General features: G+C 36.4%; 1 protein-coding gene and 1 long non-coding RNA gene across 11 annotated transcripts; both read left to right on the top strand.

Moving 5' to 3' along the window:
• The first annotated feature begins 19511 nt into the window (after positions 1-19511).
• LOC149806721 (uncharacterized) lies at positions 19512-32400 on the top strand. 10 transcript variants are annotated; one of them, XM_089956907.1, is made up of 4 exons: positions 24710-24868; positions 30113-30203; positions 30808-30905; positions 31429-32400. In XM_089956907.1, the coding sequence occupies exons 2-4, from the start codon at positions 30185-30187 to the stop codon at positions 32110-32112; spliced, it is 801 nt and encodes a 266-aa protein (XP_089813033.1). In that variant the 5' UTR covers positions 24710-24868; positions 30113-30184; the 3' UTR covers positions 32113-32400. The 10 variants fall into 10 exon arrangements, with proteins under 10 accessions (XP_089813051.1, XP_089813045.1, XP_089813046.1 ...); XM_089956917.1 differs by lacking the exons at positions 24710-24868; positions 30113-30203 and adding an exon at positions 19663-19701; XM_089956912.1 differs by lacking the exons at positions 24710-24868; positions 30113-30203 and adding an exon at positions 19664-19705.
• An 8922-nt stretch (positions 32401-41322) lies between these two features.
• On the top strand, positions 41323-59617 carry LOC149806720 (uncharacterized). Its single transcript, XR_016420823.1, has 2 exons — positions 41323-41461; positions 58456-59617. It is a non-coding gene; the product is annotated as an uncharacterized LOC149806720 (long non-coding RNA).
• The last annotated feature ends 1625 nt before the right edge of the window (positions 59618-61242 follow it).

Raw genomic sequence — 61242 nt, 5'->3', positions numbered from 1 at the left:
TCTACAGACAAACCTACACTGGATACCCCCTCAGTCAACTGGTAGAAGCCGCTGCTTACATTGCCGCCCATCATGGCTACGCATTTCCTGATATCAAGAATCATGAGACTAGGAGTGCGGGAAAGAACGTGAAAGCAAAAGAGAGACGTGTTACCTTCTAACAGAAAAAAACAGCCTTTTTTAGGGCTCCAAAAGATTGCTTTTTATTAACTAGGGAACCATATTTGGCTTGGTATCCCTCCTTGACTAAACTATTCTCGAAACAAAATTGACCCATTGGAACACCGCAACAAACTTAACTTTTTAAACCTAACAGTGACCAAACTGGTATATGTCGCTTAGACATAATAATTTAAATAAGATCAGTATGGCTATTTTTATGTACACTAAGTACTAATATTAGATAGATATGTTAGGAAGTAGGAAATTTAACAGAATCGTTAGATTTGAACTAATTGCACAAGTGGTTAACACATTATTGGTACTTTTTACTGTCCATTAGCAAAAACGGGACTTGATTTGAAATAAGTACGGGCTAGCGTTTTGTTGAGTACTTAACACCCATGGCTGTCCTTTTGAGCACCTTTCTCCTCCTTTACCACGCTCGGACAGAAAAATGAGTGTGTGGTGAGACTATTCCCACTCATGCTTAAAGCCTTTCAGTCAGGTTGTTAAGGACTAGTTAGTCCTTCACCTGAGTGGCTAAATTTAAAAGTAGTCTGTGAGTACATAAAAGCCTGGGAGATGAGGCTCTCTTTCCTTCCCTAGGAGTAATTAAAAATCACGCGGTGCGTTATTAAACCAGTGATATATGCTCCATTAGAGCGAAAATCACTTTAATTCAAGTAAGCAAGCAAGCAAGTTCGGGCACCGTCTCTAGCACTCTTGATGACACCAACTGTCTGGGTTATTTTCTTTCTTGCAAGCCCCTATGTTCCACTTCTGTTTGTGATAATAACTTGTGATACTTCACATTTTCTAAAGTGGAAATCTTTACAAGCCGTACAAAATACAAAACTTATATGACTTTGGCTTTTGACACTTGCACAGACTCTTCACTTTATAAGTATCACGAGAAAATTGTATATCCCATTTTTACCATTTTCAAAAACACGCACACACTTGCAGCTTGACCAGAAATATGTACATCTTGTTTTGTGGATAAGTCACAGACAAGTCCAAGTCCATAGGTGGTTATGAACGTTAGGAATATCCCCTCATTTTTTCAGAAATATCAAAGCTTGTATGTGCATTTTCCTTTTCCACTCTATATTAGTGCTTAGATTTGTTCCAAAAAAAGAAAAAAAGAAACGAAACAATTTTGAAGAAAAAAACAACTGAATTTTGAATTCAGGTTTCTCTCTGTTTATAATTTGTTTTCAAGTTGATGGTGCATGACAGTACATTCGCCTACCTTTCCAAAGTGAGAGACATTTCTTCACATGTCACTGCCTTTGTTAAATTCGGTTTCATTGGTTAGTTATCGTTAATCTTTAATTTTTTGATGCATTTCTTTTTGATAGAAGATTTAAGGCTTTCTAGTGTTGTAACGGCATTTATGTTGTTTAGTCTGTTGATGAAATTATCTATAGCAAAGTGCTTAAGATTTTTTCAGGTTTTTTTATTATTTCAAGCCCTACAAAAGGAGACCAAGTTTGTTTTCAAAGAGGATTGAAACTCTAAATTACACGGGCGTGAAGGAAAACATCGTTATGTTCATTCTAATCATGCTTGCCGTATCTCTTTGTGTTTTAGAGGTCATATTTCTTCTTAAGTAAATACACGCATCAATAGACAGACAGATTGGGTCATCATCCTTGAGTTTCACTGTACTTTCGGTTCTTTACTTCATACAAACCCCAAATTTATTAGTTTAAAAAAAAAAAAAAGATAACATGCCCCTCAGTACTGTAACACGTCTGTTCTGACTCTACCGATGTGAGTGTGAGTGTTTATGTTAAAATGTTTAAGTGAGATATAAAAAAAATGGTCAGCTTGAAAATGCGAACCAATACTGTGACGCTCAGTATTTTGATGTGGTAAGAAGAAATGGTACAACACACACAAAGAGGGCTTGTAAGTTCACATTTCAGTCTGTCTGCACTGTAATGGTAACAACGCAAGAACATAGGGATTATTATGCCACACAGTCCTAGAACAAAACAATGCATCACCCGTTGTAAGCCATTTCATTGGCTATACTTATTTTCTTACCGCGTTCACTTCGAATTTACTTGAGTAGCTATTCAGACAGTGACGAGAATGGCCATGCTTTACTGGGTCTATCCTATAGGCGATTTATATAAAAAATATTTTAAAAAATTAAACTAATGCACGAACAATGGTTCCATGGGCGATCCCATGGAAATTGTGTCCGTCTTATTGCAAAATACATCAACATTTAATTTAACCGTGCAGATCGCTAGAACAAACCTCTGATCATATACATTTTGAAAAGTGTTGTGTGACACGGATCGCCATTGTCGCTTGGTGTCTGCTTTCTTCTTCGAAAAGAGATCGTTTCGTCTTGACTATAAAAAATTTAATTTGACTAAGTTTTACGCACTACTTGAACTCATACATTTCACGTCGTAGGTGTAAGCCGTCGTTCTCAGTTTTCTGGAAGTTCGTTTTTGCGTTTCTCAGATGTGATACTATTTTTTATGGACCGAACGAAATTTCTTTTGGCGTGAATCAGGACTCGTGGTTTTGTGATATAAATGGAGAGCATTGATGAAAGCTCAGTTATGTCGTCTTCGAAATCGCTGACACGGATCTGAGCTAACACTTCAGGTTTTGTGTGAGGCGATACGGTACATCATTGCCTTTTACTTCCTCAATGAAATCGTTTCATCTTGTTGCAAAATTACATTTGACTAGGTTTCATACGCAGCAGGTCCCTGTATATAAGGAGAGTGTCTTAGCGTCAGAGTATTCATTCCACTCTCAAACGATCAAGAAGATGGAAGAGTCAGCACAGATCGACCTGCTGGTCAAATATTTGCTAAAAGTCATACGAAAGCATAATTCACAGGCGAAAGTGGCAACAAAACTTACTCTTTTGGTCGTTGATTTGATGAGAGTCATACGAAAGTGTGTGCTAATGAAGTTTGCTATATCTGCAAAGGTAAATGGGTATTTGTCTCCAGAATACCTGCTTCGTCTAAGAAAGAGAGACAAAAGTCAAGATACCTAATATCGTTGTCAGGAGAAAGGACACTGGAATTCAGAGTGCCCTACGAGAAAAGAGAAGAAACAGAAACAAGACGAAACAGAGAAGAGGGATTCAGAAGAAGAAGAAGAAATTGAAGATGATGAAGAACTTCTGCCAGTAAAGACATGGAAATGGAAAAATTGACAATGTGAGCCGATGCGTTGGCCCTGATGTGAAATTTCATACTACCTTCTAAAAGAGAATAGACCAGAAAGAAAACGTAAGTGTCTCTTGGTCTTGACATTGTATAATAAGGATGGCGTGTTTTGTTTTTACTCACACTTTATGAAATTGTGCTCTTTCACCTCTCTCTATCCCTCTGGATCACGTTTTAGTTAGAATTGAAATGGAAGGATGTTTTCCTTCACGCACGCTCTTTAGGCATGCAAGTCCGTAAACAATAGTCAGTCTATTCATCCATCATTTTGTGTCTTGATGTTTCCTAAATCACACACTGATGCCATAAAATAACGGGTTAAATGGGTTTTGTAGTGTTGGGAGTGGGGGTGGGGTGGGGTGTAGGTGTTTGGCAGAGTTGGTCATTGCAGGTGAGGGCTTAGGTACTTTCAAAAAACTTTTTCTTCTTCACTCTGTGTTGATGGAATATAATGGGTTATTTTCTTCACTCTCTGTTGATAGTATATATAAAGGGTTATTTCTTCACTCCGTGTGGATAGTGTATAATGGTTTTCTTCTTCTTCCCTCTGTGGTGTGTGTGTGTGTGTGTGTGTGTGTGTGTGTGTGTGTGTTAGCGTACGTTGTGTAGATCGTATATTTGGTTGTTTTTTTCTTCCTCCCGAGTGTGGATAGTATATTTGGGGTTTGTATGCGTTAGCGACCTTGTGTGGATAGTATATTTGGGGTTAGTATGCGTTCGCGTACGTTTGTGTGGATAGTTTATTTGGGGTTTGTATTATCTCCCCTCTGTGTTGATAGTATATTTGGGGTTTGTTTTTTCCTCTTCCCTCTGTGTGTGTGTGTGTGCGTGTGTCTGCGCGTGTACATTGTGTGCGTGTGTGTCTATTGGTCTCTGTTTGTCCCTATAAAACTCACTTTATCCCTATCAGATACACTCTACCTACCTACCTACAGTAGCGCGTATTCAGGTCAGCCACTTGCAACACTGTTGCCATTTATCCTCTAGTGTTCAGTACAGTGACGTCACTGACGCTGGAAATTTTAAGACTATAAATATGGACTTGGGGATTTCCACAGGTTGTAGCTATACATATGTGCTAGAGTTCATAAACAGGAACGTCACTCAAGCTGAGGCTATAAAAAGATAATGGGATTTTCCAAAGGAATAACCCACAAGTTGGAGCTATAAATAGATAGTGGAATTTCATAGGAATTTTATCTGATTATAGCTATAAATAGATACATGGGTGTTTATCGACGATCGTCACACAAGTTGATTTTGTAAGTAGTTACTAATTTTATCCATTTTATTCTAAACCGTTGTAACTTAATTTTCGGGGATATGTTTATTTTCCTTTAAATTCTGGGACAATTTCGTCATTTTAGCGTTACTTTTAGTCACATCCATTTTGTCGTTGAGCATTTCCTTGATTATAGCTCTTTATAGCATCATTACAATTATGCAAATTTTTGAACACCCCATCAAGATTTCAGGTCTTGGTAATGCTTTATATATAAATCTCACGCTTGTACTACTGTATGTATGTCTCTGTCTCTGTTGTGTTTGACCCTTTACCATCATTGTCCCTAGACAATCCCACCATGTTCAATTCCCCTTGACGCTATACAGACCCACCATGTTCAATTTCCATATGTTCAATTCCCCTTGTCCCTAGAGTGACCCAGCAATTTTCCCATGTTCAATTCCCCTTGAGGCTAGAGTGGCCCAGGGGTTTCCGTAATGTTCAACTCCCCTTGAGGCTAGAGTGGCCCAGGGGTTTCCGTAATGTTCAATTCCCCTTGAGGCTAGAGTGGCCCAGGGTTTTTCTCCATGTTCAATTCCCCTTGAGGCTAGCGTGGCCCAAGACTATTTCCCATGTTAAATTCCCCTTGAGGCTAGAGTGGCCCACGATTTTTCTCCATGTTAATTTTCCATTGAGGCTAGAGTGGCCCAGGGGTCTCTGTAATGATAATTCCCATTGAGGCTAGGGTGGCCCACCTTACTACTTTTAACAAATCTAGTTTGGCTGTTTCTACCTTTATAACTTTACGATAACCACCAGGATATACATGTCTGATAAACGGAGCTATTACAATTTTGCATCTGTGGTACGATGATAGACTCAAAATAAACAACAAACAAAATAAGGTACTTTGCATTGATAGCGATTGTTCCTAACTTTGACAATTATGCTTTCTTCGGGCATTATAGCCATTAAGTTGCTAACACTATAAAAGTCTTTGTTAATATTTCAGGTGCATTGAAATGAATTTAAATCTTTTACAAACATATTTCTATAAGTAAATAATTAATGTCTATTATATGTGACGACACTATTTTCATTTATAAATCTTGGATTCCAGTCTAATGTTATCTTCCGACTTGACAATCTTCGTGGACACCGCATTTAAATGCTATGAAAATGCCACCATAGCTCTCTCTCTCTCTCTCTCTCTCTCTCTCTCTCTCTCTCTCTCTATATATATATATATATATATATATATATATATATATATATATATATATATATATATATATATATATATATAGATACATACATACATACATACACGTTGTATCCCGCCACTTGGTAAAAAAAAATATCTGACAATACTGGCTGCACGTACATGCACATGATATTTATTTGTAATGATCGGTTTTTTCCGCTCTGAAACTCAGTGTGCAGCATCACAGTGGTGCTTTTCTTGGCTTTCTTTTTCGTTTATGAGAGCGATTACAATTTTACGTCGAATCCCTAACTCAAAGACTCGGTGAAGTTGAAACACGAAACAACCTATTCTCTCCTTTCCAATTGTGTTGAACATGCTGTGTATCGGGGAGGAGGTACGCTGCTTGGGACAGATTTTGAGAGAAGTGAATAAATGAACAAATAGTTGAATCTTCGTGCGTGTTTTATGCAGAAGGAAAAAACACGGATCATGACGTGTTTGAATAAACCCAATTTCTACGAAAATATCAAGTGCGGGTGACAGTGACAGATTTGATCCGATTTTCAAAAAGGAAGCCCCCCCAAATAAAATTATATATATATATATATATATATATATATATATATATATATATATATATATATATAATACAAAACATCTGAGAGCAGGAGTGAATATTTCTGGATGCAACATCAATGAATATTAATTTAATATACATCTAATATTTTAATCATTCTCACATTCACACCACTTGACCATAACGGTATTTTCACAGAGCACGTGCTCTAAAACCTGTACTCGACTCCATTAAGTCTATATTAACCTTTATTTGAAATAAGCAAATTCCATATCGCGACCAAATATTTACACTTGATAAGTGATTTCTTATATGAAAATTAGTGTGATAGGTCATTCTTGCAATCACTATTTCAAAACAAAACAAAACTAACAGCAAATAAAACACATTTTTAATCTTAAGCACGATCAATTAATGCATTTTAAGCTTACAGGCTCCTTCATGTCTTTTCAAGAACAGACTCCCACTTTCACGAAACTCCTAAACTTGAGTGCTCTCAAATTCAAATTGTAATGGTCTGTACTAGGTAAACTGTATACGACACAAATTTTAAAGTTAACAATAAATTAATTTTGACAATCATGAGAATTATGGCATTTGTATTACAATATTGCTCGAATCAACAAAGATAACATGAATTTCCAGACTTTATTACATAATGATATTATTGTTCATTACAATATGTTGATATATATCAAAACGTATGACGAATACCAGTCCTTTCAATTCACTGGATCCAGCAATGGAACGCGTATGTCAGAGATTAAGATAAATGCTATTGTTGTTGTTGTGGGGTTTAACGCCATTTTTCAGCACACTATAGGCTATACATGGCGGCCAGTATTAATGGTGAGGAAGAACCCGGAAAGAACCACCGACCCACGAGAAACTACTGAGGATAAATGCAATAAACTGACAAGAAATATTGCAACACACACACACACACACACACACACACACATATATATATATATATATATATATATATATATATATATATATATATATATATATATATATATATATATATATATATATATATATATCATGTACGCTGTTTCAATGATATACCACGAGATGTATACATTTTTCTTTAAAAGGAAACGAGGCTTGCCGAGCTTCCTTTTAATGAAAAATATATACAACGAGTGGTATATCATTGATACAGCGTATATACTATACATATAATTTATTTATATCACATACATAAACACATATTTGCACTTTGAATGGAGTTACGATATGCTCCGGGCAATTGTGTATTGACCGAGTGAATGAACTCCTCATATCCTTGCGAGTGTGTCCGCTACAAAATGTAGTTCTAAACTTTTTTTTCTTGTTGTTCACAATCACATATGCAAATTGATAAGTTGACTGTTTTCTTTTTGAGTTTCTATTTTTATTTACATTTATTAAATTAATATAAGACACACTCATGATTTAAACATGAAATATGGTTTTTATGAAGAAAGAAGTGCACTGCAAACACGGTTAGCTTATTGTACTCTGAACCTGAACTGTAATGCATTCACGTACTGGCGTATTGAAATTAGCGTTGAATGACGAACTAACAAGAGGTAATTAAAATATTTTAATATATTGATAGTTCATCTAAGTCATTATTCTGCTTTAATTAGCATTTCTAAAGACTATACAATTCTCTCTCTCTCTCTCTCTCTCTCTCTCTCTCTCTCTCTCTCTTCTTTGGACGGTTTGACTAAACTTTACCATCATTCATAGGTCTGTGAATAATACATTAATTCTGATCATTTTGTTTAATGTATTTTGATAACTTTGATATAAGTGATAGATTTATTTGAACATTTCACTTACTAAACTAATTGTTAAGGATATCTATATTACATAAGCTACTTTAATAATATAGTTTTATTTATGTCATTTGGGTTTATGACAATATTCATATGATGGGTAATTCTAACACTAACACAATAAAACGCACTTTTTAAATGCGAGGTCACGTCGCGTGGTATTGCAGTATATACATTCAAATGATTTCCATGGGCATTAATAACGCGTGATTCAAATAGGCAATGAGTGTTGAATGCAGGTCAAGTCAGCATCACGTGCTCTCATGAGTTCTTTTGCCATGTAGATAGGTCATGCATACCCTAGCTGTTGATTGGTTCAATTTAAAAAGGTCAAATGCTGATTTTAAGATATTTCGCGATTTAGAATAATTTAAATACCTGGAATCGTTTCTAGTAATTAAGAATTGGTGATTTGATGCGACTATGGTAGTTACATAAAGGAATTGGACACGCAGTGTTTCATTCTTCACTTATAGTTCAGTTTTGTAATAGTTGCGAGAGGATCAGATTTATTTATTTATTTATTTATTTATTTACTTATTTATTTATATATTTATTTATTTATTCAATGCTGAAATTGCAGAGCGGAAAACCATTTAGATAGTACCTTGTGGATTATTGTGAAAACATTCAAGTACTAAGACATTTAGTAATTTCATTTGAATACCGTGGACCATTCAAGGACATTTGTGGCATTCTGCTTTCATTAGATTTACCTTGAAGTAAAATCTTTTGGATATTGGAACAGTGTTTCTTCAGTGGTGCTAGCACATAAACACGTTAGAACCTTCATTCGGAATACCTTTGGATCGTTTCCGGATTGCTGTGAAATTGATAGTACATTTAGAAAGTATTATAGGAAATCATACCATACTGTAAGTTATTTTTAATTCTTTCACTTTGTTTAATTTTTATATTTTAGAGAAATATATTTATATTTTTGAAAATTTAATTCTTGTTGGCTTTTAACATTTCTTTTTACATAATTTAAGCCCCTATGAAGGAGCAGGACACATTTTAACCTTATCAATAATTTTTCTGTAAATAATACACTGTTTTGAATTTTATTTGTAAATTTCTGTAAATGTTCCGCAGTGAGATTATGATGGCAGTAAGTCAACGGCGTGCCCTTAAAAGAAGATGCAGGCGCCTGTAATTTAATTTTTGGCGTCTTATTTATGTTCATTTCAATCTATTAAAAATGTCCATATTACGTCTTATTTTATTCTCAAAACACAAATGAGCATTTTAATTTATTTAATGAATAGGCCACGATTTGTGTTGGCAACACATAATGGTTTCAAAGAATGAAGAGAAGAGAAAATTTATTGGATCAACTGTTCACCGACTACTTTAATTTCAAATGATATTCATTTTATAAGCTCAAAAATGCATCACCATTTAAAACAGCTATGTCATACTATTGATGTTTTTATAGACTTTATTTTTAAATTTCAGTTCCGCGCAAGCTGCGACTGCCTTTTAAATTGAGTATTCATGCAATGCGTCATATTTTTATTTTATGGTGCTGTAATAGCCTTATAATTTAGGCTCTATGCACAATTTATTTGCATAATCTTTTTTCATTAATTGTGCAAAAAAGATCATACTAGTTACAAATTTAAAACTCGACCAGCACACCAACTAATGTACAAAGCTAGATGGCAGCAATTAGACTCTGTCTTTGTGATATCCTTTTTTTCTCCAAAACAAGTATTGTATATGGTCGAAGGTCACACAATAATTCATAAGAATATTTTAAAAGGTTTAGCTAGAGGTGTTTTTGTGCTACTACGTGAGATGGTCATAATTTTAATTTTACAAGTGAGCTGGAAATGTTGTCTTAACAGCACACTAGAGATCAATAAACCTAACTTTTACAAGCGACTCAGAACTCATTTCCCATCATTTCTTTTGTACAAAATACTTGAGACAAGGTCGCCGACAACATAAACTATGTGAAGGAGGTTTAATTTGTCTGTAGTTTAGGTCAAAAATTAGGGGATGGGTTGTAATTTGGATGATGGAAGAAAAAGGCTACAGCGAAGATACAACTTCCTTTCCGGGATGGGTGTAAACACATCTGTATAAATTGTCTAAGAATACTTCCCATAAGTGTATTTCTTTGAAACAGACCTCTATTTATTGCAGATGCACGTATTTGAGAACATTGCATTCAATGTATTTTTTCTTCAGTGTTGAAGTCAGAGGCGGCTTCATTGGTTAGTCAATATTTAATGTACCCGTTTTGTATTGCCTAAAGTTGCTGGTTACAAACATGACTATACTTTATTTTTAAAATATTTTCAGTTCCGTGCAACGTGCGAATGAATACAGTCGATTTTACTCAAGTACATATAGTGAGACACATTCATAACTTACCAGTTACTGTAACCATATGAATAAGGGATACATGAACAGAGATATATTATTCGTGTTTTGCCAATTTTCATGTGAATTTAAAGGGCAAGAGAACAAATAAGTCTTTTGTTCAAACAATCAGGCACCATTGACAATACATAAAATTACGCATATATAGGCATTATATATATATATATATATATAGAGAGAGAGAGAGAGAGAGAGAGAGAGAGAGAGAGAGAGCAGTTTTGGCAATTGTAGTTCTATCTTAGGTACTGTAGATACTGGCACATAAACCTCACACCACATTACATGACGTAAATGTTAACAATCACATCAAATACAGCAAGACCTAACTACCTATCTGCCTAAACACGCACTGGTATTCATTGTTTCTTGTTTATTGTTGTCTGTTAGTTTTGCTCGTTTTTTTATTTTATTTTTTTTTATTTTTTTAACGTCATCTTAAACACATCACTGGCTCTTTCATTCGGAAATTATTGGAACCGTCTTTCAAAAGAACGCGCACATGCTATGTCGGGCAGATATCGAGCCACTACCCTTGCGTTACAAGTTGGACGCTCTTCTAAATGTTCGACGGCTGCACACACACACTCACACACACTAAATTATCCTTCTTGGATATCAACGATCTTTGATATAGGTCAACAACGATACAATGAGGTAAGCAAACAGAAAGGTGTTATTGTAAACACACCGTACCAATGACATGTCCGGACAACCAGTAAATAGTTCATAAGATGCAAGTGCTATTGCTATTCATGTTTGAACGCGCGTGGGTTTATCTATTTACATTCCATAAATGGTCTTCTCGGTTTCTCGGTATTGATATCATTTTACCTTTGTCGATTACCAGTTAGTATGCAAATATCCAATTGTATCCATTTCAAGTATGCATACACTAATTAAACCTTCACACCTAACCAAATAGTCCAAAATACTACTGGTAATGCGAATAGGCTTAACAGGTTGGGTGGGTTTGGTGCAGTCAAATATCACGTATAAAACGTAGTAAGAGAAAAGTAATAAATTATTAACTTTAAAACAAATGTCATTTAAATGTTCATGGACAATCAATTTTGGTGAGAAAGTATTTATGTGAGCTAACATTGGCAATTTCGTATTGCATTTTACGCGCAGTAGATCACGGCATTGAGATAGTATTGAGTTATTGCATTGTAACTATCTTGTTGCATGAAGACAAAGCAATATGCAACGTGCATGACATTCTTCATATACTTTGGGGCATGCGTACAATACACGTGGCAAACATCACAATGACATGTAATTAGGTCTTGATGTTATCCATCAAATGACGCTATCGTCAATTGCAGATAATGCAACATTATTCACTGTAACGTTATATAACTCTTATATGCATGTTCGAACTCAAATCATATTTTGATAATTGACCTTGTAATCAAATAGACAATTTTAATACATCTCAGAATTTAAGAACGTTTCTATATCTGACCCTTTATCCCCATGCAAACGCTATTTCCTTCGTTGTCTGCCCTAAAATGGAAGAGTTTTCATCTCAATACACATAATTGCTAGATAGAAATACCACACTCTCGTCTATAAACAAGACTGTAATTTTCTTGTTAGCTAGCTACATACGATCTTTCTGATAAATATACTCGAGTAAACTTAACAAATATTCAGAAATGACAAAATTTTTAAAAAATAATATTAACTATGCACTTCTGCCCACTACATAAGCCTCATGTTGACCAAAACCTCTATGTTGCGACTCGTTCACCTCATATAGAGGAGCGCACATTTTCAGCATAAGTTAACTTACATTCCGCATTTTAGATGCATCGAACAAACTTTAAAAAGGACGGAATAAATATGATTTACGGCAAAAATTGATTGGGAAGCAGACGAGAAGGCCTGACTCCGTTTACACATGACTTTAACAAGCTGTCAGCTTGATTGTGGCTCAGTTGTTTATGGATCAACTCTTAATTCGTAGCGAATATGCTTAATCCGATATATGAATGGTACTCATTAAACTTGTATGGGAGTATTTAGAACATGTTTCAACGCTGCTATACTGAAACAAATGAAGCATCACTTCAGCTCAAACGAACGAAATTGAACCACAGTTCACAACGAAATTAATCTCTAATCCAGATGTTCTCAAACTGTGGTACATGGACCACTGTTTGTCAGCGAGCTCCAATTATATGGTCCGTGTTAAGATTGCAATAGTCACTAGGAACTATCAATAAGCGATTCGCCGAGACCCTCAGCAACGTTCAAGTGGTCCGCGAAAGAAAGGTTGAGAACCACTGCTCTTATTCATCTAGTCTCGCATATGATGTAATCTTTAGACCCAACTACCAAACCATGAAAATTCTGAAACCAAATATTATTCCACAGCTTGGCATACAAATTAGCGTTGTTTGGTCCCAAATCATGACCATCATTATATTATGATTTTCGGGCATGTCCGGCCCGTTTAGATACATATTTCAAGCTTTGCTGTACATCGATATCTGTCTGTGTCTTCAAGTCTAAGTACTTGATGGACAGGGCCGGCCTGAAGCCGATTACCCCGATTTGGCCCAATCGGGCTCCACGCTCACAGGGGCTCCGCGCGTTAGTCATTTTTAAAAATATATCTATAGAGAGAGAGTAATTTTAAAGCGATGGAAGAACATTTTAAGTTCAATATCATATAAAACTTTTTTAAAAGTTTATTTCCAAATGTCGTGCTCACAGGGGACCCCGCGCGTAACTCCAGGTGGCCCCGCTGAAATGATCCAAATTGGGCTCCGCGTTTGTTAAGGCCATTCCTTTTGATAGAGTCATTATCTATTATGTATGGGTTTAGTTGGGTTTATCACACTAATTTGTGATCTAATTGACTCTTGAGAAAAAGGTTTAGGAGACTTGACATGGGTTTGTTTGCATAGAATCCAAACGTTTATGGTTAGACAGCATCGTCGATGTGTCGAGTACTGATATTTTTAAGAGTCTATGCTCTTGAAATAAGTAACAGAAAAGAGTGAAGACAGCAAGCTTTGTAAAATTAAACAAATCCTTTATTTCTCTAAAATACGAAGTGAAAAAAAAGAAAAAGGAACTTACGATATTGCGAATTAAGTCCACAAATAATCCAGTAATTAAAAACACGAGTCCTAACAATGAAAGGTTCTAAGTAAATCAGAATTCAAATCTCGATGGAACCCAAGATGGAAGGAGATGACGTCCGTAATAGTCAGCGTTGTATTGATGTGTCAACAGCCTCCTGTTGAATCACAGGAAATCTTATTCCAGTTTTCCAATTCTGTATAATTTCCAATGAATGTCTTTGTCCAAGAATTATCAGAGCACTTAAGTATTTCCACGGAAAATAATCACTTTAAATTCAATAATTTGAAGAAAACTAAACAAACTCAGCCCAAACTGGACACAACCTAAAACAATTTGACGTCTCAAGTGTTAAGGCACGACTGCTAGAATTCTTATCATAACACCAGGTATAAAACTAAATACAACGCAAAACAGATTCCCGCATGGGGGTCAAGAGTTCAACATTCTAGAAGAAATAGAAGCTTGCTAGTAATAAACACATGATTCATATCACGTACTCCAGATATGACCTTGACTGAACTTAACGATTTTTACTCTGGTAAAGAAATAGAAAAAAAGAAAAACGTTGTTTACCAAGACTGTCACTGATTGTGAAATAAGTTCAGCGAAAAGATACAATGTACCATTTATTAGTTGTTTACGTCGAAAATAAAAAAATAAAATCAATCGGTCAGGACAAACAGAACTGAATTCTATTCTGGACAATATCAAAGCCAGTAAATAATATTACATTACAATAGAATGTAATGGAATTTTAAAAAAATTAAATCTAACAGACAAACAATTAAATTAAATATACATAACAATATATACAAGTGGCAAATGACTAGTACATGAATAGGAGTAGGAGTTTCACAATTTGTCACTATCATGGGACCAGGGGCGACAAACCCCTTTAAAATGTATATGATATTTCCACTACCACTTCCTACCCTGATATATTGTTAATTTGTTATCTGGAATTTGACTGATCACTTACATATGAAATCTGTGCCATGCTGTCCATATAGATGCAGCTGATCAGAAAGTGTAATTTATTAGTAAAAGTTGGTTTGAGGTGAGAGAATTAAACATATAGTAATAGGTCAGTGAAGAATAGTATTTCAAGCGCTATTTCAATTTCCTTTTAATACACACATAAAACAAAACTTCTCGTCTTTTCTTGTTAGCCAACTTCAAACTGTATAAATTGCAGTTATGCGTTGAAAAGAGAATTCAGAAAAATGTTCAGAACGAAATTGGTTCAAATTTTCAAAATGGAAAACTTATCTCTTCTGTTGATTACTTATGATTACCAAAAGCTTTGTCGTGATAGTACTCTTATTTCCTTTATATAAGAAACCAATGGTGCTTATTTCAACATGTGCAATGGAGAAAATGTTGGCATACCATGTTTCTGTATTGTGCCTGAAATTTCTTTATATGTGTACTATCTAAAGCATACAGCTGATCAAAATGGCTGCTCCAATGTGCATAATAAATGAGTTTGAAGTAGTGCAATGTACACTAAAACTAGCAGTTATTAAAATACGGAAAAGGAGACTAGGCATTATCATTTTCTCAAAGTGCAATAAATGAATTATAAAATATATAAAACGTAAAAGATGATCGGCTAGCTTTTTTCCTATTTCTTTTTTCCAATGTACCTTTGAAGTCCAGTAAATTAAAATGACCAAGTGGATACAGCAATCTTTAGATAGGTGCGCATCTCGAAAAAAGCCAAATTGTATACTTTCCAACCCAATTTGCTTCATCAATCACATACCAAAATAAAGGGAATACAATGTTGTTTTTCTTTTACATTAAGTACGGTCTTCAAAGTCTAATTAAATAGACATGACTACCAGTGTTGAAAATCTAGCAAATTAGTTTTCTTTGAAAATCAATTCCCGTGCAAATTGCGAATCAAATGGCTAGGGAAATAACCAGTAATAATAAAAGACAAGAAAATCTGTCACAAGGTCTGCTTAAATATGTATGCAAGAACGTTTAAAGAATAACATAATTTAAGGAGAAGAGTATAATTTCGTAAGTCAGACTGAGCCTCATCGATCCCTCACCCCTTTCAAATGATTATTCTGTAGTAGCGGGCAGATCAGACTGTAAGAGCACTTGTTATTTAAAAAAAAAATCGACATTAGAGTATTTAAGAAAAACAGGTTTCAAGAACATTATGAGGGGGTATTTTGCTGAACCGGCAGCATATACGAGAATTTGAAAGCATTTGTGAATAATGAACACAAATTCAAGGGTGTGATTTTAGAAACTGAGATATCTTTAATACTGGAAGGTCGATTTGTTTCGTCGTACAGGCTATTTATATCAGAGTACAATAATGCTTATTTGTAACACCTATTGTATCTTCCTTGCTAGATGAAACCTGACGAGAAAGTTTGAGTACCTTAAAAAGAATAAAATACACGTAAGTTGATTGTTAGATCATAATCATCATCATCATCATCATCATCATCATCATCATCATGATGTGATTCCACTCGCAATAAAGATGAAGGAGTATCATGTGTATAAGACCAATATGATCATCAGAATGGTGAGCATGTACAATCCATTTACGGCTAGCTATAACACATATGAAAAGAATAGCAGAAACTATCACATCATTATCGCATTCATCGTTTTTCCATATCGTAATTTATATCAGGTACAATATATATAATACTTTTCATGGGATGGTGAATCCATATTACACGTTGTTGTCGCTATAATGCAAGGTAAAATACTTGTGTTAAATCAGGTTTTATAATACGGATCACGCGACAATATGCTTTTGATCACACGTGACCATCTAATAAAAGTTATGTATCTCTTGATCTGAAACAATTAAAAGAAACACAGTTCTTATTTAAATAACTAAACAGACACTTCCGTTAATAAAACTATTAACAGAGGTAAATAGAAGCATCTTTCCAAGAGATAAAAAAATATTTCTTTTAATTGAATCAGCCAAAATAAAGACATTGACATAAACGAACACGTTTTTGGGTACGTAGGTGATAAAAAATTTCTGCGTATATAATGTGATCAATAAAGCTATTGTGATACGGAGCGTTGAAGTTAACATGGTGCGTATTGATTTTGTAGAGAATGTAACAGTGTGTGCCTGCGTGTCAATTTGCAGTTTAACTTTTAAAAGAAACAAAATGGATCCTTCAGAAATATTTACCAAATAGTATGCCTAAGCTGGTATTGCGGAGAAACCCGATGAGGTTTATGCCAGCATACCTATATAGGACAGGGAATTTATTTATGCGAGTAATTTAAAAACTATACGGATGCATATAAATTTGTTGTGTTGATTATTTTGTAATATTTAATGTATAACTTCGCATTAGCTGCAATAGATTATTTTCTAAAGCTTTTGTGCAGCCTTGCCAATAATAACTTGCTAGGTTATTGACACATTTGAAGACATCTTTGTACAAAACGATAATGTAATTCCTCAAACATTATGTAATGATCGAAGCAGTAGTGAATTTAGGAATCACTGCTTCTGAAACATTTTAACACAGAATAATTGTTTTGATGTCTGTACTTTTAATGACTACAAAGATTGTGTTTGACCCAAATATGTTGCAAGATATTTTTTTTCTCAAAATTATTACGGTAATAGTCTTTAAAGTTTGTTCGGTTATAAACTTAATGAGCCGTTTTCTGTTCGTATCTATGGATCTAAGGTGCTAAACATATAAACACATGCAAATGCTTCATATAAAATTGACAAAAGTAATAAAACTAGATTCAATGAAAGAAACAAAGAAGCATTTTATGTGCCGATTAAAATGGTCTAAAATTTTGATAGCTGAATTGATGCTACCACTGTTGAATCAACAATTTTATCATTATCATAAAAAACATAAAACAATCGGAAACATTGAAATATAATTAGTTAACACTGTTTTCCTAATATTATAGACAGTAAATATTTTTGTCCAATAAAGAAAACGATTATTCTTTTCTTTGATAGGAAATGGGCTTATTCCAAATAAAGGGCTACATCGTGTTTGTAGTGCACTACTTTCTTCAAACATATTTCCTGTTTAAATCATGAGTGTGTCTTATATTGATTTAATAAATGTGAATAAAAATAGAAACTCAGAAAGAAAACAATCAACTTATCAATTTGCATATGTGATTGTGAACAACAGGAAAAATCGTAAAACTATATTTTGTAGCGGGCACACTCGCAGGGATGTGAGGAGCTCATTCACTCGGTCAATACATAGTTACCAGGAAAATATCGTAGCTCCATTCAAACTGCAAATATTTGTATTTGTATGTGATATAAATGAAATATATGTATAGTATGTACGCTGTATCAACGATATACTTCTCGTTATATAAATTTTTACATCTCATGGTATTTCACTGATACAGGGTACATACTATATATATATATATATATATATATATATATATATATATATATATATATATATATATATATATATATATATATATATATATATATATATATATATATATATATATATATATATATATATAAGATAAAGCGTACGCTGATAACGCAACATTTAGCACAGTGGTTCCCAGCCTTTTTTTGGCCGCAAAACTAAACAATTTTTTTTCTGACCCTCACGACCCTATATCCACAATTTCATAAGTTTTGCCACAGTCCAAGAAATATCCTGGCGACCCTCCAAGAACGTCTTGGCGACCCTGATTTGGGTCGTGACCCGTGGGTTGGGAACCACTGAATTAGCAGGAGTGAATTCAGAGGAATAGATGGAAAGTTCAAATGAGTCGACGGAGTTTTGGTAAGGAATTGTTGATTATGAAATGTTAATGTTCTACAGTGAAAAACCAAACAAACTGGAAAACAAATAACTTAAAATGAAAGAAATCGCAGTAGTTTTAATTTGCGTGTTATCTGAATTCTTGACACTTAACGTCGGGTTTTGTTATCTGTACCAAATCTATATCAACTGTCCTTGTCAACCTTGATTCGTCCCGGTTCTTAAAGGTAGGCCACAACAGCGCTGCTGACATATACGTTCTAATGAAATAAATTCATCACGTCAGAAGATTTACCAGAAGAGATGGTGGAACGGAATAATGCAACTTTATATGACGCTCTGTTTTCTTTTGTTTTCTTTTACCGACAAATTTTAAGGGATGCTAACACCTGACATTTTAAGAATATCTGTAGTACCTGGCAAACCATGGGACCCCTACTATTCTAGGATACATGGTACTAATTGCATGGAAAAAAGGGAACCAGCCTGGAAATGGATGGGCATACAATAGCGTACATATGGGTTGGCTGACCAGGATTGGTTAATAATGTAAGTTATGCTTTAGGAAAAAGACTCTTTTGAGAGCTTATCCTAGTTGTAAGTGAAAAAAAGAGAGACATTTTTTATTGATGGAACTGTAGTCCTTTAACAGTCTTGAGTTTGGAACACTCATTAATAAAATTAGCACCTGATTCTTTGGTGCGGAATTGAAAGCACACGGGTCAAACACATGCAGGTGCAGAAAATGCCGCGGCTCATATTCTTTTCTCTACACAGAAGCTGACATCCAAGTTTCATCTATCCTGATAAATATAGGTTTGATCATGAACACTCAGAAATTTTAAGTTATTGAATTTTTAATATCATGATGTTTGCATAGGTTTATTATGGGATCTGAATTAGTACCGTGAGTCCCCTAACTGCTAAACATTGGTATTTCTCCATATTTTATTGTAAGTTTAACACTTCAATGTCTCTGTATGGGACTGTCTCTATTTAAAAACGAGGGACAATAATAGATTGCCTTTGTTCAGGCAAAACTAATATGGTTTGAAACCAATCATCGTAAAGTCAGTTGATAAGGCACCTATGAACATGGCATATACGAAATAGTGAGCGCATGCACCAACCGATAAAGCGTACTGACCATACGGAGAAAATGCAACATTTAGCTGGTGAGTAAACAAAGGAGTGGACGGAAATTGCAGAGGTCGGTGAAGCCATAGTTCAGTAGGTAACAAAATGTTAATGTTTTAATTTCATATTTATATATACATAAACTATAACATAAATACCTTAAACGTCTTTCAAGCTAAGAGCATAAAGTTTGCGTGTTATTTGAATTGATTTTTTACATTAAACGTCGGGTCTATAACACTGGTCAACAGTGAAATCATTACTGACTTGAAAAGGCCCTAATATGTAGTATTTTGGTGTGCCGAACACGAATATAACCGTGAAAAATTTGTATTGGCTCTCGTTTTGAAGATATTCATATACCTCATTTTCTATGTTTCACTGTGTAAATTTCTCCAGTAGGACTGCAGCAACATCCGGAATAATGATGTAACATTGCATAATACCATCATGCTCACATCATCCACAGTTGATTGCATCATTTTCTGATGCAATGCAATACTAATGCCATGCGGCTGCTGAAGTAAGTTGACGTCAGCAGTGTACTATACATGTGTAGGCCTATTATACTAATGCCAGGCGGCTGCTGAAGCTGACGTAAGCAGTGTACTATATAAAGCCCAATCAGATAGGTTCAGCATTTAAAATATTTTAGACGTTGTGCGAGACAGTTCAAGCTACTGTTACATAAAACTTATTATTTTATCCATTTACGTACAATAAAGAACAGTAATGCCTCGAAAGTGTGTTAATACCGCGGACAATTTTTGCTATATTTGTGGGGAAGTGACATTTGCCAACCAGAAGAAAAGTATCAATTCTCAAGTGAAGAAGGCATATCATCTTTACTTCGGATGCAAGGTTGGTGACCAAGACAAGCCTTGGGCTCCGCATATATGCTGTGCTACATGTACAACACAGCTTTCACAGTGGTTGAATTGCAAAAGGTCATCAATGCCGTTTGCAGTCCCAATGGTGTGGAGAGAGCCAAGCAACCACCTAAATGACTGTTACTTCTGCTTGGTTCCTCCTCTTTCCGGCGGAATAACGAAGCGAAAGAAGTCGAGAATAGTCTACCCAAACATTCCGTCTGCATTGAGACCAGTTCCACATGGTGAGGGACTTCCTATTCCAGAACCTCCAGCAGAATATTCTCTTGATTCATCTGACGAAGACAAAGGTGAGTCGACCTGTTCTTCTCCTGGTCCATCAGCATGCAGTGATCCAGATTTTCACTGTGGTGCATCATCAACCCCACACAGAATAACACAGGAAGAACTAAATGACCTGATTCGTGATTTGGACTTATCAAAGAACAAGGCAGAATTGCTAGGATCAAGACTCCAACAATGGAATCTTCTAGAAGAAGATGTCACAATTACTGCATATCGAAAGCGCCACCAGCAATTGGAGCCTTTCTTCAGAAAGGAAAGTAATCTGATATTCTGTTCCGATATTGAGGGCCTCATGAATGCTTTAAAAATCACTCATGACCCACAAGAATGGAGACTATTTGTGGACTCTTCGAAACTGAGTCTCAAGGCTGTGCTTTTGCACAATGGAAACATTCTTCCATCTATTCCAGTAGCGTATGCTGTCCACATGAAAGAGACATACGATAACTTAAGGCAGCTACTGAATTCCATTGAGTATAACAAGTACAGCGGGCACCTCTGTGGTGATTTGAAGGTAGTTGCCCTTTTAATGGGACTGCAGCAAGGATATACAAAATACATGTGTTTCTTATGCGAGTGGGATAGCCGAGCAAGGGAAATGCACTACATGAGGAAGGAATGGACTCACAGGCAGAATGTAGCCATTGGAGAGAAGAATATCCAACACCCAGCTCTGGTTGAGGCTCAAAAAATCTTGCTACCACCCCTTCACATCAAACTAGGTTTGATGAAGAACTTCGTGAAAGCCATTGACCGGACTTTGCCAGCATTCCGATACCTGCATGAAAAATTCCCTCGACTCAGCGAAGCAAAGATTAAAGAGGGAGTTTTTGTGGGTCCTCAGATTCGAGAGCTTTTCAAAGATGACCGGTTCAACAACTTGCTGGAAGGTGACGCGAAACAAGCATGGAATGCTTTTCACCTAGTTTCTACAAACTTCCTCGGAAATGTTAGGGCAGAAAACTATAAGGAACTAGTAGAAGACATGTTGATGAAGTATAAGAAACTTGGCTGCAATATGTCTCTAAAGATTCACTTTCTTCATTCCCATTTGGATTTCTTTCCTAGCAACTGTGGTATTGTTAGTGATGAACACGGCGAACGTTTTCATCAAGATATCGCAACAATGGAACAAAGATACCAGGGAAAATGGTCCACTACAATGCTGGCTGACTACTGCTGGACACTCCTCAGAGATGCTCCCGAACAGCTGTACAAGAGACAGGCGAAGAAATCTAAGATGTAGTCAATGACTTGATTTTTTATAGGTAGGCTATTACAGTTGACCTTTTACTATTGGAATGCATTTCGTTATGTAAACATTAATTTCTTGCAGATTACAAAAAAACTAGAGCCAATTTTGCAATTTGACTGTCATATTCGTGTTCAACACATAAAAATTGATAAGAATTGACTAATTTTATTTCAGTAACATGACTTTTGTAAAAATTTGTTGTCCAGTGTAATCTATACCAAATCTACATCCCTATTTTCGTCGAGCTAGTTTCATCTCTATAAATGTGGGCCACAATACTGTTGACATAGACTTTTTGTTATGTTTTATATCCAGTAAATGTTGTTGTTGTTGTTGTAGTGTTAACACCATTTTTCAAAACACGATAGGCTATACATGGCGGCCAGTATTAATGGTGGAGGAAGAACCCGGGAAAACCCCGGACCACGAGAAGCTACTGGCAAGCTTTCTCACATACCGACATTGGCTGAATCCGAGACTCGAACCCACGCAGGCAGAGGTGACATGGCAGTGATCTGTAACGGAGACCGCTTTAGACCACTCGGCCACTCGGGGCCCCTCCAGTAAATGTATCACGCGGACGGGATATTGTAAGTTCTCTTGTCTGTTCATTTGTTTAATGGATGCTGAGAATTGACGTTTTGAACAACATCTTTCGTGCTTGGAAAACAATGGTCCCTAGTTTGTGCAAAACACGTTAAGCACACCAGTAGACTTTGGGCTTTGAAAAGTTGTGCATAAGTACAGCAAAGGTGAGTAAAAAGACTTGTTAAAATTAGCATCGTAAAATAATATTCTTAGTCCTCACATAATTGACAAGTAGCGATACCAGATTTGATCCACTGTTACAAATTTACAACTGAAGTACTGAATTAGCAGTCTTTTGTCATATTGGTTGAGCTGTGACAACTAATTTATTATAAGCATGCAAATTTCCACTTTTAAAAAGTCTTATTAAAATTACTTAGATATCTACAAATTGAATTTGTTGAATTTGTGGACCCTGATAATGTCCATTGTGTGTGATCTTTTAATGTTGCCAATACGTATACTACATACGGTGTAACTGTAAAAGGAGAAAATAAACTTGAAAACATCTGGGACATATCTCTCAGGTCAAGCTATGCGGGATTCGCTTGGAGGTATGCGTACAATAATCAGGTATCTTATGTCTATCAAAACCGACAATGTTTTAATAAATGCCGATCTTTTATTTCTGCATCAAGCATTGCTCGTTTTAGAGCCATTCTTCACAGCCTCTTATAATTGCTCATTTTGTATTATTGCAGTCGTCTCTCAGAATCGGAAATACAGCTTTGAAAACAATTAATCTGAAACCCACTTCACAACAAAATACGTAACGAAACGTCTGAAGTAATGCAATTTCGTATCAAATATATACATGCAGCCCTACGTAAATGTCTAGTATTCTCCATGACGAAGTTACCCTTTGAACAGGTGACGCTGAGTTGGAGTACAAAAGATAGCATAACTTATACACAAGGGGTGGCTCTTACAAATAGACTTCAACTGTTGTGAAGCTAGCACGTTACCTCAGTCACTGTACATATCGGTCAAAATGTATATCACCAAACAGTAGCTTACTACATGGGGGGGGGGGGACTGTTGTCCCGATCGCTAGAGGTCTTTGGGCGTCCAAAAAGCAGATAATTCTTTTTCGAAAATAACCAATGTGAATGTTTGGAAATTTGTTACTCTTTCAGAAAATCACATAACGCACCCGTATGACAATAATTTGCAAACTCATTTCTGCTGCCAGCGTGGGCCTCATGAAGAAACTGTTCTTCTATCCATCGGCGCCGCCCAACACACTGTTAATCCTATTTCGCATCACAGCATTTGAGAGAGATCCAGACATCAATCAATACAAATCGCACAGGCACAATTCAGTTAAAATAGACGTCTATCTTCGTTTCCGCCACACATCCACTAGTACTTTGATTTATGAGAAGGGTTGTGGGGGCTTTAAAATGTTTGTAAACGCCTGTAGATGTCGTTTATATCAAATAACACCGAAAAGCAACCAAATGGCACTGAATTGCAGGAAAATCTTTGGCGGCCAGGGCTCCCCCATACCCACTAGCTGGTGGGAAGGGGCTACCTCCCCTAGCTTCGACTTTTCGGGCCTCGTTTTCTGGCTCTTTGGGCCATCATTGTCTCCTTTGGCTCCATTTACGCCACTGGCAACCGTGCCCATTTACCCTTAGTACGCCACTGGCAACAAATTAAGAGAAATGCAAATGAATGACTGTTTCCAAACAGCAACAATCTCTTGATAAGTAAATAATCAAAAAGGCCCTATTTCTATCTATCTGGGAATATATTATTGTACCAGTTGTTGTCATATCATGATAAAAATGCACACCTATTTTCACTTCTGACTAACGTCAATATTTGAAATTGAGGAAACTTGGAAGTTGAATCAAGAGCTCTTGCCTGCAATGTCACTCAGAATGATAGCCACAAAATCTGCCTTCCACCTTTACCAGTAAAATGTATATACTAAGCTGGCAAATTTTCGGGTTAGTATATGTAGTGATATGCGGTAAATTCATAGAATAACACTTGAAACACATTAATACGCCTTAACAAATTTGATGGTACGAGTTCCCTCTTACCTTTCCCTATAACAGTTTAGATAGTTTTACATTTATATTGGGTTGAGGTCAAGGTGCATAGCCTATAGAAAGGTTGTAATTCGCAAGAGGATAGCCGATTTCTACCTGGCCTTGCAAGTGTGAACGACCTTATATATTGTCGTCTTCCTACCTTCATGAAATCGACACGCAGATGAGTTATCTTCTCCGTGGTAGAGTATTGTAATTACTTTTATCAATTTATATTACTTAAAATATATGCTGTTTTTATTCAGTTTTGAATGCATCGTCCCAGTGGAAAGATGTTATTCATTCCGACATTAATTTCCTCATCAAGAAGGAAACTTGAGATAGGAAATTCGAGAACCGATCTGGCCAACTCTGAGACAGAAACCTGATATAGTACCTAGTATTTCTTTGTTCATTAGGCACCAGAATACAATAATGCATCCAGATGTGGACACGTTTGTTTCATTCTGTCAAAATTTTATTTCACACTGTAATCTGTATCTTTTAACCGAGTCATCACTGTCGAAGTTTGTAGTATAGTTTTCACAAACGTTCAATATCTTTTTTGGTGGAAATTCTAGTTTCAGTATACTAAATTTGAATCTCTTTAAATCCGATCAAAATAACCAGCACTGGAGCGTTCAAGTCATGTACAAGTTTGTTTTATAAATGTGAAGTCCATTATTTAAAATTAAGAAATGAGTGTTGAATTTGCTTTTCTAGTTCAAATACATCTATCCTCTATATATTGTTTTCCGTACTCACATGTAGTTCTCTGTTGATTTTGATCTGTAATCTATCCATTTCCTACATTGTAATACCATATTAATTGTCTTTGTTTTACTCATTCCCTACATGTATAGTAAACTGTATTTTATACTTTTATTTGCTCCACTAGGTTTGATCATTGACATTTTGTGACATTTTACAACTGTTGGTGGGCTTTACTTACTCATAGACGTTTTCCTGATTTGTTATATTTGCTTCAGTAGCTAAATTTTCAATTCTACAGAATGCACAAGAGAGTAGATCATCCAGATCTTAATGAATGTGGGCTGGGTTTTACTTCGTTATGTGAAAATTCTTCTCAGATCAACTGTTTGTTTGTTTGTTGTTGTTGTCTTTTAAATTTCGTGGTAATTTTTTGAGATAGTTTGATGGATGTGCCAAATTGTTCCTGTTAATATTTTTAAAACAAGGAGAATCCTGGATGACATAGTAGTTGCATGACCTGCTGCTATATCTTACTGGAATTAAATTTGGGAGCGGCTTAATATTTTTTTTATCTTCTTTAAAATTCCGTAGGCTAGCTTGTAGTCTTTGATGTTGAATTTGTTTTTCAGCGTTTTTGGCGATGTGGCATTGAATTAACTTCACATGTTCCAATGTATCATCTTTCCATTTCTTCTGTTTTGTCATTTATAACCTTGAGAGAATATTTGCTACATTGCCGGTGCCTTTTCATGTGTTAACTGTGATCTTTTTAATATAATTTAATTTCCTGTTCTGGCCTCCTGATCAGTAGAAATCAGCATGACTTGAGAGTTTTTACTCCTCGTTTTCTTATGCGCTCTTTCTTGCCACACCTGTCACATTATAGAAAAGCATTATCTTTCAGAATTTTATCTCGTTCATTTTACTTGATGCTGCTATCTATTTTGTTCTCTTATACCATTTACTTTAACGGGAAAAAATTGTTGCTGCTGGTACACAACTGTTAAACGGATGGTCGTGTACCTCCCGATTCAGGAGTACATAGCCTTTTCGTTACATCTATTTGCCTTCAAAATCGAAAGCTTGTAAACAGTCACAATCTCGTGATAAACAAATAGTCACAAAGTCTCATTTTGTATCTATCTGGAGATATATTAGTACACTGTTTCTAATTTTACGCTGATACAAACAAACGCACCTACAATCGTGACTGACAAAGTCGTCACTATCTGAAACAACAGAAATCTGGAAATCATCTCAATAGATATATAGTTGGAACGTTCACATCGACTGATAGCGACAATTTACTAAATTCTATATATTACCAATGCAATTTAATCATCCAGCTCTGAGTTACTTTAATTGCGAGTATACAATTTTTTTCTATCTTTTGTGCCTTGACAGATCACACTAAACTATGCCGCTGACGAAAATTGACCCAGTACTCTGCAGTTGCACTGCTAGTCACGTGACTATCCAAATTTCGCAGAATATATATCCATGACATCAACTGTGCAAAAGTCAAAAACTCCCTATCTAATGTTGTTGTACAAAGCTTTCGAAATTAATAGAGAAAGTCAAGTAATTTCTGGGGAAAAACAAACAAAATGACACATAATTTTCAACGTATAGATTCCTAGAAAAACTATCAGAAATATGTCGCTGCCCTAGCTACCTCTAGAAATCATATTCATCAAAAAGCACATGTCAGCGCCGTTTTATTTTGATAGTACAAAGTATCTACCGCGTTGACATCTGCTTTCTACCTTATGAATCTGGCATTTTCCAGGTTGCCGCGAAACCTTGTGGCAAATAATTAGGCTGTGATGATTAGTCCATCTTGTACGTACTATACAGTTGCCTGGACACATCTACAAATATCAAATAAACCCATTATTAATTCATTACGGTGATATATAGTCCATTTATAAAATGCGTCGATAAATTGAAAGAAGACCGATTTATTACGCAGGAGTTAAACTACTCTTGCGTTTCAGAGGCATTTATATATATGTGTGTGTGTGTGTGTGTGTGTGTTTTCGTATATCGTCACATACAAAATCTTTAATTCGAAACTTGTTGTGGCACACTTATGCTTGAGTCACTTGTAGTTCAGTCGGTCTTTTCATACCGTCGGCAATAAATAGACTGTACTACGCCTGCTACAGCTAATGATACTGCCTTTGATTAATGACCTAGATTGGACATCTAATCATGGCTTCCTCTGGAAGAACGTTCCTGATCTGAACGATCCCCATGATGTAAAAGCAGATGGCAAAGGCTGTATGAACAGCTCAGAGCATCGTTTAAGGTGCACAAGGAACTGTCTTTCACTGCATCCGGATTGAAAAATTGTCTCTAGACATCTCGACGCTCTTTTCCCACTGGATTCAGACAGGCCTGAATGAGTGTGAAAATACAAACTTTTCACTCAACTTAAATCCTCTTTGCGCGCAAGTCATGACATTATTTTCCTCCCCCAACACAAGAAACCTTTAGGTCCTGTGGGGAAATGCGAGCGGGAAGGCATCAGGAATGTATATACTGAGAGCTGTAGCTGCAGACGTGCACACAGGCGGCTCAACGCATATGGGAGATTTTCAGCATACCCTGAGTGACTGAGCAGCACTTGTTTATGACATTTCTCACCTCCGCAGTATGAGCAAGGGGCTTGCAAAAGTGCCACAAAATTACCTATTTCACCTAAACCATGGTCAGCATATCTTGGCTGACGGGGATACTACCATAGCGGTCGAAGACGTAACAAGAAATTCAAGGTGATGCAACTCACAAAATGTGGTAGGAACGTGTCCACACTCATAGATATTACATCAGCAGATAAACCACAGATAAAAACATCTCAAGTTGGTACAGACACGACTAGATTCAGCGTCCAGATAGCAGACATGAGTGAAACGTACCAAACTGAACAACGGCAATTCAGCAAAGAAGGCGCCGGCTACACCCTTTTTCTGAAATCTTCGAAGTAAAGAAGAGCGACATGAAACGTTGGGTTTTGCCAAATACACACAGAAAGTCAGCAAGCTCACACATTTCCCAGAGAGTACGAATGACAGACTAGTGTATATCAGATTCTCACTATCTGGGAAAAGACATGCAACTATCATCAGCGCCTATGCTCCCATCGTGGCCAACCCAGGTGAGAACACGGTCAAAATTTACAATGACCTGGAGTCTTTTATTGCAAACGTACAGAAGGCAGACTAGCTCATCATGCTTGGTGACTTCAGTGCTAGAGCTGGTACAAAACTCCATGACTTGGCATTCCTGGCAAAATGACTTTGGCATGTATAACAACAACGGACGTATCATACTGAGAAAATGCGCTGAAGTCGACCAGCTAATAACCAAAACAGTGTTCCTCTTGCCAAACCGCAAATAAACGTTTTACCCCTATTTCGACTGCTAGTTAATTTCCGTTTACATGCAACACTCATGAAGGCGGGATTTAAAAATTGTTTTTGATTATGATACGAGTTTTTAAAGAAAACTTACTCAGCTGTGTTACTGTATTTAGTGAAGGATTTTTCCAAAATGTATGTGCTGTTTGTCGTAGAGTATAACAGGTATACGATAATGAATGGATGACGTAAAATATCGAATATAAACATGTCATTGATTTGCAATATGCATGTGGAAAACGAATTACAAACAATGAATACTTGAAAACTATTTTGTTTGAAGGTGAGGTGTTCATTGTAACGATTTCTTAATGGCGCTTCCTCGTTGATTGTATAAGTGTATACTAGAGGGTCCATATTTCCTATATGGAGAAAGACAGTAGTTATAAGTGTGATATCGCCAATGTGTAAAAGTGATATCATCGCATATTCTCCTACTGGTGTATTCAATATTTAGTATGGAAGATATAACAAGTAACAATATCGTACCATATAATTCTTCCAATATGTCATTTTATACTACTGATCAGAAGCGGTCCTTTATGAACGCGGTATAGTTTGGTTTTTGACCTAGCTTAGTAGATGCTATTCCATGGAAACAATTCAGAACTGATGATATATTTATTTGATCCGGCAGAATATTAAGTGATTGTAATAGAAGTGAAATATCATTTTCAACTGTAGCATCTGATTGTAGACCCTTTGAAATTATCAATTTATATAGGGATCGAATGCTTATCAATAACCGTTCGCATCTGTATACACTCGTCCTCTTGAAGGTAATACCTGTGTCATGCAATTATGAGACCTCTTAGACGGTCAGTTCAAATCCCTAACATAAGAGTGCAATCATACAGTGAGCATAGCATACTGAATTTATTTCCAGCCGCTAACTCATTGACCATAGTACCCGAGCGCGTTGAACAAGATACCTGACTTGCACGCGATTTCCTCGATGATTGCGTACATGACCTACGCGGAAAACCCGTCCACGATTTATCTGCCCCAGGCAAGAATAATATAATCTTTCATCTGCATCGGTGTAGGATAGGAAAAATCTAACCAAAGGTCAGAATTTTGCATTAGAAACGAGGGTGAAACTTCCCTATCCTACACTGAAGAATAGTGAAGGATTCTGAAGGTTTCTTTTTCACGTCTCTGAACGTAAGTGTGGGTTGAAGTAAAGATGGCGTATTGCGAATAACAATGTCACATTCAAATGGTAAAACATCAATTGAAACTTTCCTTTCTTTAAGATAAAAGTTACGTTACACTGAAAAATGACGCTTTAACACATTTTGCATTTCAAAGAACATTGATTGAAATGGGAATGGTAATGTCAAGGCACAACGCCCGAACTGTGTGCTGCAAATAGCTTGCGCAATGACACAAATGAAAACAGGTAAGAAAATAAAGTCCACTCTTATCATAAGATTGACTGAGACAGACCAAACAATAATGAAACAGTTATTGATTAAACTTTGATCTAGAATCGATTTACCACTCAAAAATGGTAGAAGAAAAAGAAATTAACGTTTCGACTCGAAATAGGATTAAAGAAGCTGTAAATTTATCTAGGTCGATCAAAGAGAAACGGCCTGTGTGGGGGACACGTTAAATTTAACTCCTGCTCGCTTTTGTGTGTAAGTGTGTTGCAGGTAACGCTTATCGTACTTATTGTGAAAGAATGTGCAAGTTATGATATAAATCATGACTTGTTTGCAACTTTTTGTGCACTAATACTCTTAGCAGACGGTATTACGAGTCCAGGAGTCAGGATAAAGGTCACGTTTGAGGTTGGATAAAGCTATCCTACACCGGTTCTTCACACTGGAAACATGATCATGTACATACAGGAATGTGAGAATAAATCCATTTTTTGTGTACGGTTTGGTAATCCACGTAACTAATAGCAAATTGAAATTTCGTATTATTATTCCTTTATACTTTCGACATTTTGCATTATTATTCTTTTGATACTTTAGACGATGTTACTATTTATTTAGGGGGCCCCGAGTGGCCGAGTGGTCTAAAGCGCTCTAACGAATCATTGCCATCTCACCTCTGTCAGCGTGGGTTCGTGTCTTGGATTCAGCCAATGTGGGTATGTGAGAAAGTTTGCCAGTAGCTTCTCGTGGGTCGATGGTTCTTTCCGGCCCTTTCCCGGGTTCTTCCTCCACCATTAATACTGGCCGCCATGTATAGCCTATCGTGTGCTGAAAAATGACGTTAAGCCCTACAACAACAACAACAACAACTATTTATTTAGAGGCAGAAATAATGGAAAGCAAAAATCACGTATTAGTTGTAATATTGAACACGTGGAAACTTTTATTCTTGAACAAAGAGTTAACGAAATCGTATCTTCGGGAAATCCTCCTAAAATTCCCTCAAAGATGAAATAATGCTATTATAACAAAACTTAAAGTCCTTAACATTGTAGTTTAAATCCCGGATTCCTGCTGAAAGGTCTGTTAAAACAATTGTCATCAACAACAGTAAAAATGTATTTCAAATATCAGTCTGAGGAACCAGTAGTCTATGTATGTTCAATCTATGGACGGTAAACCTCCGATATATCAAAGTGTTAACTTGTATGAATTATACCTTGCTATATTCAATTGCAGGAAAAAATGGAGCAAATCAAGAAACCTGACTGCAAGTATCATCCTTATAACGAATTAAACATTCACTGTCCCGCACATAATTATATGGTGTGCTCCTTATGCACCAAAGAAAGTCACAAAACTTGCTTTGAAAATGAAAGTCTGAGACGTAGTCAAATGAGAAACTCTGCGGTGCAAAATATCTTGATCAAGGCAAAGGATCTCCTGGGACATAAGGTTAATAGTTTGCTTACGCTTGAAGAGTGGAAGATAACAACTAAACAAGAAATTGAAAGTCTTCGTGAAAGGATAAATGCACATCTGGATCAAATTCAAAGCAGAACTGTGGAGAATATGGAGAATGTTTACAAACAGGAGAAGCAGATGAACAGAAAAAGTCTTCTTGATATCGAAGAAATCAAATCAAGAGGATCGCTTTTGGACGCCAAAAGCAGTGGCCTGAATGAGAACGACGAGTGTCTCGATGAAATGAAAGAGCTTCTGGATCGTTTAGATCTTGAAGATTACACAAAAAGGAGACCGACCGTTAGCAAAGATATGAAGGCAATTCTTGAAATTGTAGAACATGTTTCAAGTGGCAAAATGAATCTAAATTTGGATATAATCATAACATCTTTAACTAATCCAAAAGAGAATGAGCAAAGACGCTCAATAGATTTCGGCTCCGATTCTGTCGAAAACTAGGACGGCACAGGCCGTGACGAACAAACATGATTATAATGTGTCCTTTGCTTCCGCTAGGGAAGTAGTCTTTTGGTCAAATAACATACCTTTTGAAGTATTAGGAATCAAATACATCAGTACTGTGAATGTATCAAATTGTGATTCGCCCAAGGAGTATGAAATCCCATGTAATTATTGCTTCAATATTAGGCGATGTTTTCTATGCTCTCTAGAACAGTGATGAATTTTCAATTCCTAGTCATTAAGAAAATAGGCAAATAACCAGAAAAATAAAATATTCATATTTAATCTACACCTTTTTTAAATAAATAAAGTACATCACACACACACACACACACACACACACACACAAATGGAAATTCTTTTTGTTTTCCCATTTCTATCCCCCCTCTCTCTTTCTCTCTCTCACACACACACACATTTGTGTGTGTTGGTTGGTCAGAACGCTTCTGGATGTTGCTTCTCTCTCTCTCTCTCTCTCTCTCTCTCTCTCTCTCTCTCTCTCTCTCTTATATAGGTAAATCGCAGACAAACCAAACGAGAACAATTGGTATGAACATAACAGCAAACTTTATGATCAGCGGTACTGCTGAGTGATGTATCATAAGAATTCGGATTAACTTTAAATGTTAGAATTACATCCTGTTTATTTATTATTTCTCAAGGCCTACTCCCCGCTGTGTTCATCGAAAATACCGGTGAGCGAATGAAAATGCTTTCGCTCTCCGAGAGGTTGGACTTCAAATATCTATACTTTCTCATTTAAACCACATTTACCTTTAAAATTTAGCAGCTTCGAAAAAGACTGAACATAACTGTCATTTTGTAGCGAACCATGGCACGGCCGTGAAGAGTTCAATACACTAATTATATTTATAGCATAATCACCGTATCTTACAATGTTCCATTTTTAATAGCACCAACCCCCACCCCCATATATATATATATATATATATATATATATATATATATATATATATATATATATATATATATATATATATATATATATATATATATAACACTGGGATTGTTTCAAACCAGCAATATTATTTCTTGTGATTATTTTGTGTAAGTAATTTTTACTCGTCAACTCAGAATTTGGACAAATCAGAAATCTGCACAAACCCAAAATCTGGAATTATAATAAATTATTTTAACTCTGCAAATAAGAACTTCAAAAATGATTTTACGTGATTTAAATCTATCATAGTTGTTAAATTTTCATGGTGTAAAAATTCTAAATTGTGTTGCAGCTCTGAATTTTGATTTACGGCCGAAATTTATATTTTAAGATCATCGGGCAACTGATGACCCAAGTAGTGTCCGTCTGAAATCGGACCGTTCTAGTGGTTGAAGTTGTTAAAACGTCCGCCTTGAATGCGGGAGGTCACCGGTTCGAACCCCGGCCGAGTCCTAGCAAAGACATACAAATGGTGCAAGCAATAAGACATTAGTGTTAGAACTGGTCGGACTGGTGTCAGACAACATGACATAATGCTACATGTCTGCGGCATGATGCCCCAATGCTTAACATTCACTATGAACTACCACACTGCAAACATCGAAGCGATGCGACTGAAAAATGTCCAAATCAGATACAAACACATACACACACACGTCTGAATCTGTAGTGAATGGTCAAATAGCAGTGTTAAGAAAAACCCTTCAAATTTTAAGCTTTAAAGATGTTAAAAAATAATCATCTCATGTTAGGCATTGAACTTTCTCTTGTATCGTAGGATATTTTAAAGTATCAATTTGTCTGTTTTTCATCCAGCAACCAAGGTATGTAGTTAAAATGTACGAGAAAAACGTAAAGCCGGTATTTCTGCGTGTGATACATTGATGTTTGTTCAACAACGTTTAATTAATCATATAATAATGATTGTTTATATATGATGGTTGTTGTTGCTGCTGCTGTAGGGTAAACGCCATTTTTCAGCACAGTATAAATTGTGGAGAAAGAACCCGGGAAAACCTCTGAAAGAACCACCGACCCACGAGAAGCTATTGGCAAGCTTTCTCACATAACCACATTAGCCGAATCCGAGACTCAAACCCACGCAGAGGTGAGATGGCAGTGATCCGTAACGGTGAGCGCTTTAGACCACTCGGCCACTCGGGGCCCTATATATGAGAGGACGAAAGAGGTATCATCTTTACTACTTCCAACAAGAGTTAGAATTTTGCCTTTAAGAAATGAGATGGCCCATATTTAACTTTCATGAGTACACGCCTGCTATGTATATAGTATAGCTTCATTGATTACAGAAAGTACCCTCTGAAGCACTGCCAGCGTGATGGCAGAGTGACGGTGGAAGATAATTGGTCAATAATTCCTCTTAGTTTGGTCTTGATTCTCGTCTTAACATGTTCCAGACTTTGTGACCTTCCTTTTGTGACAAGGTTTCACGTATGAAATCAGCATTATGAGAAATAGGGATATTAGCTCACCTAGTATGTTTTCTGTTAAATAGACTTACCAGCACGTGATCCAACTCGCAATTTGAGTCTGACAACTTATGATATAACCCATTAATCAATTTCAAATAGGCAGTTCAGTATTACTACTTCTCAAGCTACTCTTTACAGCATTTATTGTACTGTGACGGTCAAAGGCAATTGTCATGGTAACTCAAGAAGAAAGAGGTAATATAAAAGAGAAACACTAAATATCAAAGGTGAACTAACTGTTCAAATTGGCGAGAAAGAGACAGAGGGTGTACGCTAGCCTATTAATAGATTGACTCAACAATTGATCAAAACACTTTTAAATAAATCTAGAATTACAATAAAATATATTTATCGCGGATTCACAGTCCATGTTGAGTATAGTAAAGTTGGCCCAACTGACGAGGAAGCGTAAAGAAGCATGTATTTAATATAGATACAGAAATGCAAAGGAAGTTAAAGTGGACAAATAGAACGTTAAGAACGTGAATGAGCATGAAACACAGTCAAGAATAGGGCACGATATAGTGGATTTATACCAGATATACAGCAAGAAATATTTTGGTAACTAAAAGAATAGTAGATTCAAACAATTCTAGCGAAATATCTCTTATTTTCCAGCAACCAAAAATTAATGTTTCTGTTTGTCCTGGTATGACAAACGTACTCACAGACATAAATACATATTATTTTCGCGATGAACTTTCCACATTCAGAGCATTACATTTCAAAGACAGCACTTTAAATATGATAGTGTTGATTCAGTTAATAGACACAAAGTGCAGTGTGATATGATCGATCTTCTGGTGGAATTAATTTAATGATGTGTTATAGTATTAAAAAACTTAATCCGGAATAAGTTATTGGAATTTATCAGGTAGAAATATTCGTATCTTAGTAAAGTACATATTTGTTTTTCTTGGCAATGTATCATTTGCAGATTAGCAGTAATTTGACTCAGATAGTAATCAATCAATCAAAATCAATTTAACTTAATCTGCAGCAATTTTCATATCTCACCAAATTTAGTTTTGACATATCTAACAGGTAAAAATAATAATATTATACATCACGGTTTTGCAAAGCCCACACAGTCTAATGTTTTGAAAACATACTAGCAAAATATAATCCTGGAGAGGCTATGGTTACATACTGGAGAAAGATGTCACCTGATGAAAGCAGTGCATTAGACAAGGCGAATAAGAATATGGCTGGGCATACTTTTTTTTTCTATAAGACAGCAACGGACTAAGGCAAGAAGGAACATCGAAACTAAACCAGAGCACTGAAACTTATGTGATTGACATACTGAGTTCTAAGGTTTCTAATATGCTATAATGGGTTCTAAGGTTTCTAATAAGCCATAATAGGTTCTATGGTTTCTAATAGGCCATAATGAGTTCTAACGTTTCTAATATGATAAGTATCAATAAGTATGAAGCTTCTGTGCAAGAAGCAACAAATAATTTAACAGCGGCTTTAATAGTAGGTAAGCGAGTTTACCATTTAGACGAAGGGATGACTAAAATTCAGCAATAAATTTCAGCCTCAGAGATCACATTTTGACTTTACAATTGGTGGCAGTGTTATCTTTCTAGCTCCTAGTGATATGGTTATGGGCTAAACCAGTGGTTCCCAAAAATTTCGGGCCACCGCCCCCTTGATTATCCTCAGCGCCCCCTACCGAACCTTATAAAAAACAATATCCAGCATTAGCGCCACCATCAGTTATCCCACCGCCCCCAGGGGGCGATTCCACCCACTTTTGGAACGACTGAAATTAATCTTTATAAAGACCACGACATAAATATCATTCAGTTTGGTTAACAGGAACTGGATTCCTTTGGCATCGAAAAGGTTTTTATTTTATTTTCACTTTTTCAATAGATGCATCTATAGCTCTATTGATGATGGTAAATAGCAAGCCAATTAATGCAAAAATGAGTAGATATAATCAGCAAGGAAGGAAACAATCTTTCTGCAGTTGAAAATAACCCATTTATGATGCATCCAATATCATCAGATAGTTTTGCTGTTGCTCTCTGTGCTAACTCACATAAATAGTTTGCAATGTATGATCAATATAATGTTGTTTAACCTTGTCAACAGATGAAGATGACTGATTACGCGATGTACTATTCCTCTTAACGTACTTTGCAATTGTTGGTGCGAAACTTGCAGCATTATTTTGAGCACAAAACGAAGTTACGATAAGCATGACGGTACTTGTAGCATTTTTGTGATGTTTAAACATCTAGACGATCGAAAACGTGATTCTACATCGCCAATGTTATAAATGTGGTTGTCTTAAATTCTTTATAATTCTAAAATGCTCTCTGATTTCTTGTTCGGATGCTATCTTGACATTCTTTGATCTGTTTTCTCTTGCCTTCATATATCTTCTTTTTTGTCCAGTGATGATATTTTGTGCTGTGCAGAGTAGGAGAAGTGCAATTTAAGAACGGCGTGAACTAATCAATAACTTCTGGCCATCAACAGAAATAGTTCATAGATGAAATAACAGTAATTTTAGGGTTGTGTCATATTTTAGATCATCCTTTAATGTACTGATAATTATTGAAACGTGGTGGACAACGTAGCATTTACATATAGCTGTAACAAAGGTGTAGAAGAAAAGTTCGAAGGTTGGTGAAACGATAGCTCATTAGGTAAGAAACGTTTGATTGATCATATTTTATGTTTGTAAATTCATTAAGGATAAACTAGAATACCGATATCTTGAACAAAGTGCAAGGTAGGATCACGAGTTTTCAGATGAATTTTGCAGATTGAACTCAGAGACTGCTATCGGCACGAAATCTACACACTTACCCCATCTCATGCAACGCTAGATTAGTCACTCTTTCTTAATATGGTCCACTATAATAGTGTTGACCTATCATAAATTTATTTCTTTTATTCAGTAAATGCATCACGTCCATGATTACCAAACATGGATGGAGATATTACACGTTCTATATTCTTTTACTTTGTTTAAGGAATGCAAAAATTGGCTTTTCAGACAAAATATTTAATGCTTGGCACAACATAGGTGGCTGGCACATTTGAAACAAGATGCGCAGAACGTTCGACAGAAACAAGATGCGCAGAACGTTCGACATGGGGCATTGAAATTTAGTGCATAAGTGCAGCATAGGTGAGTGTAATAAGTCAAAGGAATTACAGTTTCATAAATCTCTATAAATTAGCATCGATAAATAGTAATGGTTTAAATATTGAAAGTTCAAAGTATCTGTCCAATATTATAGCTGTGGTATGTATTTTTAAACCCATTCAAATATCGATTGCGGAGAGTGTATCATCTCCATGGGATTTTGAGCCTAGTAAATGTTTTCAACATACGCTGCTCTAATATCGCTCTTGTCATGTATTATATTACCCCAATATCAGCAATATTTAAATATTGATGTTGGAAGTGCCATACTCAATTAAATCTCTGACTGAAATTTTTACGGCCGCTGATTTAGCAATTTTCACATTTGATTACATCATTAGCAATCCGAGTCATACCAATGACTTAGAAAAATTGTACTAACAGCTACCTCGCTTGGCGCTCAGCATTAAGAGGTTAGTGTTACGACTGGTCGGTCTGGTATCAGGATAATGTGACTGGGTGGGACATCATGTCACATGTCTGCGGCATGATCCGCCAGTGTTAGATATCACTATAAATTCCACACTGCATACAACGTAGCGATATGACTGAAACATTGTTAAAGCTATGTTAAAAATCCAAATCATACACACACACACACACACACACACACACACACACACACACACGTAGGAAAGTTAAACTTGAAACTGTTATTGATCAGGTTTAATCATGCGTATACCCCTTGACGTTTCCACTTTTGCAAATGCCACTGCATCCGGTATGAATCTCAGCGTTTCAGATCTTGGGTAATTATTAGCAAGAGCGCGGTCAAGGCAGGTTCAATTGAGAATCTTTTCAACGCACCAGCGATAACCTCTTGCGTGCGAGAACCGAAGATTCCAACCGTTTATTGAATTTGTAGACCCTGTAAATCAATTACCTGTTTCGGTGAGTCGTTGGACGTTTTCCATCTCGTCGAGCATCATCTCGAACTTGGCAGTAGTGATTGTTTTATCTTCAAGGGCCACCGAGTACAGATTTCACGAGACTACTTTGTGCCTCAGTGAGGATTTCTGAACAAATAGGTATTTGTTTATACAAACGCAATTAAATCAGATTTCCAGCTTCGCTAGCTACACCAGTTGCTATTGAGATAGCTCCGACAGTGAATCTGACTCTTTATACCTATACAAATTGCTGTATTTGTAATTCCCTTCACACCTAGGCCAACAGTTGTTGCGGAGGCGAGACCACAAATTGCTTTTTCAACAACACACAGGCATACATATTTCGTGAGTATATTGTTGGTATTGTTTTCTTAATTTTACGATTTCGTTTTAGTATTTTGATACAACCGCTGTAGTCTGAAGGTCGATTCCAATCCTTATATTATTATTGTCAGCATGTGCTCTATAGGTTGACTATGTTCAGATTCAGCACGTCGGGGGATGCAGAAAGCACACGTTCTTCTAATTGTTTTTCTTACCTGTACAACTGCCATACAATCATAAAGAATTTCAAACTTGCTATAGTGCTTGTCTTTGGACTTGAAATTCCCTTCAATTACCTTGCTGTATCTTAGTATTGGCTCTATGATTTTTGTGTCTGCACACGGATACAAGTTTTAACGGAAATCTCGCCATTTCGTTTTTCTCGGTATCATTTTCTCAAAATCTTTGCAACTCCAGTTGAATGAATTGCTGTGCGTACATGTTTCTAGATATCATATACTGATAACGTTTCTCAAATTAATTTGCTCTTGACGGTGATCATGAGAAACTTCATTCTCTTCGCTGGGCATGTTGCTTTACTGGCTTAGCATATCACTGTCTTCATACACTGACGACACAATTAACATCAGCGACTTGACGTTTACTTGCACGATACCATGCAATAACTTTTGTATTACCATGCGTTTGTTATATTCTTCGCCTTGTTTGTTTTCGTCTTGTTCGCTCCAACGCAATCCCTAAAATTATCGATATGCTCCAAATGTGTATTTGAAACATGATAAATCATTTTTTGGATCTCTTTGGTAGAATCGATATGATGCATTCTGGCAAAATAAGCTTATCTGTGATGTTAAAAGCTCACCAATGGTTGGCCATTTTAAATCCCGCATTAACTACGAAAGTGAATTCTTTCATAATAATGTCTGTGTCAAAAAGCGGAGTTTTCAAGGGCACTGTATACAGTGTATACAGTGAATCACTGACGCGTTCTTGGCCTGTATCGATTGGTCTCAGTAGTGCAACCAAATCTAGCCGACAGGCCTAAATATCTGAAACCCACAGAGTGACCGGTCTCGTAATCCTCTTTGAGTATCCGCGGAAATTCATCGTGGATGCATGGTCTTCTGCAATGGAAGTAGAGTCGGTTTTTGTTGTTGTTGAAGGTGTTAACCTGGTCAATAACCTCGGTATAATTTACTGCGCTTCTAATTCATTAAACTCTTTAATGTTGCATTATAGTATGGATTGGTGGGGTTGGTCTGATCTAGGAACTAACTGTTCACATAATTGACATGTAGTGACATCTGTAGTGATGCCATATTTGATCCAGTGTTAAAAAGTTACAACTCTAACAAGGAATTGTCAGTCTTGTATCGTACTGGTGGAATTTTGACAACTGATAGAGTTATTAACAAATGGTAAATTTCCACTTAAAATCCTGTTAAATGGACCTTCACGTCTACTTAATGAAATATTGACTCTAATACAGTCCTACAAATATGTGGAAATTTCATGTTAACAATATGTACAATACATGCAGTGTAACTGCAAAAGGAGAATCTGTCTCATGAGTCAATATATAAGGGATTTGGTTTGAGGTGCGCACAAAATCAGGTACCCCATTTCTTCCAAAATTACCCATGTGCTAATAATGGCCCATCTTTTTTTTTCTGCATCAAGAATTGCTCATTTTAAAATCGTATTTTAATTTTTTTTTCTTCACACCCTCTGATCATTGCTCATTCCTAATTATTCGTCTTCTTTTAACCTGAAATGCATTTTTGAAGTAACTGAATCTCAAACCTCCCTCACATTGAATTTTATAAGAAAACGACTGAAGTAATTTTCAAAATCAATTTCTTTTCAAATAAATACACGCAGCCTAATATGACTCTCTAGTATTCTCCAAGATGAATTGATCCTTTGAACTGGAGAACGAGCGATATCATTATTTATAACAATAATCAAGAGAAATGTCATTGATAACTGTTTCCAAACTGTAACAATAATCAAGAGAAATGCCAATGGATAACTGTTTCCAAACTGTAACAATCTCGTGATGAAGGAATAGTCTACATTTTCTGTCTCTCTTGAACTATGTTATTGTACCATTTGTTGTCTTACAATGATAACAATGCATTAACTAACACTTGCAAATGCCATCCGAAGACATTCATTTACTTTGGCACATACTGTTTGTTACAAAGTACACTCTGCCATTTTGTCTGTGAACTTTATTCAATTAGCTTGCATATTAACGGATTAGTATGTGCAGTCACATGCGGTGGTTCGTAGAGTACTAGTTAAGGATGATTATGATACCCCTTAACAGTACTAGTAGTACTAGTTTAATCTGACCTTTTTCGCCCCATGTTAGATATTTCTACATATATAATGATGTATAAGATCAGATCGCATTGCCTATCGACAAGATGTTGGCACAGGGTAGCCGCCTAGTACCGGGACTAGCAAACTTAAACAACCTTTTATCTACCCCTACCTGCATGAGAAATCACTAGGAAACTTATTTATGTTCTCAGAAATTGTGAGTATAGTATTTGTTATATATTTGGTTAGTTGAAAGATGAGACAAATCTTTAATCAGTTGACAGATGGGACACTTCTTTAATTTGTTGACAGATAAGACAAATCATTAAATAGTTGACAGATGATGCAACTCTTTAACTTGTTGACAGATGAGACAAATCATTGATTAATTGACAGATGAAAATGAAAAAATTATAATAGTTGACATATGAGACAAAACTACAGCATTGATGAAATTTGACCTGTTATTCTGCACTTCCTTTGCTAGTCATATGATTATTCATATGTATGCAGTCTATTTTTCATGGCACCAGAGGTCCAATAGTCACGTGAGACCAAGAAATGTTTCTTTCCTGTGTTGTTGTACAAAACATTTTAAAATATGAAATGACAGTCAAACAATGTTAGTCACAAAATCAAAAGACACAATTCTCAACTTACTTTTTGCGAGAATTACGATTGGAAACCCATCGGTGTCGTATATATCGGAAGAAAATCAGATTCATGAAGCGTTTTGAAAATGTATTCAAAATTTGTTTCGTTTCGCCAAAAAGACAAACATCAGCAGTACCTGCAATTTACGATAGGCTGGTTGCTTAAGAGTGATGGACAAGTCGTTTCGTTTCTTTCTGAATTCCCTTCATTATGGTACTCATCTTTCCATTAGTTTGTTTGTTACTCATGTTTTTGGTCACAGGTGTAAATAAATCAGCTAGAATAACTTAAAGTTCGTAAATTTCAAAACGTAAAACATACCAGCTCCAACACAGTTTGGGTATCAAACTAAACTATTCATTGTCGATGTTTTTGGGGGGCGTATCTAAATTACAATGTGATATTTTGAACGTCGGAGTATTAATAGATTTAGCACAAGATTAAGATCATTTACTATACTATGGTCACTCATTTGGACTTCATCTTTGTCGTCTGCATGTGCTGGTCTTACTGGTATATACTTCTTATCAGATCTTGGAATACATCTCGTACTTTCATCGGTAATAATGGTACAACTCAATCCCATTTAAACGAGTCACTTGATGCTTTTGTAAGTTGCTTCAATAACCGACAATATTACACATTTTATAATCATATCACTTGAAAACAAAAAGATACGGTCACCTAATTCAAACATTACAGTCTACTTTCACTTTTGAATATGTTACATATGGTTGGACCTTAACCAGAAAGAACTAAATCCACCTTGTTTGCCATGGAATTAACTTCATCAGCTGACAATGTTCTTCAATATCCAATATTCAAAAATAATTGTCTCGAAGTTATATTTTTCGTTTGTAAGTGACAAACACAACAGTTCATATACATTGCATAAAATCTTGGACTACAATTTTATGTTCTTTTCACACAATATCGATCGAGTATTTAGGTTTTCCCTTGATGTATTTCCAGTCACACCGTGGTAGAAGTTTGAAAATCGGTTAGATGAAATTTATTTATTTAAATTCTATTTTGTTGTTATTCAGTTTGAATGCATCGTCCCAGGGTAACATTATTTTACATTTAAAATATGTCTTCATCTAGAAGTAAACGTGAAATTCGAATTTCAAAACCTGATTTGGCCAACTCTGAGAAAGTACCTAAACAGTAACCAGTATTTTTTGCCCATTAACACCAGTGTAAAATACTGTCAGTTTCATTCTACCAAAACTTTATCTTACTCAGTAGTCTGTAACTATCAATAGATGCCTGGCCGTCAAAGTTTATAGCATCGTTTCACAAAAGTTCAATACCTTGTGTGAGAAAAACAACATAGTTTCAGAATACTAAATTGGTATGTCTTTTAATCGGATCGAAATATTCTGGTTCAGCGGAACGTTAAACTGAGTTTCAAGAGAAGGATAAGATTATGTTTGTTTTATAAGTGTGAAGTCGATTATTTAAAATAAATAAATAAGGGGCCTTCTTTCGAAGTGTTTAGTTCAAGTACATTGATCATATATTTATTCTTTCCCACACTCACGAACAATTCTCTGCTGAATTTTATCTATAATCTTTCCATTTTCTATATTGCAATACCATATTAATCACCTTTGCTTTATCCAATCTCAGCAGCTGTAGGAACTTGTGTTTCATTTTCCCATTTACTCTGTTTGTATCTGGCGTTTTATGATCACCTCAAACGAGAATGGAACTACATTTTTCCTCCAGGGTACCTCACTACAGCTGAACAATTGTGAAAACTATGCAACAGGCCTCACTGATATACACAATGGAAATCACTGGCATTCACTTTAACAAATCCGTATCATCAAGTTCTAACAATTTGTATGTATGTATGTATGTATGTATGTATGTATGTATGTATGTATGTATGTGTTTGTGGGCGTGCGTGCGTGTGTGTGTGTGTGTCATAGAAGAGTTAAGCATATACAGCTAAAAAGCAGTGATCTCGCAATACATAGTCTCTTCATTAATTTAGAATTTTAGTGTGAAAACATTTGATTTTGATTGACATAATATTTGTGCAAATTTCTGGCATGTACATTATTTTGGAAGTAGAGTAGCACACTACTGTATCTATCCTACCCAATACGTGTTACAAGACACTTAAATACAGCATAACCTTTGTAAACTATTGGTATGCAGCCTTTATGAATGAAGAAAAGGGGCAAATAAAGCACTGACGGAGTATGTTTAGCTATTAACATTATCTTTTCAACTCTTGTCGCTGTTTAACAACATCCATGATATATCTGTTTGACAGCATCCTGGATATTTCTGTTTGACAACATCGAGATTATATCTGTTTGACAACATCTGTGGACATATCTGTCTGACCAAATCCAGGATATATCTGTTTGATGCATAGCACTGTTAAAGTGTTGATGTGCACTTCATTTCACAGCGGGATGATACTTTCAAAATAACACTAAACAACATCCGAACTTTGAATTCATTTAGCAACACGGTAACCTTACAAAAGAGTCATCTACAGCTATTGTATCTGTCGAGGTGTGTAAACTCTAACATAGTATTTTGTTCTTCCGATACTTTTTCTGGTGTTTTGAAAAATGTTGAGCTTTTTTTGTAAATATGTTCCTGCCCATGATGTGTACGTATTTGTGATAACATCAGTTTTGATAAATCTGTCATTAAAATATAATAATACCTTCCATTAGAGTAGTTGTTGGGATAGCTTGAAGCATATGCGGTGCACCCCGAAGATTATGCCGAAGACGAAGCAAATATGATCAACTTGATAACTTTACTTTCTTTTTCGGTATACGTTATTCGTACAACGGCTGCAATTTCTCATTAATTTATACATTTCATACACATTTACAGAGATATCAAATTCATTCTCAATTTCCCCAGCTGTTTAAATTTTCACCCGACGTATATTAAACCAGTGACTGTATAAATGCAACTTTATTTTGATGGTCTCTAATGATCTTAATGGGGGGGGGGGGAGCGTTTAAAAGTTGTTCCACCGAAAAGTTGTTCCATAGCATAAAAAAATGCATTTACTCTCTGGCTTTTTCACATTTATACAGGTTTGTTTGTTCTCAACCCATTCAAATATATCTATGAGTTTCCTCTAAGCGGTGGATAGCTACATACATGCAATGTTAAATAGTCAATATTGTCCAATGTCCATTTGGTCCTTGTACTTATTTCCTGTTCATATTTGGTTTGTAAAGTGTGAAATAAATGTTCACTGAGATCATTCATGTCACCTCTATTGGTTATGTTCTTAGGTCTTTCTCTATGGCAAAACTCCTTCGCTAGAGATTATCTCTCTTCTTTGTGGATCTCGTTACTGCTCTGATTGTTAAATCTAGCTTCACTCTAGTAAAACCTAGTTATCTCATTTTCCGAATTATAGTTTTTTTTTCATGTATGTTTTAACTAGTTGAAATCGTACATGTTGCCTCCTTAAAATATGTAATAACTTACGTTTCTCCTGAAGAAATCTTTGAATCGTTTCGTTATGATTCTATTCAAAGTTTGTTTATTCAGACGTCTAAGTTCTTGTCTTGTTGGAAGTCTTAGTAAAGGAGCCGTCAGACTTTCTTGGGAATCAGTTAATCAAGCATTAATGTCTTCATCTTTGATTTCTTTGAAAAGCAATAGTTTCCATACATATCCCACTGCTAATTGTCTATGTCTACATTGAATGGATAACAAAGGAAAGATCTCGATATTGTCTGTAATTGTGTGGAAATATTACATGTACAGAAATATATATTTTATCCACTCGACCGAGCATTAACAAACGTAAATTAACACAATTGTGCATTTTCGTATCCGTTGACCTTGATGTCGTCTTTACAGTGCCCAAATAGATAGGTTTATGCGTCAACCCATGGGTAAGACACATATTAGGTCAGATAAAAGAGGCAACACCAACCAAACGTTATGTTATGGAAATCACCTTGTGTGCAGACTTACAGAAGATATGGACTTTTGACATGGAGGCATAAAACGTAGATATATCCTCAGCTCACCAGCTTACAATACGAATGCAGCGAATAAATCAATTTTCATTTATCATACTCATGTCTCATTTCATATCAGTTTTTACACTGTGTCCGCTACGTCTAGGTGTTAAACCTAAACAGGTTTCCGTTTTGGACTCGTGCTAGCTTGAAACTGTATATTATGGGCCGAAGCTTCCATTAAGCTGGTGTCTGTTACATACACTTATTTGCTCTAAGCAGGTGTTCTTTTGGACAGGTGTTTTCGCAAGCAGGGCTCAAAAGCATATGTAACTACAATATAAATAAAATAAAATAATGTTAGTTGCCAAGCGGCTGCTCTCAGAAAGATTCATACAACATTATTTCGAAATTCATCATTAAACCGCATTTATAAAATTACATTCTGAAGTCTTCATATACGCATATAACAGGTACCTCATGAAAAAAAGACAAGCCAAGTTTAATTTGCATAGGAAATCACCTCAATTTTGTCTCTATAAAATCTGACACGCCTTGGTATAAATGCGAAACAGTGATGCAAATCCTTTAAATTGTATCCTGCTGTATTCATCTGTATACGAAGTTGCAAAATGTGGTGCATGTAATAGTGTGATGTGCTGATCATTCGCTTGAATAATTCAGATCGTAATCTGAAACATATTTACTATCTGCATCGGAGTCCTTTGTTTGTTTCTGGTCGGAATCGGCATACCACTTCTCTCTGTTTAATGCTATAACTCCTTTTACCCTGTTTTGAATGTATTCTACATTTCTTTCTGTTTATATTTCGTGAGTACTTTTGTTTTAAGAACCCTTTCAGTTCACAATGACTGCTGTTTTCATGTACTTGGAACAAGGAGAAACAATCGACCTAAAGTCATGTTCGCGCAGGTGTTTGATTAGCTCTGAAAAGAGACCCTTCGCCTGTTAAGTTTTGTTTTCGATGCTAAAATTACATTGTGTGGACACGTTCGTTTATTGTAGTAGTAATATTTCAATAACAAGATAGTAGGAACTGCATTAGAGTATGGAAGTAAAAGCGGAGCTGGAATTATTTTATTTATCATTGGATCAATTTTAGGTTTATTTGTTATATTTGGTCGACGGCCCACGCCCAAAAACATGTTCGAACTAAAATTAGACGCATGCGTCTGGTCCAGCTCTGGCAAATTAAATAGCTTATATAGCCAAATAAATACGACGTGCTCCATCTCCCACCCCTACTCCAGTGTTAAAGAAATGTCGTATCCTAAAATCTAGTTATTATTGTTTATTAAATTGTACAAGTGCGATCACATGCTCATATTGTATAAAACATTAATTTGAACCAACACTGTACAACAATTTCCTTTTCTAAGGACCCTGTTAGTGAATTTATTGTACAAATTTACAAGTACACTGACATGCTCGTATGCCCTCGACTTACAATAAACCAGTTGAATGCCTTGCTTAGCAACAACGAGTGAAACACTCATTTGAGTTTAATGCTCATTTCTTGCATATTGTACAAGATAATACAATCTCCCCATGCTTTCTTGTGCATTGTAAAAAATAATAGGTTCTCTCCATGTTTTCTTTAGTATGGTAATAATAATTTATTCTTTATTTTCTGATGTAAAAATAGTACATTCTCGCTGACCTTTTGTATATTGTAAAAATAATACATTCTTCCCATGCTTTCTTGTATTTTTAAAAAGTAATATATTCTTCCCATGCTCATGGGTAATTTCTTGAAAGAGATACAGTAGTAAACAAATGTGAAAACATTCGGGGTTTTTTCCTTAAATTTTGCGCGTAACATCTCAGTCATCATAAGGTCGTTCCCCCAACGATTTAAAAAAAACAACCTAATATTTAAAATACTTATCAATACTTCTGCGTCAACAATGGGCTTCTCAGAGATACCGTCATCATCATCGCCATACGAAAACGATTCCGCATCGACTGTGATAGCATTGTACTTTTGCATAATATGATGCTTTTATATGATTTGATTTGTCTCCTATATTTGACCGTACTCCAAAACATAGTTGGGTTAAAAAAGTAACAAAGAATAAATACATCCTTTCGTTTTCAGACCCATTTAATGTTTACCATCTTTGTGAAACCATCTCGTCCGAATCATCAATAAAAAAACAGGGAATCACCCAAATACCTGAAGATTATTTCTCATATTAGACAAATATAAACATATACACTATTTCCAACGACAAAATTTGACATGTAAGAAAAATAATCCACATAGGTAGCCACAAGAATCAGCAACACTTTCACATTCATTTACGAAGCATGTAAAATTTTAAACTTGATCCTCATGCAACCTACAATTGACAACGTAAATTTACTTAATTCTATGAGTAAAATTCCATTGTTGTTAATCTTATCACCGTTAGAATCGGATTCACAGTAATTTACCCTCCCTCCCCCCAAATTGGAAATGTTGGTTTCCAAGTTCTTCTTTCTTTAGAGCTAGTTTATTTTCTATCATTGCGTTTCTTTGGAGAATGCGTGTAACGTTTGCCAGCGTTTGATAGCTCCATCTATCAACTCCAGGCAAGTAGAAAAAACAAGAGTTATTAACCAGTCAACTATTGGTGCAACACTGTCGTAATTTAAATCCGATCTTAAATCCATACGACACTTTCCACTGTTAATTGTCCGACCTTGTTATAAAGATTTGTTTCTGGTAAAGTGGATTATATATTATAAGACCTGAGATTTTCATCGTTTTTGCTACAGTGCTGACCAAAAGCATAGTACGCGACACACTTTCCAGTGATGATCTTTAAGGACGTCAAGTTTCATCGTCCCACAATCTTAAATAGCTTTACAGCTATGAAGCGAACGGGAACGCGTGATGACAACAACATATTGATTTGAGACCTCGCCTTGAAGACAGGACACGCCTTCTAAAACTGATGTATAAGTACAAGTATACTCAAGGTCATACCTTACCCTGTAACGGCTTTAAAGCTATATCGTAGGAAGGAAAATCGAAAGTAAATACTGATTAAATGTCTATGTTAATCACGTTTCTTAGAACTTTCATTCAGTACTTTAAGACGAAACAGTCGCAGGCTCCAGATAAGACAGTAACAAAGGGACGCCGACAAGGTAAGATAAAATGTGTGAAGGAATGGGCTGTGTTAACTGTCTGCGTGGTTCAGACCAAAGCGGGGAGGGTGATTTTAATAATAAAACCATAAGGTTCGAGCAGAAACCGAACATCTTTCCAGTGATTGGCGGGAAAGCAGCCTTCCGTTTAACGCATTTCTGTGAAATACCTGTATTTTTTGCAGATGCATGATACTTTGCTTTTTGTGGTCGACAGCCCACGCCCACGAAAATGAGAACTACACTAGAGTATGGAAGTCTAGGGAAAACTGGAAATTTTAAAATTTATAATTGGATCAATTTTAGGATATTTGTTCTTTGTGGTCGACAGCCCACGCCCAAAAAATTTATGTAAAATACTTGTATTTATTGCAAATGCAAGAGTTTGACAATTTGACTATTTCTTTCAATGATGGAGGAAGCCTCATTTTCAGTCGATATTTCAAGTGCACATTTTACACTGAATTTGATCAGTTGGTTAGATATGTGACCAACACTCTTAATTCTTATAAATGTTTATATTTCTTGCAAGTTACAAATGAATACAGTCATATTGCAATCGAAGCATATATAACGAGATGAATTAAAAAATCAATTAAACGTCTATAGATTTCATGCAAGTAGGATTTTGTATGTGCGAGTAGGAGGGGGTAGGATGAAAAAGTAATGATTCTCATGAAATAATAGATATGCATCATATATTTCCGTAGGGAATAAGTTTTTGCGGATTTTCGTGGTTACTGTAAAGCAAAGTTCGAATATCAGGTGCCGAAGAACAATAACCCTTCCACGGAAACCATAGGATGTCCTTCTCACTCCTCAACTTTAAATACCGTCTAAATTGTCACATAATAAAGAAGAAAATTTATGCTCACGACAATAAAATATTTCACAGTGGATATGTATATAGAAAACTAGATAATCCATATCCGGATTAGTCTAAACTTTGGTTCATTATGACAAAAGCAATACCCTCGAAACATTTTCAATATATACAGATGACATTTGTTTATCCAGACCTTTTTTTTCTCTCTACTCATATATATTGGGTAGGATAGGTAAAATAGTGTGCTAGTTTACGTCCAAAATTATGTGCATGCCAGAAATGTGCACAAAGTTTATGTCATTAAAAATCACATGCTTTCACATTAAAATTAAAATTTAACGAAAGAGTATGTATTGCAAGATCACTGATTGGTAGGTGTATATACTCTACTCTACCATGGTACCTACCTACCTACACACACACACACACACACACATAAAATGCGAAAAGTCGGATTGGAAGCAGAGCTAGCTATCATAGGTGTAGTTAAAACGATCGGTCCAAGGCAGATATAATATTTTTTTTAAAAGATCAATGTTTTCAACATTTTCACATACGGAATGGCCTTACATGTTGCACTGTGAGCATCACTGTGTGTCGATATTGCATGTGTGAATTTGGGGCTGGGATGGCACCTTTATCTTTTAACTTATTATTTATTTTAACCATTCAAACTATGTCACAAGTGTACTTTATTTTCTGAATTTTTATATTAGCCTGGCTGATGAGTCATCAAGTTCATGCATTAAAATCGTCTGTTGCATCCCAGATGCAAGTATAGTACATAAGAACATTGCCATCCCAATAGACAATCTGGCAATGGAACTCTTGTTATGATATATTGAACAAGCCCATAGTTCAGATTTCGGTAAAACGCTCGCATAATCTATTCTGAACACTTTAGCTCTCGCATATTTGTTCCATTGATTTCTTCTGCCGTGCGTTGTTTTAATTTTGTTGTTGTTGTTGTCATTGTTGTTTTATTTTGGGGGTTTTCTCCTGTTTTGTCAGGAGAAGGGCATTAACTTAATTAACATTAAACATATTGGACAAGATTGAAACTTGCTTATGTTTGTCAAAACCCATTATCCCTGCATTTGTACTAATTCTTTTTAAGAGAAAGCCGCATTAGCATGGATAGAGCCGTTCGCTCAAAGCTACTGCAATCACATCACAAAGTGATATTCGTCTTAGTAATCCTTGTGTACTTTTGGATATTCAGTAATACATATCTAAGCAGTCACTTAACGTAAACAAGTTGGAGTTTGTTGTTACATGTGTTGTACTTGGGGTATAGCAGTAGCAGTCGACACCAGCAGTAGCAACAGTAGTAAACGTACTACAACTATTGCAACGATTGGAGTATACTCTCGGATAATCGCTGTTCCTTGTATTTTATTCCCGATGCAATAATTAATAGTTGGTTGCTGTTTGTTGTTACCGACTGGAGAAATTCGGATGGGAGATGTGCTATTCTATATATGTAGACTACCCTACTCAGTTTACGATGTGTGTGACGGGTACAATAGTTATTTATTGTATCTTTTTGTTCAAGTATGATAGTCCAGGAAGGAAGCATTCTTCTTCGTAAACAGTAAAACAGTCTAAAACACATAACCGCATAAGAACCACATTTAATAAAGAGGACGCTTTTAGGTACAAATGTATCGTTAGCAGAGGCGAGGCTTGGTAAAATGTGAAAGAAAAGTCTGAGATTGGCTGCACTGCAAATAATGCTGCACTACAAATAATATTAACATAGCAAGTCATCAGATGAGAAGTAGCAACACAGAATACCTGAATCAAGATAATTACAGAGATTTTCGTCCGTATTTGTAAACAGAATAATTGCTCGCAAAAGAGAAATTATACACGTCCCCTGGAACACAAATGTTGTGCCCTAGTCCGTTGTCTCATATCAGTAGGTACATGTATAGTCGCAATGTATGGCCTCACATCAAAAGCTTATCTTGAGGTACAGGGATCAATGACAGCTCTTCCGATAAATGAATCCACTCTCCTATACGCACACACCATTACAAGTTAGCGAATTATATAGTGGGCCATGACACTGCATGATTGGTTATTTCGTAGCCCTCGGCCTTCTTCTGTACGGCACTAAATGTTGTGAACTGAAACGTTTTTCGTTAACAATACCAGCTATCAGAGGCGGTGCCGGTACAAACAAGATTTCTTACTCATTGGAAAAACGAATATAAAGATAAAGAGACAAATAATGTTTATTTCCATTCAAATATATATATATCTGACTAAATAATATGAATTTAGCAATGCAGATTATGCATAATATCTAATTAGAACTTTTTCTGATAACTAAAATTATGTTTGCCATATCAACGATGAACACAAGCAAAAATAGAATTGATATTTTAAACTAATAGCTAACATTTTTTTTCATATTTAAAAAGTTAGGAAATTTAATCACAGTTTGAAATAACGAAATAATAATAATAATAATAATAATAATAATAATAATTCTGTTTCTCAGATGTGTACACGTATATTTAGGAAGTACTGGTATTATATTTGCAACAAGAACAACAATAACAAGGTCTCCAAAATACCTCAAGAATGCACAAGGAGATTCTTCGGTTATGATCGCAAAAGATGTCAAACACGACATGTACGTGGAATGTCTTCAGCGACAACTCGAGTTCACGAAAATGGCAAATCGTATTCCGTCAAAGAAATATCGCATGGGTCTATACCGTTGCACCAAGGTAAGGCTGTCGAAGCGGTGGATCTTCTCTTTTGGAATTACTAATTTCTCGTAGGGTAATTCCGTATTCACCTGAATGTGTTGTGATTCCGCTCGTACAAATGCCCTACTTGGCGGTCAAAGATCACTCGCTGACGGCGTCAAATGGCAACAGTTTGGCTGCCTCGGAACATCAGTTCAATCAGAGATCATAAATACATCAATAGACTAAACCGGCTCATAAGTAAGACCGTTGTCTCACTTCCAGTTCCGTCGGGGCATACCGAACAAGATTGTCCTCGACCAAGTCTAACACTGGTGGCAGCAAAGGAGACGGGTGGGCAACGACAGGATTCTGCTGAATTGCGGCAGCGGGTCTCAACCTGATTGTCCGTATAAATATGCTGTACAACACTACACACGTTATTGGCATCATACGCTCGCGTAATCGATTATATTTCAAGCACCTGCGTGTACATATCCACGAGCAATTGTTCCTCAAGTGTGCGGTTGAATCCTTCTGCAAAAGCTTGATCGTCGTAAATGTCAGCATGTTCCTGACGAACCCGAACATGATGTTCTGCCAACGCAGTAACAGTTACAAGAAAGGTTTTTCTTGGGTTCAGTTGTAAAAAGTCACGACCTTGTTTGCGGTCAGCGTATATAGATGCAACATTTGTTGAATCTCAGGACGTCAATGACTTGGCTTCTTCGTATCTGTTGACAACATCTGCAATAGTTGGTGCTTATCTATATGTACGCGAATGACCGCGTCCATGACTACAGAACGTATCATGTTGTTAAACAAGATGTCAGCCTGGTGAACCTTGCTAGGTATCGAAACATCAAAACCAACAACGAGAAAATGTTTTTGGCTTGAGTAAATAAATCTGGCACAATGATTGTTTGACCACGCTTTAGCGACGCCTTGTCTGTAAGTTTAACTCGTTATCCTTACCAATCGCATTTCTGACAAGGAATGCAATCCATGCAACAGTAAGAATTTTTTCTCTTTCTGTCAGTTACAAGCCACCTTTTGAACAAAATTGGTATAGGACACATGCTAATATTTACCACACAGAAGTTTTCACACTAGATAAGGATCTTATTGCCGTTACTTTCGTTTCGATTACCTCCCTTCTCCATTTAACGGGCCATATAACACTTGCCGGAAAAGCAAGAAAGGAAATGACAGTTCTTGGGATGCTATCAGATGCATATCCAAGGTGATAAATAAGACATCATGCCACATGATGGCGAAATTTCTAACTGCCCCCTGTAATTTGGAACTTTTATTGACGTCCTGACAGGTCATTTTCTTTCAATCAAACAGCATCATACCGCAACCCTGCGCTCTCTTTCTTTCAGCTCATCCCTTGTGTTTGGAGCCTGCATAGCATTTTTTTAAAAACCACGAGGACTGTAGCACGATGCGGACGGAGTCAGTTAGGAATCCATGCTAACAAACATGTTTGCCTCCAAGTGAAATCTCGGCTTTCATGCTTCCTTGGACAATCCATCTGGCAACGTTTTTGCTGACACTAAGATTGACCTCGTTCAATTCAAGAACGATAAGTACATTGACATTTTCATGCGCTCGAAGATTGCCTGATGTTTTCTATGCAAGATCATATCGGTAGAATACAAAATTGACGTGCTTAAAGGTTCTTCTACTGTCTTATGTTCAGTCGTTTCCCTGCCTGCAATAACTGTACCGAGGTCCCGGAGGGATCAAAATATGCTTTTATCCAAGATAGTTACACCACGGTACCCCAGGTAGTTTGGCCGCAGCAATGATCTCACCACCGAGTTATTTTTAAAACAATGTAGGATTTCGGCTGGTAAAACACAGAGGTTCCAACGAACCTATGTTTTTCCTCCACACCGGGAACAAATTCCTGTGGTTGCAAATTTATTAGCACACCTTTAAATCTGAGTAGGACGTGCAATGCAAGATTTAATGTGGCATCACTCACAATATGAAATCATGTTGGTGTTGCATGCATTGACTTCAGTGTGTCGGTCCCAGCCACACAAGTACCGTTTTATTTTTCCGAACTCGTTTAGCGGCTGATCACTGCTAAATCTAATCATAAAATGGGTAAATTAGGATCTTTTGGACGCGACTGCACCATTGTTATTGGAACATGGTGACGAAGTTTACCCGGGACCCACATAGTTTTCTCACAATTGAAAAAAAAAATGAATAGCGCAGGTTTGGACGCGAATTATTATATTAAAACAATTTAGCGACCATGATAATGTATGTCGATGTCATAGCCTAGGGTGACGAACATTGCCGAAAATCTGCCCGAGCACAGCTGGATCTGCTCCACAACATAGGCGCAATCTTATCAAAGTTGAACTTCAGGAAGGTATCATAGTGGACTTTGAAGAAACCTTTCCACCATTGATGAAGTCCGCGTGCGATACCGCGTCACAATTTGCAATCATCATAGGAAAATAAACAGATCGTGTTCCTATTATCAGGACAGATGAACACGTCAAGGATATCAAGAAAGCCACAAAAGAACCAGTAAATGTAAACTGGTAAATGTAAGCAAGCATAACTCCACTTTTAGAAGGAAATTTCAGGCGGTAAAAAGAACTTACTGAATCTACGAGGAAGTCAGAAGTTGAATGCAGCAGGAGTAAATCTTTGAAAGTAGATCTTAGTGGACTTCAATTCGAACTTGAACTTTGATCTAAACACGAACATCATAGAAACATTACTTGCCGAGAAAAGCAGATAATGTTTAAAAGTCCCTAAAATAGCCTGCGTTAGAAGGCCTTGGTGGACAGGTTTCGATAGGCTGTGACCCAACTCAGGTCCACCAACTCGTGGACAGGATGGAAACTTAAATGGGGTCAGTTCTTGGATAGAATAATGCACCGGAAGTCATCAATGAGGCCACGTTGATTTGTCAGCTGTTCTTTAACAACCACTTAATGGTCACGGGCAGCTATCGAGCATTAGTGCAGAAACTCATTGAAGCATCGGTTTCGGTGTTTACCAAAAACGGATCCAGAATCAGCATGCGCGTACACAAACCGATACTCAGCTCCACCATCTCGAAAGAATGTATAGACTACAGTGTTAACATTGGAGTGTCATCGATGAGAACGTTTCTCGGTTGAACTGAAGATATTTCCCTGCACAAACAAATTCTGTATGCAGGATACATGTCACGCAGGCATTGCCAGGTTTATCTCGACGATGAAGGTTAACATGACTCGTGTTGCAATCAGCGGCAGCTACCGAGTAAACCTTTCTGGTGCATGAAGAGTAGTCGCGACGACTAGCAGCGGAGCTACCACGCAGTAATGCATATTGCTCGTGTTCTCCTCTACAGTGAGACTCTGACACTTCAACTGTAAATTCTAAACCGACTTGACAATGTTTGCACAGCACTCATATGTATCCATGCGTGTTATTAACGCAAGGAGGCCCGTTTACATATATTACATCAATTGCGTCCGTAAAGTCGTCGGGGATTGTTCACAAGAGCGCCAGTGGTACTCGTGGCACCAGTTTCTAAATAAGTTGCATTGCAAGTCATTAAAAACATCAAAGCGCTATTATGGATCCGTTGAAAAATATGGGACTTCAGCGGTCCAATTAATTAGAGATCAGCTCTGACGATTGGTACGTTAGTCGAAGATTCCAGCTGCATTACCGTCGACGACAGTCGTTTCTTCTGCTTAGTACAGACTCACTATAAAACACTGAGAGTCAATTATTATGATACATGTTCCTGGTATTTCAAATTAAGGCTCGAGGTATTGGCGAAGAAGCCAGTAGTTTAATGATATTTTACCATTTAGTGGTGTTTGAAGTTCTCTTCGGTTAAGTGTCAGTCATGAAATTTCCGATGAATTTTTGCTTCATTTCGCTCCATTGGGATGCCATTCAAGTTGCATGTGCATATCACACGTTGTGATCATACATAAGTCGGAATCAAAACATTGACACGGGTCTGTAGATTCCCCCCACCAATGACCCGATAAATACCTAATTTATTACTTTTTGTTGGAATATCTGAACCTGTTCAGTCAGTCCGTGGTCTCTGTGTAATTTAATGCACGTGTAAATTATCTTCATCCTAATTACAGATGCATTAATGTGATGCTCTCCGACAAGACTCCGTTTTTGGAGGGATCAGGGTCACAGAAGCGCCTGTAAAGAACTAATAATCATTTTCGCAAACTGGTAATTGAACCTGTTATCTTTCAAATAAAATGTCGCAACAGAAAAACTTTGTCACAATGAACCAATATCAATTCAGAAAGCTCGCAATTGCGGTTTAAAGACTGGAGTTCATTTGAGATTCTCACCTGGAAAGACTCAAACACCGACAATGGTGCAACAGTTCGAAGCAGCAAAACGACAGCGTCGCGGGATGACTCTTGAATTGTCTGTAGTCGAAGGTCGCCACGATTAAACACGACTGCGGAATAATTCCGTACCTCGCTACCAGTCCAGCGAAGTAGGTGGCTGCTGTCGAAACCTCATCTGGGTTGGCTCTGAAAAGGGCATTCAGATGCGGAACTTATAGGTCCGTCTGTTGAATCTTTGGTTCTCGTGGACGCGCATGGTCTGCAAAAATGAAAAAGGTCTTCTACTAACCGAGTCAAAAGCTGTTGATTAGCCGGGGACTTTGACTGCTGTCTCTATCGTGTGTGTGGTCGCTGATGCAATATAAGGACAAGTATCTACAATAACCATAAGACTTAATGTTGCTGAATTGCGAATACGGCAACAATCATAGGTACAGCAACCATTTGTTTTTCTTTTTTTGAAGTTATATCGATAGTAACTGGTGTGGCCAGCAGAGCTGGAAAAATGATTTAATTGCGGATGTACATACAAATACGTGTCTATTCGTAAGCAGCGTCAACACCATTGTCAGGCTATATATTCGAAATTGAATATAAAACAGTTGCCACCGCCGAACTCTGGCAGAAATGGAAACCTTATGATGGCACCGCAGACACGGAACCGAGGCCCTCGAAACAAAACTGAAACAGCAATTGATTTGCATACGGTAAAATTCGAATAAACCTGTCCCGGTTATCTCTGCGGACGATGACGATTTCCTTGACAGCCTTTTGTTAACGCGGGCGGCTATCATGGTGGTTTTCTAGCTGGGTGCCACCAATAATTAGTGATCACCAAAGCATAGTCGCGAAGCTTATCTTCCGATCCCTGTTTTTATTGCCGAGCTTACCACGGGGATAAAGGGGTGAGCCCTAATCGGTAAGAAAAGTCTCATTCATTCCCAGCTGTAATCGCGTACGTCGGGGTGTCACATTCTATTTCAAAACCAACGGGGATTCGTCACATATATTTGGGAGTTCGCAGAAATGAAACATTGTGGGTATAGAAAGAATTAATACTGATTTGTCACAAAAATCTCAAAGCCTTTTTTACTACTACTATTCCTGAAGTTTGAGGATTTGATCTACAAAGTATTAGTATTCATTGGAATTACAAAGTGCTCAATACTATTGGAACTATAGTGCATTCGGACAAGAACCTTTTTGAATTATATTATTGTGATACATCCAAACAATCTGTTTAGCACATCATCACAATCCAGGCCCCTGACACATTAACAGATTGAAGACTACATACACATCAACACATTCACGATTGGAACTTATTTGGAATACCACTGGAATTTGTAATTTTATACATTGGGAATTGTGACATAATTTTGTGGACTGTTTGGGATTTTACTGACAATACTGTGAGTTCTTTGGTTAAGTTTTTACGTTGTATTTGAGGGAAATAAATTATTTGCTGAATTTGCGCTCTCTGTTACTTAGTTTAATATCATGAAATCATAAGAAAGTGTTGACTTGCATAAATTACACTTTCTATTCAATTGCAGACACCATTTAGGAAATCCAGAGGCCCAAATGCAAGCATCATCCAACTAATGAATTATTGAATGTACACAACTGCAAAGTATGCTCCACATGCAGTAGAGAAAGTCACAAAACCTGCTTCGAAAATATGGAACAAAATAAGGAGATAAACTCAAGAGAGAAGGATGTCTTGGCAAGGACACAACTTTTGGATACTGGGATCGACAGTTTACAAGAGCTTGAAGAGTGGAAGGTAACAAATAAACAAGAAATTCAACACCTTCGAGAACGCATAATCGCACATCTCGATACCATTCAAAGAAGAAGTCTAGTGATCATGGAAAATATATACACAGAGGAGAAGCAGCGCAGACAAAGTGTTCAGGAAATCAAACAAATCAAAAGGAGAGGAGTACACTGGGAAGCCATAAGCAGTGCCATGGATGGGAGCAGCGAAAATCTCGATGAAGTTAAAGAGCGTTTGGATCATTTAAATCTTAGTAACGTAAGACGGCCGGCCCTTAACAAAGAGATGAAGACAATTCTTGAGGTTGTAGAATATATTTCAAGTGGTAAAACTGACATAAATTCAGATATGATCATAGGTGTTTTAACTAAACCAGAAAAGTTAGTCATAGAGAAAGAACAAAGAAGCTCTATTGATTTCGGCTGTGATTTTGTGGAAAACTAGGAGGGCAAAGACCGTAACGAATAAACATGATTATGTTGTGTCTTTCGCATCATCTAATGAAGTTCTCATTTTGTAAACTTTCAAGCTTTAAAGATGTTTAAAAAAAAACACTTAACGATTTGCTTGGCTTCGGCACTGAACTTTCTCCCGTAACGTACTAGAAAAGCTTAAACTAAGCATTTCCCTGTGTAATGGTGTTGAATACAGATACAGAAAACACTGATTATTTATGAGAGAGTGAGTGAGACAACTTCATTTACTACATCCAAGCACTTATGAAATTTAACCTTTTGAAATGTATGTATGTATAGTATATACACCTATCACATAAATCAGACTTATCGATGTTATTGCAGTGTTACCTTATTTTTGTGAATTGCGATTGTCCAGTGCATCTTACATACTAGGTACTACAACTTATGGCGGAACAAGGCGTGGCACATGGCAAGACTGCAAAATGTAGTTTAAATATAATTAAAAGCTTTTCCTAATAAGGTGGTCTGTTTTTCTTGCAAATGGAATAGGTATTTCAAGAATGGAAAGAAAATTAATATCATATTCGTGTGATTTATTGATTATCCTTGTTTTCGTACACCCGCTATTATCACAATGTTTCGTTGTCCGTTCATCAGAGCCCTTTTTCGTTTCCGCACAATACTGTTACATTTCTGCTATTTATTATATATTTTATGATGAACTATGATGAACTGTGAGATTTCTACTATTTATTATGTATTTTATGATGAACTATGATACCACTTCTATCGCCACAATGGCGATATCACTTCTGTTGTAAATATCTGTATCTTTGTTATTCAGACTTGTGTCCCATATTTATACCTATTTCATTTTTACTTCTTTCTTTTCTATTATTTCATCTCTTCCACTATCTCTCTCTCTCTCTCTCTCTCTCTCTCTCTCTTCCAGGAAGAATAGATCTTAAAATGTGTCGTGGTTGTCACCCCTCCAGTGCACGTTTGTGTAATCATTGAGAAAATGTCGTCAAGCATGCCCCAGAAGGAAACGCAAAGAACAAAAATCAGGTTTAAAAAATGAAAGTTTTAAAATTAGTTTTCTACATGAGCCATGTAAATTGTCACTGACTGAACTGAAATTACTTGTTGCTATTCTGCCATCTTGTTACAGGCAGCGACAAATGGTACGCATTTTTAAGAAAACTCTAGACTATTAATAGTAATAAAATCATTAAATTCGCGATTTTAACTGCCACCACAATCACAATCATGTCTGAAAATGAAGAAATCAGGTATTGATTAATATCGATTACGAACCCAAATAAAGTAGCAATCGAATTCGGATAGTGTCTGTTACCGAATTAGACTTCAAGTTTGCCAACACAAAAAATTCCCGTATGAATGCACAAAGAAAACATGACAACGAAAATCTTTTGAAGAAAACTCACGATCCTTAAAATCTCTTGCAAAATGTCGTTCTGCTCTGAAGTCTGTTGGAATGCTTCAATGTTTCTACGGGATCCCCAGCAAGCAATATTCAATGTATCGATCCGCGCAAGATAAATTATCAAAAGTAAAATCTCTTCTTTTCATATGAATCAGTTAGCAGTGATAGTGATGTGGAAACAGTTTGTATTGCCACTAGTGATAATATTATGTATTCGCTTCACTCGTGAAATATGTCTACTCAAAAAACATACATATCCTCTATATACAGTTACTAGTGACGGATTACCAACCTCACCACTTCAAAACAAACCTCAAAATCAGATCCTACAAAGACCTGTACGCCTTGAAATAATGGTAAAATTTAACTACAACCCTTTTTGTAACAAAATAAAACCCAGATTTTCATACTTTAAAATCTGCTTCCCTCTGAATATTGCCGCCCCATGAATCGGAAGTAGGCTGAATTACCGGAAGTAAATTCGCCACTGACCGTTACGAAATTTCGTACACAGCATTACGCACATCGATTTAGGGGTCACAGGTGAATGTCACTGTGCCTGAAAGAAGGGTAAACATTGTCTGCACAATAACCTTAATACTACACCATTAACGCGAAGTATGCTTTGTGGAAGTCTTACACTGGTGTTACGAATTAGCGTTTGGAGTTTTTGGTCAGTTCACAGGTCAAAGACACT

This window comes from Sinohyriopsis cumingii, chromosome 1 (genome assembly GCF_028554795.1).
Source record: "Sinohyriopsis cumingii isolate HCF-2022 chromosome 1, ASM2855479v2, whole genome shotgun sequence".
NCBI lineage: Eukaryota > Metazoa > Mollusca > Bivalvia > Unionida > Unionidae > Sinohyriopsis > Sinohyriopsis cumingii.
Note: the sequence above shows the minus strand (reverse complement) of the source record. Positions and strands in the feature narration are given on the sequence as shown.

Bases quoted from the DNA above. Each gene is read 5' to 3' on its own strand.
- LOC149806721 (XM_089956902.1), top strand. The intron at 30,906-31,428 runs GTATGTGAGAAA...ATTCAATTGCAG, and splicing joins CTTGGATTCAGCCAATGTGG to GAAAAAATGGAGCAAATCAA.